We start from the raw sequence: 71,537 nt of genomic DNA, 5'->3' as shown, positions 1-71,537 counted from the left end.
CTACTCACAAGAAAAACTAACCAGTTTCCTGTTAGATAAAGCAGTTGGAAATCTGACCTGTCAGATGCTCTCACTGACCAGCAATAGGGATCAGCATCCAGGCCCAAGTGGAGCTGGTTATTTTTCAGACTATTCTTCCTCTTGGACTTATATTTCTTTTATTCCTTTTGTTCAGTTTTGGTCTCTGAAAGGGAAGTTTCTTAGAGGGAGTGGGACTGTTGTAGTGTCAGAAAACCTCACAGTGTGACCACGCTCTGTGCTGCCCACCCCTGCCCCCATCCTACCAAAGACACAGCTTCTGCTTTGGAAAGCCATGAACCTGTCTGGATATGGGAGAGCTGATTGAATGGATTTAAAAAGCCATGCAATTTCCTAGTTTCTCTCACCACTGCCTTGTAACACAAGTGATAAGAACAGGACAAGTCACCTGTTTTGTCTGCATCCTCTTCCACTGTTGTTGATAGGCACAGAGACTTCACAAGCTCGTGGAAGGTGCTGGACAGGCTCTGCTCCTCCATGAGCTGGATCATGATGGAACTCAGCCCACCGAGCTGCCTGGAGAGCCCAGCTGAGGTGCTGCTGGGCTGGCAGAGCCGGGTGTAAAGCTTGAAGAGGCTGTTCCTCAGTGCCTCATCCCTGAGCATCTCCCGCATGGCCGCCAGGTGTGGTAAGACGCGGTTCCGCAGCCACCTCAGTGCTGGTGACACATTCTGCTCCTCGAGGGAACTCCCCCCAGCCAGGGACCTCACCAGCCACTCAGCGACTGCGTGAGTGGATGCACAGGTGACAGCCACTGCCTCAGCCCCAGGTTCACTGGCTCTGAAGGTCTCCCCTCCCTCTGTGGAGGGTGGTGCTGGGAAAACAGGGTCCTGTTATGAATGGGGTCCCATATGTTCAATTTCATACATCACAAGATTGAAATTTAGCAGCAATTTTTAATCGGGGTACAATCAAATATAATGAAGTGGTTACAAAGAGTTATTTGGCAATGGTTCAGATGAAGCGTAAGCGAAACCAGTCGGGGTACAGGGAAGGCTTTCCACCCTGCCACCCGTACAAAGGTCAAAAGAATCCAAGCACAACTTTTATACTGTATGCCAATACATATTCATCTATAGTTCCTCCTATTTTTGATTTTTGAATCTACTGCACAGCACATGCTCCCATTGATGCTAAGGGGTCTTCTGGTCTCTTTGGGGGTCTTCTTGGAGGAAGGCCGAAGGTCTTCCTCGTTGTCCTCTGAATGATCTGGCAGGTTGTGCATGCACATTGAGCTTGATTCATTATGTTCCAATTGAGCCTTATTATTTCATAGATAATTCTACTACTTTAGGTTCCCTATCTGAAATGGTCCCAATTATATTCATATTCAAAGACAATCCTGCTCTGGGAGTTGTCTTTTAGCTTCAGTTGATGCCAGTTTTGGTTTGGGAGTCAGTTCCTGACTTTCTCAATTTCTAAGGCCTAATCCAACTCCTGCATCTGACTTTCCACATGTATTCTTGAAGACACCCATCTGCTTCATAACAATAATCACATATCCTTTTCCAATTATTTTCCCAAATTACTGATATAAGTACAACTTATTCAGCATGAATCACATCCATTTGTCACAGTCCCAATGGGCAAGTATGGAATTCAGAAATTCTCTGCATTTCTCCAGCTCAGACGCTTCCATGTCTGCAGCAGTATCATCTTCTTCCAGCCCGTTCTTTTTCTGAGTGTGATGATACACATGAGGTGAGGCTTGAGGTTTGTTCTTGTCTTTAATATTTTCTGTTAGAAGATAACCACCACGAAAACAAACATCAGATACTCCAAAGGATTTTCCTGGAACAAAATTGTGCAAGCAAGGTGCTCTCCTGTGTTGATTCAGTCATTACAATGGCAAGTAGCAGCCTCGTTTAGCAGCCTGATGGAGCCTGCACTGTTCAAGGGGGCTCCAGGAGCTCTCAGGGAACCCTGTTCCAAACTGGATCACCCAGCCTGGGCACTAGAGAAGCTCCTGAAGCCTGGAGCAACACAACCCACACATGCACTAAGCTACAGGCATCACTCCACAGACCTTCTTCACGTCTTTCTGAGGAGTTTTAAAGGGTGGAAAAACTGTAGAAAAGCTAAAGCTTTTACAGAATCCCTTAAATACATGATTTCTTAACTGATACAGAACATTTAAACAAACCTACAGAAGCTTTAATGTGCACTTAAAGCAGCTGCTGCTGCAGGAAACCAGCATTGTTTTAAGACCTCCCACTCTCAAGTTCCTTGCACTTTTTGTTCACAGGGATAACTAGTCACACAAGTCCTGTTTTTTTCTCCTTTCTTCAAAACTGGTGACAAGATGCCAACTATTACCTTTTGCTTGCTTTATTTATTTATTGTTTTTACTTACACATCACTTTCAGATCCCCATCCACATTCAGAATGATTCACACGTTTGAGCACAAAGCCTCCAGGCACTGCTTTTTTTTAAAAAATTTCATTAAAGAATACCCTTTTTCAAAGCCTGACTCAAGATTTGCCACTAACTTTAATTTTAAAGCTCTTTTCCTTCATAAACTGTGCTTCTCCGAAGTTTCCAAACTGTGTCAAGGTTCAAAATCACCACAAGGAAGATCTGAAAAATGCCCTTCCATTTCCTTTCCTCCTCCCTCAAGGTACATCAGTCAGACAAGTGTTAGCACTACTTCCAGAGAAGTTTGCCTCATTTGAACTACTGGTCTGTAACAGCTACAACAAAACAGACCTTCCTTGAAGTATTTCAGCACTTACTGAGCAATTCTGTGCTTCGGTCCTTCTGAGCCAGGGCCTGCAGGTCCTCCTGCAGCTGCAGCTCTTTGCTGACAAGGCTCCACTTGTGCAGCAGCAGCAGCTCCCTGCTGGAGGACGCTGTTGTTGACCCTGAAACGCCTCATCCCCCTAAAAGCCTCCACAACAACAGCACGGAACTGCAGCACAGAGCTGAGGGTGCTGAACAACTCACTCAGTTTGGCCAGACCTCCATTAGTCCTGGTAAAGGAAAACACAAGTGCCATGCATGCGAATTCGTCACTACAGTTCTTAATCCCTACTGTCAGAATGGCCAGGAATTAAGGACAAAGGACTTGACAGCAACTGTGCATCACATTTTACTTTATTCCCCATTTATTTAAACACCTAAATCTTCCAGTCAAAGAAATCTCATCCAAGTTCACTACTCAACACAGAAACTGAAGGTGAAAAAAGCCATCCATCTAGCAGAGATAAAGAAATCCTCCTGGTCTTAATAAAGATCAAACTGGACAGCGGGTGAAATGCAAACCAACTAAAACAAAAAACAAAACAAAGGACTTACTGAATATGCTTTATTAACATGATCAAAACACAGAGAAATTCATTTACAAGCTGAATAGGAAGAAGTTTCCTGTTCTCCTGGGACTGATTCTTGTTTTCTTTCTTGTCTCCTAAATTTATTAGCCAGTGAGTATGCAGTAAGGAAATAATTTATCACCCTGTTCTCCAGAAACCTGAAAAACAAATCAAAAACCAAACCAAAACAAAACAAAAAGAAAACCACATTTGAAAGGCAGATCCTCACCAGCAGGTGGTCCATCTCCTACAGGGGACCATATTCTAGTGGACTTTTGGTGCGCTTGCCTGAACCAAAAGGGCACTCTATGTAGGCAGAAGAGATTTTTTATGAGGGAGAGGCAAGGGGAGAAGGAATGTTCTAGACAAGTCAAATCCATTACTGTGCCACCTCCCGTGCCAGGATGGGAATTGAGGGTGCTTGAAATGTAAAAGGTACAAGACACCAGCACAAGGTGCCATTTTGCTTTTTCAGTTTTTCAAGGAAGTGATTTTAAATTCAAAATCACAAAGCCCCCCCCACCATCATCCCTCCTACCACAACCTGAAATCTTCTTGATTCTGGTTTCAAAAACACAAGGGAGGCCTCAGAGTTCAGCAAGTTCTGCCAGGGCAGCCCTTGGTGCCTCTGTCACCCTGTCTGTCACCCTTGCTTTCATCTTCAGCCACATAATTCTTCTACTGTGGACAGAAAAATTGTTCCTATTTCTCTTGTACTTCTCTGGTTACCTTTTCTCTAAGCTGTGCAGGACCCATATGAGGAGGCTGTCATCCTCTGTCAGCTCATAGGCAGCTCTGGTGGCACGGGCAGCACTTTGTAATATCTCCAGAATACAACTCTTGAAACAAAAAATGAAACTTGTTCTTTTACAGTCAGGATCTAATTTTCTAATTTAAAATTAGCAATTTGGCTGGTATCTGATCAACTTCAAGGTAAAATGAGCACCACCAGTTCTGAGCAGCTCCAGAGAAGGAAAGACATTCTCCCTTCAAAGCTTCATACCACAGGTGCTGCTCTTACAATAAGTATTCAGGTAGCAAGACAATTTTATCTTTTTGTCCAAGGTTTTGATACCTGAAATACTCAGGATGGATGCTCCCAAACCTGAGAGCTCCTGGCACGTGAGTTTCCCTCCTGCTGAAGCACTGTACAGGTAACAAATGTGCTGGCTGGGGAATAGAGACTCCCAAAAAAGAAAAGGAGCAAAACTACGGCACCCACATGAGGCTCCATGATGGCAGGAACCTGTTCCAGTTTCAGGGGATAAGGATGGGATTGGTTTAGACACAAGTAATTATTTCCCCCTCCACACCTACACAAAACCAACATGGAACAGATTTTCAAGAGGACCAAGACAGAGTCAGCTGTTCCTTTCTGTTTTGTACTTGAGATCTTGAAGCCATGAAAGCTTCTGTGGTTTGGGTTTTTTTGGTACTTTCTTTTTAAATTCTTACCTGGGAGCCCTCGTCACACAAAGGACTGTTGAAAAAGTAAAGAATGACCCAGAAAATCCTCTGATAGTCATAAAACTCATAGCAATGTTTGTCACACAGCCCTTTCCCAAGAAATCTGAGTATCCACTCATGCTCTGTTTTGTATGAGAAGCCACAAAGAAAAATACTACCTTTAGACATTCAGACAGTTCCAAAGAATACCTGCTCCTAAGAGCACAAAACCCTGCGCCAGCTCAGGGCTTACCACAGCTTGTTCTGGGCTTCTCAGTTTCCATTCCTATCAAATGCAAGCACTAGCGTCCATGGGGAGCAGTCAGCCTGCAGCCCAAGCCTGCAGTGCCAATGGAATTGTAGGGTGAGGGCTGGGGGCTGCAGTACCAGCTCTGTCCACGAGGAGGCAGCACCGCCGCTCGGCCGAGGGAAGGGAGGCAGGAAAGAGCAGGAGCGATTTTCCCCTTGGAAAATCCTCAGAACTCAATGGCCCAAAACCCCCGCACGAAAACTAAAAAAAAAAAAACCCTGCTCTGACCAAATAAAACCAAACCCCCCCTTCTTTTAAACTAGGAGCTATTTTTTATTTTTATGTTTTTCGTATTCACATTTACAATATAATGTATATTGATGTATAATGTTATTTTTATTCTATATTACATCTCTTCCTATTACTTATATTTATATTTTATACTTTTATATATATCTATATATTTATTATACATATTTTAGATTTATATTTTATATTCCTTAAATACTTATGTTATTTTAAAGAACCCCACCTTTAACCAAATAAGAACAAAAACCCACTTTCTTTAAAACAATATTTAAATATTTTTATATTTATATTTTTCATAATTATATTCACATTTATATTTGTCTTTTATACTGATGTATTTCATTTATATAATAATGTGATATTATAGATACAGTATTATTTATAATTTTGACGATTTCTAAGACAATTATTTCTATAATTTTATGTATATCTTTATATATTTATGATACAGTTCTATATTTAGATTTATATTTTTAATCGTTAATTTCTTTCTATTATTTGCAGTATAAACCCTGCCCTTCGAAGTAAAAAAAAAACCAAAAAACCCTCCCTGTTATTTAAATTATATTTAAATATTTTATATTTATATTTTTTATTTATATTCACATTTACATCTATAGTTTCTATTGATGTATTATATTTACAGCATTATATTTACATTATGTTATACATATAACATATATCACAATATAATAATGTATATACTGTATTTTTTCTATTATATATTATATCTACCTCTAATACTTATATTTACTTCTATTTAATATTTATATATGTATTTATTTATTATATAATTCTATATTTAGATTTCTATGTTTATATTAATTATAATTTTATAATAAAAACACTACCTAAAACCAATTATAAAACTGAAAAAGTCTTTATTTTTAATCATAGTTTAAAATTTTTCTAGTTTTCATATTTATATTCACGTTTACATTTATAATTTGTTTTATATAAGCTTATAATTTATTGATGTACTATATTTATAGATCTATTATATATTACACATAATATATTACATTATAAAATATATACAGTATTATTTGTGTTATGAATTGTATCTAATTCTATTATTTTGTATTTCTTTATATTTTATTTTTTCCCTATCTGTATACATTTCGTATATATGTCTATACTTCTATTTTTACATCGTTCATGTTTCTATTTATAATCTATATTTCTATAATTTACAGAAACTGAACATGGATATTAAACATTATAGTATATTCTAGTAATATGCAATATTATGTTGCATGCTCTATTAATCTATATTTTTTAATTTGAATGCTATATCCACATTTTATATTGCCACTTCCAGTATTTCTGTATTTGTTTTGTTTATTTACAGTTGTATGGCAGGGAGGCGGTGGGACAGGACTGGACGGGACAGAGGGGAGGGGACAGAGGGGAGGGGACAGAGGGGAAGGGACAGAGGGGAAGGGATGGGACAGAGGGGAGGGGACAGAGGGGAAGGGACAGAGGGGAGGGGACAGAGGGGAAGGGACAGAGGGGAAGGGATGGGACAGAGGGGAAGGGACAGAGGGGAAGGGACAGAGGGGAAGGGATGGGACAGAGGGGAGGGGACAGAGGGGAAGGGACAGAGGGGAAGGGATGGGACAGAGGGGAGGGGACAGAGGGGAAGGGACAGAGGGGAAGGGATGGGACAGAGGGGAGGGGACAGAGGGGAGAGGACAGAGGGGAGGGGACAGAGGGGAAGGGACAGAGGGGAAGGGATGGGACAGAGGGGAAGGGACAGAGGGGAAGGGACAGAGGGGAAGGGATGGGACAGAGGGGAGGGGACAGAGGGGAAGGGACAGAGGGGAAGGGATGGGACAGAGGGGAGGGGACAGAGGGGAGAGGACAGAGGGGAGGGGACAGAGGGGAAGGGACAGAGGGGAAGGGATGGGACAGAGGGGAGGGGACAGAGGGGAGAGGACAGAGGGGAGGGGACAGAGGAGAGGGGACGGGACAGGAGAGAGGGCACGGGACAGGAGAGGGAACGGGACAGAGGAGAGGGGACAGAGGAGAGGGCACGGGACAGAGGGGACGGGACGGGAGAGGGAACGGGACAGAGGAGAGGGGACGGAGGGGACGGGACAGAGGAGAGGGGACAGAGGGAACGGGACAGAGGAGAGGGGACGGGACAGAGGGGACGGGACGGGACAGGAGAGAAGGGACGGGACGGGAGAGGGAACGGGACAGAGGAGAGGGGACAGAGGGAACGGGACAGAGGAGAGGGGACGGAGGGGACGCCCCGCCCGGCCGGGCGGGGGCACGGGCCCCTCCCAAGCTGGCGGTGCTGAGCGCCGCCCGTGCCGCAGCCTGCCGGGGCCGCCTGCAGTGGCGCCCTCTGGCCACAAGGCGGCGGCACTGAGCTGCCGCCCGGCTCAGCCGGGGCTGCCGCGCGCCGTGGGGCAAAAAGGAACGGGCGCGATTCCCTTCAAAACATCCCCCGAAATAAATGCCCCAAAACATCCCGCACGAAAAAAACCCTGCCTCTAACCCAATGAGAACCAAATGCCCCAAAACATCCCGCACGAAAAAAACCCTGCCTCTAACCCAATGAGAAACAAAATAAAAAACTTTTTCTTTTAAACTATATTTAAATATATATAATTTTTATATTTTTCATATTTACGCTAATAATGTATATTGCTGTATAGTGTTATTTATATTCTCTATTACTTCTATTCCTATTACTTATATTTATTAATGATTAATATTTTATATATATCTTTATAAATTTATTACATATTTCTATATATAGATTTATATTTATATAATACTTATATTATTTAAAATAAAAACCCTTCATCTAATCAAATAAAAACCAAAGACACCCTTTTATTTAAGTTATATTTGAATTTTAAAAATATGTATATTTTTCATAATTATATTCACATTTACAATTTATATTTATGTATTATATTTATATAATAAATATACACTATAATATATACATTTATTATATATATCTATTACTTATATTTATTAATATTTTTATAAATATATTTTTATATATTATATACAATATATTTGTATATTTGTATTTATAGGTTTATATTATTTGTATTTATATTATTTATAAAAAGCCCCTGCCTATAACCTAATAAAAACCAAAAAACACCCACTTTATTTTAATCTATATTTAAAATCTCTATTTATTATATTTTTGTATATATAATATACTATATTTTATATATATGAAAATGTTACAATAATATATATTATAGTTTTATGTATTTATTTGTTTTCCATGTTTATATTTACCGTTATAATTTTATATTTATTTCTAAAATTATATTTATTCATATTTTTAACTATATATTAAACCATATAAATTCATTAAGCTAACACATTGGAACGACAAAAATATGAAATTCTTGTCAGCACTAATATGCAGTACACACTAATCCCATCACATATAACTATTACTCACAGAACAAAGAACCCACAACATTTAAAAACTGAAATAATCCTAAATAGAAATAAATTTTGAAATCCACTATAACTAGCCGAAAACCTCAATACATTCTAATCATAAACTTCCTCCTAAACCAGTATCTCAAAACCCTAAAAAACTCAATACACATTTAAAATGACATAACTACTAATAAAACCAAAAAATCCCAGAAAAAAAATTCAAACCAACTCACTAAACTCAAAACTGTTCAACTGATCCTAAACATTACTAAAAAAAAGCCCCTAAAGCTCTACCTTTATGCTAATTCACAAATAATAACCAATAATCTATAAAAATAATTAAAAAATAATTAAAAGCATAAAAATAAAAAATCTAAACTATTAAAATGTTAAAAATTATCACTACTCGATTTAACAAAAATTCCTATAAAAACCCACCATATTAATGTCCATGTCCCCAAAAATAAAAATAATAAAAAACACCGAACATGAAATAAATTGAAACTTATCAACTCTAAAATCATAAAATTCAAGAAGTAGATCATATCCCTTATCATACACCAACTGCAAACAAAATAAAACAATGCAATAAATTATTAAAAACCAACTTAAAACCCCTACTTAAAAAAACTTTCAAAAATTAAAAACTGCGTCTAACAAAAGCCATCGAATAAATTAACACCCAAAACTCCAGCAGCTGAGCTGCCCCTACCAAATCTGTATGTTTATACATACATTAAAAAAAAAACAAAATCCCAATAATACATATCAAAAGCCTATTAAAAAAAAACCCAAAACTATTGAAATTAATTCTACCTCAAATACAAATACACCCATCCCTAAAGTTATGCTCACTCCAAATTACACATAGTAAATAATACAAAAAGAAAAAATAGAACAACACACTATATACCACCAAAGATATAATATTGAAGGAAAAGAAAACCCATTTTTTTAGCTATCAGTTAAAGTTTTAAAATAATAAATAGGATTAAAATAGCACTTTTACACTATTGCAGAAATAAAAATTGCTGACAATGAGGCCATGTCATTCTTTATGGAGCAGATCCATAATAATAGAATTTCTGTGACAGAGATTTTACAGGATAAGTCACTCCACAGAGAGTACCAACTTCCATGAGCTGGCAGTTCAGCTCATCCACATCAGAAAGCAAACTAGGACAAGCTAATCTTGGGCTTCACGAATGGCAAGGCAATGAGAGACATACTGAGAACATGCCTTAATAATATCATTACAATTTCCATGCCAAGTAAGAGTATGGATGGTGCAGGATACAGATTCGTTCTTCTCCCATGCTAGAAATCCTCCAGGCTACAGTAGATGTTTGGGGTCTGTGTATGGTAGTTGTGAAACTGAAGATGTTTAATTCTGCTAGTGAAGGTTAATATAGGTTCTTTAAATAATGAACAGGTTTGTAAAAGCGCAGGTTGTCTCTGTCCTCATGCTGAGGCAGCTGGAGGCCAGCGGGCACAGCCAATGGTGCCTTGGGTCTGGGATAACTCATTTCCACACCTTCTCCAGAAGGCAAAGTGGTACCAATTCCCTGTGCTATCTGAAACAGTCCCTGTCACCCCTGTCACCCCTGGCCAGGGTTTATGCCCTAAACATTCCTTGTTCTGGAATTCCAGGGCACACTGCAGGACAGTTTTTAAGCAGTGTAAGTGTAGCTTAGAGACAGCACAGTCATGGGTCTTGCTCTTCTCAGCTCTCCTGGGGGAGGATTCACACCCCATTGACTCCTCCTCTGATCAGGGCATTTAAAGCCCTGTCAGCAGCCAGGATTCCTAAACCCTTCCTGCCTTTGTGAGCACCAGCTCTGGGCCCTGTAATCCTGCTGGCTGGGGGTGATCAGCCCCCGGCAAAGGATTTAATGCCGTGGCAATTACAGCTCGCAGATTAGACTGGGGCCTGATGACACGGAGCTAAGAATGCCTGTGGCACACAGCAGCCTGTATGCCTTAAGGCTGCTCGCAAGCGAGAAGGGATTTCACCTTGTCCCACCATATTATGTGCTCTTACATTCTACAGAATGATGAGCCACAGAGTCTTTTAAGAGGACGAAAAGATTTTGAAGACTCCTGCTACAAGGAAAAGATATCTGAGGGAAAAGGAAATGATATCCAATACCCCTGAAAATCCCATAGGAGTAAGCTGCAGAAATATTTCTATGTGTGTGACAGTTTGAGAAAAAGTAAGTGCAAACAGTGTAGAAAGAAATAAAGTCTAGATTCGTTGTATTTGGATGAACAAGATCTTTAGGACTTTTCGTTGTGTCAAAGTTTGTATGGTCTCTGTGTGAACATGTGTGGAATGGGGATTGCTCAGCTCAGGTGACAGAGGCACAGCAAAGCAACCTGGCTGAGGGGAAGGTGTCCTTGCCCAGGACAGGGTGTTGAAATTAGGTCGTTTTTATGGTCCCTTCCAACCCATTCTGTGGTGCGATGAAACAGGAGAGGAAGGATTAATCCCTTTGGAAGGATAATTTTTTGCCTCTCTAGTAGCAGGCTTTTGTTGGAAGAATTGTTTTGCTCTTACATTGACCTTGGTTGAAGGTGTTTCACCATGCAGAAAGTGGTTACAGCCTGGTACACATATTGTTCTCGGGCAGATCACACAGACCTAGGGAGGAAAAAGCCTGCCTTAAAAAGCATGAAAAGCCCTCAATATTTCTGTGACAGGAGCAGATACTCCTCCCCAGTTTGGAAATAGCCATTAGGGATGTTCCCAGCAGATGGCAATAGCAGACCGGTTTGTAGTGCAAGGCCAGACTTGGCAGGCTGCATAAAACCTGTCTGGGCTGTATCCAAAGCATCTTTCAGGTCTGCTTCTCCCACTCCTGGTATTGAGCCTACCTGGTAGCCCAGGGCATAATTATTGTAAAATAGAATAAATCAGTGCTGCAGAAAACTGCACTACAAACTCTGGAGCTCTCGATGTGTTTGCAAGGTTTAAAACATACCTGGTACATTTTAAACAGATGAAAATTATGGCTCTTCCTGAATAAGCATAATTTCTTTCCTAGATATCTTTTTGCAAAATAATAATTTAAGGGGTGATCATAGTGGAAGCACAGACAAGCACAAAGAATAAAACAGACAGTGTTTGATGTTTTATCAAAAGGTATCTCTTCCCTACCATGTCCAGAAACTGGATTGATGGACCACATTTTTCACCACATTCTTGTCATTGCTTCTGAGCCATCTTAACCAGCTGCTTTTGGGAAGTGACTGTTATTGCCTTGGAAAGGTGATTATGCTGCTTGAAATTGTAGGCTCAGCTTTGGCCTCTGGAGGAAGGAGCTGTGCAGTGGATTCCAGGTGCTGCAGACGCCAATATCCATGGAAGGGTCGGGGAACTCCACAACCACAGTCCACCTCTCTCTGCCCAGGCCCTGGGGAAGATGTGGGAGTTATTTTGAATATTCATCACTCCTGAAATATTGTTTTTCCATCAAAATTTTGAGGGCACTATTGATTTTAATAAATACCAACATTGTTTTGCCATTTTCAAATTGCAATATGAATGTATCCAGAAGACATAACACAAGATAAATTTACAGCTGAGCGTTCTAATCTTTTTCTCCAAAATTCAATCTATGTGTAGCTTTTCCCTTAAGCTGAAGTACCAGCCACATTCATAGAATCTTCAGGCAGTGAAAATGAGCATTTAGGTGTGATATGAAGCTTGGGGAGCACTGAAGAGTCTGTAATAGTCAACTGATATTATTTGGAAATTAAAAATTTGGAAGTAATTAATTAATAATGAATCCCCTGCAGAAGCGACACAAGGGATAGGTTGCAGGGGAGATGCCTGAATGCCAAAGCTGTGCTTCAGCAGCATCTAAGGTGGGAATTTTGCAGAGTGCCTGTAAATAATTGTGTTTTTACTGTGATCAGTGAGCAGTGGCCACCCCAGAGCAGGTGTTGTGGCTCCAAAGACCTGGCTGTGAAAAATACAACCCCTACTGTCCCCAAGCACATGCCAGTGGTCTGGAAAAGGGTGATACTGGTTGACATTACTATTGTGTGTGCTGAATGGAGGAGCTGCTGAGTCCTCCTCACTCAATTGATGCTCTCAGTTGTGGTGCAGGTGAATGGCACCACTGCTGTGTTTCACCTCTCTCGGTATTTTCTGTGGAGGAAACTGCAGTGCTATTATAACTTTTCTGTTCTCACATAATTCTTCCAGAAAAAAACAAGTATGTTGAAGGGGAAACTGCCTTGTTGCTGTCCTAAAATCCTTTATCACTTGTGGTAACCCACGGCACACTCCCTGAACGTGTTATCTTTATGTTACCACTCTTTAGAAGTGCTGTGAATAAACCCAAATCAAATTCAGAAAGTTCCTCTTTGCTCACATTTCAATACAGGGGTGGAACTATCACCTTGGAAAGAACTTTCCTCAGCCAGTGGTGGGTGCAAAAGGAAAAAAGCTAGCCTATGAATGCCTGCCACATTACAACACACAAAGCAGCTGCCTTTAATGGGTGAGGCTGACGGCTTTTCTGTTGTTCCTTTGCTTTCTAATGTGAAGGACTGTGAGAGGTCTTTGAACTAGCTACAGATGGGAAATTTAGTAAACAAGTGTTCTTTATCCCATTTCTATTAAGAGTTTGTGCTGACAGTTGTCTTCTTCTTCCTGAGGTTTAGACCACAGTTTAATCTCTTTTTTTTTTCCCCCTTTTTTCCTCCTTTAGCCCCTGAAGCATTTCACAACATGATGGACAAAGGCCCAGCAGTAATTAGACTGACTGAACACTGGAAATGTAGACAAAATAAAAGGCTTGAAATTACTGATGCTCTCCAAGCTGGCACTGCCAGGTCCTGAGGACTCAGTCATGACAGCCCATGTTTCTGAGAGTACCTGTACACAGGTGTGTGCAGACCTTGGGTCCTACTGCAGCTTGGGGCTGCAGGCTCAGGTATCCACAGAGAGCTCCTGTATCCCCTAGGACAAACCCACCTGTCCCTGCTGCTCCCGTGCTGTGCCCATGGAGCAGGGAGGGAAGGAGAGGCACACAGATTAACAGAGTGGCAGTGCACAAGCTGCCAGGTGTCACTCATCTAACCTGCACTGAAGAGGAAATCTTATTTTTCAAAACTTTCCATCATGCCATACAAAACACTGAATCCTTCCAAATCTGGAAGGGATAGCCTGGCATGATGCCCCAGGTCATGTCGTACATAAAGAGCTCTTTTTCTCCTCCACAGTGCTCTATATCCTACTTTTACAGATATTCACTAAGCTACCTTAAATCATAACAGCCAGGCCTCTGTATGACTGTGCTTAACTCTTGCTTAGCTCAGATGTTCCCATTCCTCAGGCTTCAGAAACCACTGAAGCTCTCATGATTTCCTGCTGGCTGCCAGCTTGTAGCTGCCCTCCTCCCACCAACTGGATCACCTGCCAGACTTCCTAGTGCACAGAGCATGGCAGCCTCCAAGGGGAGTATCTGTCTGTTTGAAAGGTGATTAAAAGCCTGGGGGAAAAAAATCTGAGCAATACTGTGGCTCTGAAGGTGCTAGAATCATTAGCCCTGGAGATCTGAAGGTCACCTGGTTCATGTTGAGCACACTCTCTGGTCACTTACCTGAGTGTTGAGCTGGAGAGATCTATTTCCATGTGCTGGGCTGGTCCATCTCTGTCCCTCCTGTGAGGAGATGTTCTGGGGTGATACCACTGTCTGCTCAGCAGAGGCTTCACACACCCTGCCATCAGCAGGGGCAGCCTTTGGGGCCACACCAGCCTGGCAGAGAGTGAGTGAGCCATTCTGGCAGTGTTACCATCACCACTGATGCCTAAACTTGAATCTCACATTTCACCAGAGCAGTTCTTCTCAAATTTTCTGCTAACAGCTGTACAGTGCAGCTCCTCTGCTGTTTCCCAGCTGCAGATGTGTGTCCATCCCATGGAGCCCCAAGGGAGGGATCCTGGGGAATCCTCTGTGTGGATTTGAGGGGACCAAAGGGTGTATCTTGAATTGAAGGGCTGTTCTACCCAGGGCCAGGATTTAAGCTGATTGTGCAGTCTAACAGCTCCCCTTCAGAGGCTTTGCATCCCTTTATTTCTTTTGTTCCATGAGGTTTATCCTAAAGAAATCAGGTTACAATTGTCCCTTCTCTGCTTAAAGCTTGCTGGAGTAGATTTAGATGGCCAGTTACTGCAAGCTTTTCACTGGTGCAAGCTACAATTTGCCAGAAAAACTTTACACAACAAAACTTTTATCCCAAAAGTGTTTTCTAGTAACTCTGAGCTTCAGAGATGTTTGACAAAAGTCAGAGCAAAACTAAAATGTGCAGACTGATGTACAACTACTAGGGAGGGGAAAGTTGGACACTGATAGTAAAAGATTAAGAGTCAACCTTTAATCAGCAATTTTATGTTTCTTATGGAAGAAGGAAATAAAGAAACATACAGCCACTTAGGCCAAGTGAAACCAATAGAGAGTAATTAAACTTGCATTTATCAAATAGCCAGTAAAGAAATATCAGTGTATTTTTTCCCTCAACATCTGATAAAGACCTTTTGGCTGTAATATTGACATTTTTGTGACTATTAAGTCATTGGAGACTCACCCACAGTAAAATAAAATAAAACCCCTACTTTCAAGCACCAAATTCTCTTGACCAAAGTTTAAGTGTTTTACTGCTGTGTACTTGGGCATTCTGGACAGCTTGTTTTCATCTAGAAAAAATAAAATAAGCTTTCCCAGTACAAAAACTCTCTCCAGCCACAGAGGATATGCTGGCACTAGTGTAATTAGAGAGGTCAGGAATCAGGTAACACCACCAACATTGCTTTATCTTTATCAACTGGGAAAAAAAAAAACCAGTTAAGTAAATGCTTTTAAAAAGTTAAAGCTGTTGAGGTTAATGCATTATGGGAGTTGAGTGTGCTTTGTTTGTGTGGTAAATTTATTTGCCAGGTACAGCATGAGCACAGCAAACCATGATGTTTGTCTGGAATCCATGAATATTCCGTTATAGGCAGCTCTAAGCATCAGACTGAGTTGAGACACAGTACATGGTGGTATAATTTGTTGGAATTAGTTGGTCTGCTGGAGAAAAACATTTTGAAACATTTCAGATATTTGGGTAAAGAGTTGTCAAAGTCTGCAATCCAATTCCCATCATGAGGTATCATCAAACATTGGCTCCCAAAACAAAATCTGGCAGAGCTGAAGTTTACCACATTATGTCTCCCAATCTGCTTTCGTAGCCTTTACCCTCCTCAAACTCTGAGGCTGTGTCGTGTTTTCCATGCAATGCTGAGAAAATAGAACACTTTTCCAGTGCACTTCTTAACTTTTGGTTATTTTTAAATCTCTACAAAAGCTCCCGCTTTCTTCTGTAGCTAATGCCTCCTGTTTATGGAAGCAGTTCCAATTTATTTTGTATAAGGGAAAAAAAAAATCGACTGCCTTGAAAGCGCTGCAAGTATCCATATTGTTCTCCTGCATTGTTTTCCTTATAAAAAAGAAATTCTTTGGAACCTCAGAGGAATTGAGTCACCTCCACTCACTCTTTTATAACCCCTCCCAGCTTTCAAATAGTGGCTTTCAAACAGTGACCTTTCCTTTTTGTGAAGGCCAGCTTGTTATTTTGGGTTGGATTTCCCTGCCGATTGTTCTGCGTTTCCTCCCGTGTTGCTCCGCGGCGAAACCGCTGCCGCCATTCCTGCTCCCAGTGGGATAATCAGGGTGACCACCACCCTGTGCTCCTCCCCACAGCCCTGCTGCTCTTGGGGGCTTGGGTGCAACCACAGGGAGAGACAGACTCCTGGTAGGCTTTCCCATCTTCACATGGATGGCCCAAAACCATCAACTTCTGATAACAGCCACAAATTATAAAATCCTGGAGATGGTGGCTGCTAACCACCTTGTACACATGGTGGTATAACCATCATTCACATGCTCAGAAATGCAACAGAAGCTTTCTAGAACTGCTCTCAAAGAGCTTCCCCCATGGGTGTCATAGGAAAACACACATAAAACCTGACCTTTCCTAGTGAAACAGCTGATCCACTTCGCTGCATAGGAATAAACACCACATTTATATTCTGTGAGAGTAATTATTTGTCATCCTTGTATATCCTCTTTCTTGTAACAAGCTTTTCCTTAATATTATAAACCTCTTGGAATGACATGCAGAACCCATGCCTTTTCACATAGTACCTCTGAAGGACCTGAACTAGTTTGGGTCACTACAAAATGCTGAACCCACAAGAAAAAGCACGAGACACATGTAGGATTTGGGGTGAGCCTTGAAATCAGTCAAAACCTCAGATACAATCTTTAAACATAATCTTGGCTACCTGAAGCAGAGAGGTGCAAATTCCACCTAGTCCAGGGGTTTTTTTTTTGAAACAGCCAAGATATAAAATACAGATTCACTATGCTGAGGGATCTCATCTCTATTTCCAGACGCTGACACTGAGCCTGGCAACAAGTCCTGCCAAAAATAAACTGGGACATCTGAAATACACTCAGCAGAAAAACGTGTACATCTTGATTCCTTGAGGACTGCTGCAGGCCTAGGAATCTGGAGCTCTGAGCAGACAGGCTTTGTTTTAGGAGCCAGATGTTCTACTGCATTCATAAGAAAATGTTCTCAGAAATTCCAGATCATCAGGAGTTTGAAACCTCCTAGTTTTGGCCTGATTTTGGGATGTAACCTGAGTGTGAAGAGATGAGATGTGAGATGTCTTGTGAACTTGAAGTCCTGCTTTTCAGCCAGAGCCCATCTAGATCCTGCCTTCAACTTGCATGAGCAAGGCACAGAGACAATAAGTGGAGTTTTCTAAATACTAATTTAATTTTCAAGTTGTTTATATTTCAGAATTCAAATTGAGACAAATTGTATTCCTTTACCCAAAATATTTGTAAAATTTTTCACTTCTGTTTCTTTTCCAGTAATAGTTTCCATCTGCCACTGACTGCATGGAAAACCTCAATGTCAAAATTTCAAGAAATGCTTATCTATTTTTCCATCTATTTAGTAATTTTAAAAACTTCAGGTAAAGGAGAAAAAAAGATGATTATAATATAATCTTTTGTCTTGTACTTATTTCATGCAGAGGTGAGATACGAAGCTGAGATCCTTTGCTAGCCAAACTTTTCATGAACTACACTAAGAATATAGGTAAAGCCTTGAATAATTGGAACAATAATAAAATAAGCGGGAACAAAAAGGAGAAAATATCCTCCCACTGAATCCTTCAACATTGGCAAGTACCTACTGTGTTCAGAAAACAGAGTGTGAAGCAGAAGGAAGGTGACAAAAAAACAACAACAATCTAAAATTTCAGAATGCTTCCTGGAAATCAAACAACATGAAAATTTAAACTTAAGGAAAATGTTTTGGTGCACCAAATACTTTTCATACAAAAGACTCTATTTTACAGGATAAATGTCTAAGACATAAATGTTGGCCATCTACAACTGCAGCAGTGAGTGAGGCAGCAAGATGGAAAAGGTGTCATGGCAAATTGCCTTGCCTCCCTCTGGAGTGCTGCACTGCAATGAACTGGTCCTGGTCCCAGAAGCAGCAATGCTGTATTTGTGTTGTGAGAAATACAAGGTGGTCAGGCCTGGGAAAAGACCTCTTGTGTCCACACTGCCTGTTCCAGAACTGCTTCAGTACCACATTTCTCACTGCATCCAGAGTGAAACATTTCCTCATCTCTATTTCTGCTTATGGGGAAATTACTTTTTCCTCGTTGTGAGTTATTTGGGCTACAAATGCAGCAATGAATATGCTACCTAGTAGGAAAAAGGGAAATAAATATGTATGAGTGGCTCTCCTGCTATTTGTGTGGGCTTGTGTGTGCCTGAGCACAGGCAAACATAAATACATACTTATACCTACAGAATATTTGTGTGTGTTCAGTGGCTCAGTTCCAGTGCAACTACAAACATCTGTGCTCATTATAGGAAAATGTGTTGTTCTTGAAAGCTGTCTGAAATTTCTAAAAACATAAAGACACCTGCTTCACACAAAACATCTCCCCTGAGCTCATTTTATTGAGCAGTGTTTATACTCTGAGTGTACGTGACACTCTTCACTTGAGACACCATTATCCAAAAGTCCTGCAAAGCTTATTCCAAAAAAGTATTAACATCCTTCTTCAATCACTCTTTTAACCAGTTCTTAACACATCTTCTCACCCCCTCATCGATCCCTCTCCCTAGAACTTCTATTTATCTCACTAATTAGAGGCAGATTGATTTTAATCATTTCACCTTCTGCTGCCTTATTGATGCATGGCTTGTCCAGAGGGAGGACAGTCACCCTGTGGTGGCAGTGACAGAGAAGCTCAGTCAGATGTCACTGATGAAGTTGAAAGGAAGTTGGTGCTATTCTGATTTACACAAATCTGGTATCTTTCACCTTAATGATGAGGACTTTTTGAGAGCTAAAAAAGCTGAATTATAAACTGATCACAGTTTCCCAGCAGCAGTCATCTTTGTTTTAAAATGAATGGCTGTCTTTACAGAATCTGAGATTATCTGCTAAGTGATTACATACTTATACACATAGCAAAAGATTAGCACCTTCCCTGCACCCCCCAGTCAGTGTCAGTGATATTCTTGCATGCCCAGCCACCTCTGTGGGCCCACTCCAGATGTGAGCCGTGAGAAACACAGCTGTTGAATTACAGGGAAAGTTAAGAAAGTGATGTGGGGGGCACATCTTTCCAGCAGTTCAAAGACTGTTCAAACAGTTCTGCTTCTTCTGCCTATCTCTCTCTCTTTTTGTTTTCTTTCCACATTTAGGTTTTAGTGTCTCTTTCTTTTCACAGGGAGACATGTTAAAGGAAGTTCAACTGATTATCAGGCTATATATCCTGTTTCCATGTTATTCCAACCTTACTTGAAGAGATGATGTATTTGATAGCTTTTAGCTAGGCTCTACCACTCCAAATTTCCTCTTTTTTCCACTTTGCACTTATGATTTGTGATGGGCAAATCTCAAAAAAGATTAGAAACTTGGCTTGGATAAGCAACCCTATGTCTGAAGTTTACATTTCAATTTTCAGCGATCAGGGTCGCTGCAACAAGTGTATTACCTACCTCAGATTCATGGGATTTAAATGACCAGAGACTTTGGCATACTTTAGGAAAAGGAATAAGCTGATAGCTGTATTTCCAGCTAACATAGTTACCTTGCCCCAGAATTAAACAGACAAAGGGATCTATGTAGCATCAGGGAAAATGCGAGCTGAAGGCATCAGAGGGTTGTTTGACTTTGGAACAAGATTCAAATGCTTTATCCCACATAAAGGCTTTACCCTTTGGATGCTCTGGCCAGACAAGGGGCAGGGGTAGAGATGAAAGCTGTGAATGCTTGTACAGGTGATGTAATTTCAGAAAATAAAATGTGGGTACTCCCCAAGTTGCACCAATGACAGCAAGGCACCTGTATTTTCCTCTGAGCTGCAGAGTGCACTCTTAACTCATCCTCCCTGGAAGACTCTGTTATTGTTACTGTGAAAACCTTAACTGTGATTCTTCACTGACATTTGGCACCACTTTGAAATCAGCTTTCCATAGAGATAGATTGACTACAAAATTGGCCTTGACTGTATTTTCTCACTGAGAATGCAGACAGGAGATGAAAATCAAAGTTTAATCCTCCTGCCTGCAGAAGCAAAGCACAAAACAATGCCTATCTGGGATGTAGCATCTCTCTTTTTATTTATCTCCTGTATGTCTGTGTCTGAGACAAGTATGTTCTTGCTCTGTTTCCAAACAGAAGAGCAGCACAGAAAATACCTCTGATGAACAAAACAAATGTATCTACTTTTTTTGTAAGGTTTTACATCAGCTAAAAAGAAAGCTGGCTACAGACAACAGAAGGATCTGACTAAAACTGGGCGGAGGGTTGATGGAATTTTGATTTGTCAAAAAAGTTCTCATCAGGGAGCTCTGAGGGTTATAAGCAGGAGACAAAGCAGCTCACAAGTTTTTTAACTCAATTTTTGCAGACCTGAAGAAGTCTAGCTGTAAGCATTTTGGGGCAGGAGCTGGGTAAACATTACTGATATTGGCCACAGGTGTCTAAAATGGCAACACAAAGCAAATAATTTCTCCAGTGCTGGCAAAATGAGTGCTGAGCTCTTTGGAAGGTCTGGCCTGAGAAAGTGGTACAATGAAAAAAACAAAATGGTTTCCTCAAGTGGGTGGTACGAGGCTTGGGGAATGAATGTTTGTGGAGCACTCAACCCCTGGTATGAAAAGGTGCCGTAAAAGTTCAAAGTATTACTGTTATGGCATACTTACTCAGCAAGGCAGGGGATATCAAAGGCTTTCTTCTCCCAGCTGGCTCGGCCTTATCTCAAGGAACTGTTGGTGGGTGGTGATGGCTCTCAGGGACTGGTGATGACAGAGGAGTGAAAGCACTCACTTTTCTTGCAGAGCTGCTCTGGGCACCCTCCTGCTCTTGCCAAGGCTCCAGTTCCTCCGTGGTGCTTTTTGGCGCACACACACCCTGTTCCCAGAAAAAAGCCTGGAATGAAAACAGAGAGCTCTGACACCTGGCTAATGGAGGCATTCAGGCAAGGGCTTTCACTTGTGACTGGTACATGGGGAAATAATTGATACTAATTGCTTCAGACATTCAAGGCTGCTGGTCCTCCTTCCCACAGGCTATTTTTAAGCTGAATTAGGCAGATGAAGTGACACCAGAATTAATTTGGGTACACTCAAATATCTGGGCTTGGTTTTTTTTTGTTGTTGTTGTTTTGTTTTTTGGGGGTTTTTTTGTTTTGTTTTGGGTTTTTTTTGGGGTTTTTTTTTGGGTTTTTTTTAATGTTTTTCTCTATATATATGGCAAATTTCTGAATTACAAAAAGTAAATAAAGGGATTTTTTTTCTTTTCTCCCTCCTCTACTAAGTGATGTTCAAGCACTGAAAGACTTGCTCATTGCAAAATCACTTAGGGCTGATTGCTGGGGAATTTCCTCTCAACACCTTAAACCCAAAGCAAATAACAGAATGTGAAATAACACATATTCTTGGCATCAGGCTGCACACGAGCCCCTTCGGGTCTGTCGCAAAGGCTACTAACCCACCCATCAGAAGATAAAATACAATTAACTAATTCATTATATAAATATTTTGGGTGGGGAGATATGAATTGGCTTATCTCTTTTACTGTTATCATTATTATTAGCTGCTCTTTGCTAAGACTGAGTTTTTCAAAGCCTTCTTTCACATTAAGGAGCCCAAATTCCCATGTTAAATCACACCCTCAATTTTACGGTGATAACTTTTGCTAGCTACTGGGGAGCACAGACAGGGAGGGAAGTATAACTGGTGAGATAATATTCATGGCTGGTATTACCAGAATTTATGGACAAGCTATTCCCATGCTATTTGATCATACATTTGGGCTAAGGGGAGATCTGTAAGTATTCTCCAGCAAAGCCCCAACCTGTGCAAACCTTCACAAACCCTTCTAAAACCTGAAAGCTTCTGGAACAGGCAAGCCATGAGCTGCCCTAGGTCCTCAGGCTTGGAGGCCAGCCATCAGCCAGGTGAAATGCTGGTGCTGCCCAAGCCAGCAGGAGTTCTGCCCCTGAATTTGGCGGGGCAGCTCTCTGCCTTTGCAGGGCAAGCCAGGGAGGAGCTCTGTCTCCCAAGCCCACTCCTGTGGCTCAGCATGAGTGCGTGTTGGCCATGCGAGGTGACAGCTCCTGTGCAGTGCTCAGCCTGCAGGACGTGCCACCAGCACCACTGGCTTTGTCCCCCACGGGAAGAGAGATGGGGAAGCTGGGTTTTGTTCTTTCCCACGGGCAGGGCTCACAGGATCAGCTGCCACAGGAGCTGTGATGTGATGGAAGGTGGTCATGAAATGGCCCCTAATTGTGGGATACAACCATCCCACCCCTGGGGAAACCAGGATTCCACTCTCTGCTGTAAACATAGCACTAAGTCAGAGCATTTCTAATGGAATTGAGTGATAGGCTTCCCTTGCTCTTATGTCACAGTCCCAACTTTTCACTGTGTCAAGTCATAATTAAGCACAAGAATTTGAGTTTGACTGCAGTTTACCTTCACATAAACTAAGTTTAATAAGTATCTTATACTTAGGGAAAAAAACCTTTAACACATCAGCAGAAACCAATGTTTTTTCTCTGTTATTAGTACCTTTTGCAATATCACACATACCTCTGCCCTATTTTTCTTCTGAAGGCAAGACATACATAATTTTGATTCTTGAGTTTTTTTCTCACCTGTATCTCCTAAGCATGTCTTAACACTAGGATGGTTGGTGGCAGAGGAGCAATTAATACTTTCTAATAATAAGTTACAAATCTGGGGCAGAAAAACTTAAAATATCACCAGCTTCTCAATACTGAACTGCTCCAAGATGCATTTATTTTAGACAATCCAGGCTGTAATCTTACCTCAAAACACCACTGAGTCATAAAAACTACTTACACGAACAAAAGTCCCAATCCATTGAAAAAGTCCTTTTAAGTGCAGTTTTTAAACCTGAAGTCTTCATAAAGTGCTTGCCCTGTTTCCTCCCCTAAAAGGGTTCATAGTTCCTGTGAATTCCTACCTCATCACCCACTTCCCTGGCTCACATCTAAGCATCATATTCACCTTTTTATCTCCACCTCTGCTTTGCAGTGAATCCCACCATGCCATCTCTTTACACATTGCCAGCTGATGGTGCTGAGACCCACTAACAGAAAGATTTTCAATCTATAAAAAGCTAAAAAAAAGAACAAAACACAGTATGTGTTAATAATATATTTTCAGAGACTTGCAGGAAACATTAGCAACTGGTCTCTGCCAAGACAAATGAGCCATGAGGAAAATACTGAGCTTCCATAATGACAAAAATTATATTCTCACAGGCACAACATCAAAAGAGATTTGTCCTCTGTCCTTGTCTGTGACACAGATAATGAGTTCTTTAAATCCATGTCTCTCAGCAGCTTCATAGCAGGACATCCCTGCAAGGTCACTAAAAGCTGAATCTCACAGAGAAAAGTCACTTCTCCACAGTATTTCAAGAAGTCTTTGTAAAAAGGGACAATGCAGCAGAGGAGGGTAAGGAAAACTGCTGTAAATATCTGAAAGGGCCAAAATGAAAAGAAAGTTGGAGTTTATCTACAATAGCTTTATGTTGACACTAGATATTCATGCATGAAAGTTTTCCTGAATTTTTTAATAGAAATTACTCCAAAGGAGCAAATGCTTAACTTCAGTCTCATTTTGTCATGCCCATGAACATAACAGAGATTAAAGGTACCTGGCTGAATTTGGGTAAAAATAGATGGGATTTTGAAAAGCAGGAAGAAATGCCTGGGAAAAGTCACCTACATATGGTCTTAATCATGCTAGTGGATAACCCCCACATTACCCTTTAAAAGGTCATCTGATAAACATCAACATTGGGCTTTTCTCACAAACCCAACACCTAAAATTGCTTCAGGCTACTGTAATGCAGCATGAGAAGTTAAATTAGAAGCATATATTTGGTAATAGCACCTCTGAGATGGAGTCAGTCTTCAAAAGCCTATGCCCCCATTAAAGGATTAGAAGTCCAGCACATATATCAGCAACTACTCTCCATCCAAAGAAAAACAGAACAGGAGCCAGAAATCAGCATTTTGTTCTGATTAGTTTCTTTGATTGATGTAATGTCTTAATTACCTTTTTCTTTAAACATTGCTGAAAGTCTGCCACTGAGGGAAGTACTATAAAGAATACTACTATGAAATAGAAATTTCAAGCTCTCCCTTATCTCTTGTGGGTCTGGCAGTGATCTTTCAAAACTATTTGGTGGTGAGACACACAGACTAAAGCAGCCTCCAAGCAGCTGGTAGTCCTGGGTCCAATTGTTTTCAGAGGTATAGAAGTTACAGACTTAGAGGTAAAATCATTCAAGAATAAGAATGGAGTCATTAAATACTTCTGGAAATACTCTAATTCTGTATGAAACAATGAAAGATAAATTAAAAAAGAAGCAGGGATAATTATTCAGTACATTCAAAAAAACTTTCTTTTTATTTGGGCATTTTCCCTTTCGGAAGCAAATCCATTCAATTTTCACTGAGTGGCAACATTTTGAGGTTATCTGCCCCAAAGGCAAATAGATCAGATTGTCCAAGAAATAAGGATGAAGGCAAAGGGCACACCCTGAGGATTGAAGATTGGCTGAGAAATTGGAGAGTTTAAGGGAAAAAAATTCTCTGTCTCAAGGTCACTGATGATTTTAGGATGTCTTTAAATGGGGAAGAACACTCCTAACCACAGCTTTTTATACTTTTTGTGTTTTTCTCTTTCTCCTGACTCAAAGTTCAGCACATCTCTCCACTTTCCAAGTAGAGTGCTGAGTTAAGCTCTGGCATTTGTGGGTTTTAAGAAAGAATAGATAAAAGTAAAGTTTTGCTCCAATTTTGATAGCCTCTTGCAGCCAGTCAGAAAATCCTCTGCACATGGATTTTCATAGAATTTCCTATTTATTTAATCCCAAATTCATCTTTTCAGTTCACAAATCAGGAAACAAAATTTCCTCAGTGCTGGCTGTACAATTCTTGCCCAAGAACTGGTGATCAGGCTCTGTTCCTTTTACCAGATTTCAGGATTTGTGGGTGGGTATAGCCTTAATTTCTGAATCTGTTAGAGGTGAGCAAGTCATGACAGAAGGGCCTTGCCTTCAAACAGACACAGTGACTTTGAACTCCCAAATTTTCTCTCTCTAAAGTCTCAAGTATCCTTATGGGTTTTCTCTCCTGGATTCATAAGAGCAGTAAAGTAGCTCAATTGAATTTTCTTTCCCACCTCCCACTGAAGAGGGACATTTCTGAGGCCATTTGCCCCAGTATTTCTGTGTTTAACAGGTCCCACCTCCACAGACTCCTATCTTAAGAGCATACAAGCAGGAGCAGGCTGCTGCAGCAGGAATCCAGAAGCCCGGAGCTGTCAAACCAAGCCTTATTAGATACCAAAGGGGCTAATAAAAGAATGGGTGTTTGTTGTATTTCTGGCAGGAATGGTTGCTGAAAAGCCTGGAGAGAAGGATCCAAGACACCTCAGCTCCCAAGTTCCGATGGATGTATTTCTAGTTGATCAATCTCTAAGTCTCTGTGCCTGAGCTACTTCCCACTTCAGGCCTCTGACAGCTGGACAAAGCAGGGTTTGAGCCGTGCCTTGCTCTAAGTGAGTGTAGAGAGATGTTTTCAGTCGGACCTTGCCAAATCAGGCCCGGCTTGGGGCGTTTGCTGAGGTCCAGGGAAGATTTTCTCACTGAATCACAAGTGGCAAAAACTAATTCTATCCACAGCAATGTGCTGGGGTACTGAAGTGACAAATGTTTGAGGAGACGGGAATCTACCTTGTGATGCAGAGCCTTTAGCTTCATAAAGCAGAAGAAAATACTTATATATGTTGATTTGGTGGTGGTAGGGAGTGTTAAAAGCTAATTATAATTTGAGAAACAGAAGGAATATATTTAAGCACACAGTGGACATGTTCATGATTATCCTTCTATATTAAAGACATAAGATTTGGAAAGAGCAAATGTGGGCTTTGTTTGGCGTTTTGTTCTCAAGTTCTCATATTTTCTCAAAGACCATCAGATAATGAGATGCAAAAGCACACATACAGATATAACATGGTGCAGAAATTAACAGAATGCCAGACAGCAACAGCAAATCTTCCACATTTAAACACTTTTGTGCATTTTTCCTCTCTACCTTTTTTCTCCTGCTCTTAAAAAATAAAAAACCCAATTCAAATAATGGCAAACTCCCGTCAGGATTTTACCCAGGATTTCCATTCCATACAATAATAGTTCCCCTCCCTCGTTACCCTGCTCTCTGTTTCTTCCCTCTAGTCAGAATTGTTGCTGTGCTAAATAATTGAAATGTCACCAGTCTTTTCCTGATCACTTTTACACCTAGGACTGTTTTATTTCATATATTGCCCTGAGTATTTTACTGAGAAAATATTTTGCATGAGTGTCATATCTTAATGATAAATACAGTGGCTGATACTTCATAGAGTCAATAATGGGCCTTTTCAGATATTGCAGAGAATTTCTGTTCTGCTTTTAAATAGCAACTCTTCCATAATAATGATGATGATGATGATGATGATAATAATACTATTCTCAGTCCTCAACAAAGTGTACTAACTTGTGTCAGAGATTGAGAGAGATGAATTCATCATATTCATGTCCTCCTTTCTCCATCAGAGTAGAAAAGGTGTGACAACAAATCATGCTTCAAGACTTGCTCTTGAACCCTCTTTTCAGCTGGCCATAGCTCATATTTGGGACTAGAACAGGGCAAGCAGCCAGGCACCTTAGCTTGTACTGCTCAGTACCAGTCTGGCTCCACATTTCTGCATTTCCTGGTAATGCTCAATCAGGCACAATTGCAAAGGGTAGCCTGGAATGAGTAAGAGAAAAATGAGATGTCAAATCTTACATTTAGAGGATTTATCAAAGCATGTAAATAAGTTATGGCATTGATATCCTGACAGATTGCTCAGCCAGGGGACTGAAAATGGAAAATGAAAAGTCTATTGATTAAATAAAATAATTTTAAAATCTAAAAGTGGTTTTAGTAGATTAATATCCTCTTATACTGAAACCAAATTTTTCTCCCCTTGGCAAAGCCTCAGCTTACACATATGCTCATGTTCTCCACCTCAGCCAGTCAAGCCTTTTTTGCTTTGCACAGGGGGAAGTTGTGACCCTGATTTCAAGAACCACACCATGTGCCAAAGGCCAGGAATCCCAGATTATCCTACAGAAGTCAGTTCTCAAACTCCCTCCTGGCATATTAAACAGTGACATGTTCAGACAGAACAGCACAAGGGAAAAGCCAAAGGAACTCTTGTTTGTTGAGCACACCCATAAATGTGTTTCCACCAGCTCCTGTGAGCAGCCTTTCCCAGCACAACCTTTTGCTGCCCCCCAGAGAACTGGATATTGCACTGATGGCAGAAACATGCAGTCCAGAGAGGGCTTGTTTGAAGATTTCTGTTAAGGAAGCAAGAAACAGCAGCCCTTTTTGGGACTTTTCCTGCAGCAGATAACAGACCAACCTTCAGCAGGTGGAATATGGGCTCAGAAGATGCATGTTCCAGGTCATTTCATGCCTCTGTATAATGCACATAATGATACTGAACTCCTCTCTGAAGTGCTCTGAGTCTCACTGGCAGAAAAATTCTGTAACCTCCCCAAAAGATTTCATGAATAATGAATTGCAGAATGATAGTACATGAAATGTGTAACAAAAAGCCCTTTAAAAGCTCAGTGCGTGTCAAGTTAACAAAACATGGGGGAACTGGAGGCTCAATTATCATAATTCTCCCTCTCATCTAATAAAATGGCTTTTTGAAGTCTGGACAAGTGAAAATGGACTTACTAATTGCATCTCACTCATTTCTAGTTGGAAAGATTAATCACAGGAAGGGGGCAGGGGGGAGTTTTTTGGCCCTTGGCTGATTTAGTCTAAGTGGTCAGGGACATTAGTAGGATGTATTAGCGGGAATCACTCAGCAGTACTAGCTTTGTCTGAATCAGACAAGAAAAAATTAGTTTTTTGCTCTTTCTGGGTTTGATCCTTTTGCAGGTTAAACTCTTTCAAATGCGGATCAGGTTGATCCTAAATCCACTACCCCATGTTTAACTTTGGAGCCACTTTTCCTACCTGATGACTTAAGATTTGGGAGTGGGTCTGTCTGCCTGCTCAAAGCTGAGGTGGGACAGAAGGTGACTGCTGCAGTGGGATTCTCCTGAGCACTGAGCTGTTCCAATAAATGAGCAAAGCCTGAGTGTTCTGCTCTGTGGCTTTGTGTGTGATTTGGCTGTGTGGAGGGTGCCTTTCAGCATGCTTTTGCATGTGGTTTGGCCATGCTGAGGCTGTTTCACAGCTTGTTTTTACATGTGGTTTGGCTGCAGCCAGGCTGACTTACTGAGAGTCTTTACATGGAGCTTGGCTGTGTTATACTGAGGTCTGCATGTTTGGGATTTTACTACTCCTGCACTAAGACAGTGCAGGTCTTAATTCTGGAGAACAATTTAGATAATTTAGATAAAGTGAGAAACCCAGCCTGGCACTGCTCCCTTCAGCACCATCATAAAAATCCTCAAGCACTGTAATGCCCCAGCTTCCTCTACCACAATCAAAGCACTGCTTCCCCAGCTCCTTAAGTCGAATGCTCTCTGTTTTAGATGCAGGGGATTAGATGTAAATCCTTCCCTCCATTTCAGAGCTGGGATCCAAGCAGCTTCCAGCCACATCAGCTGCTCCACCTTGGTGTGGGTTGAATTTATAGTCAATAATATATTACATAAAGAATGTGAATTATTAAATATTTTCATAACCAGCAATCTACAACCAATATTTCTCCAAGCAGTTTCAGCTGCATATATTTTAAAGCAACAAAACTCCCAGAAATTGTTATTCCTGACCCACACAAAGCATGCTGCTAAGCTTTAATGACTAACTCTGAGGTATAAACGTGGAAGTGTTTTGATGCAAAGATTCAGGCACGAATTTTGTCTAACATTAGCTCCTTTGGAAACATTTGTCCAGAGATTGGCCCTTTACAAACTGTAATAACTTTTGTCTGGGCAATACTAATCAAGCTAATTCCTTTCAGAGAAATAGGATTATTCACTAATTTTTCAGTCTCGCTCTTCTTTCTGCTGTACATCTCTGGTTTTCATTGCCTGGATCAAAATTCCCATTACCTGCCATTTTCTTGTTTTATGCTTCCAATGCAAGATGGAACATAAACCTTCCAGGTTTCCTATCATGTAGCTGCCAATACTGTTCTAATTTTGATTTTCCTTCCTTTTATGTACAGTGACTTAGATTTACATGTACACAGGTTTTATATCAATTGTCTCATAACTTGTCTTTAGTTTTGCCTGTCAGGTCTCAAAGGAGATAAGGCTGGGAAGGAAAGTAAAGGGGGAATTACAGTTATAGCAAATTTACTTCCAAGAATCCACCTACAGAGACAGATATAATTTCCAGATGCTATTGCAGGACTTAGCAACTTAACAGGGCATTAGGTGTCACTTAAAACTTTTAATCTCATACCAGGGACTGAGCTGCAAAAAGAGTCCAACAAGAAGAATACTGTAATAAAGTGGAGCAAATGCTACTCAGTGAGCAAGTTTCCTAGAAACAAAATGTGCAGCAGATAAATTAGAAAAGGCAGAATAAATCCTTTCACCTTTGATCAGTTCTTGAAGCAGCAATCTGAGTCATCAGAAGAAAGAAATATTTTCTCAGTGAAAATGTGAAGGAAACACTCCAGCCATTAATGCTTTGACACAGAGAGAGCATTTGACATTAAATTTTTTAAAATTCTTTTCTGCATTCGCTTTTTGCAAATTTTGCCTTTTGGTGAAAATGTTCTACATCCAGTCCCACTGCTGTGACCAGGATGAGAGCAGCATCTTCCAAGGAAGTTGCGTGACTGAGGATAGCATTGTCTGGATGTCACTGTATTTTACCTGTTGTATTCAGCTCAGAAAGCTTAGTAGAACCTCCCTTTCCTGAATTCAGAGTGGCTTTGCAGAATTTCTACTCCCAGACTGGAAGAAAGATGAAAAAAAAAACCCAACAAATTGTTAGAGGAGCATTTTGCTTTGTTGTTGTTTTCTTGGGTTTACTTTGGTTTTGAGGCGGGTTTTTTGTGAGGTGAGTTTCCTTTTTTAAAAACTTTATTTCTGAATTTGGTGAAATAAAATTTTTGATTATATAAATGCATCTCTTTTGGTTTCAGAACTAAGATTTTTTTTCACTTAGTATTTCTAGAACAATTTACAATGCCAGTTCAGTTTTCATAAACAGGTACAAAAATTCATAATAAAAATATTTTCATTGAAATTATGGTATGCTTTTAGTAGAAGAGATGCACTTCAGATCACTTTCCAATTTTTTTTTTCCCCTCCGTAGAGTTCATGACTTGCCATACAATGAGGGGACACTGGAATTTAACAGCTTTAACCCCGTTTCATTTATCTTTGTGATCGTGCTGTAAACAGCCCACATGGAGACACCCGGACCCATCACGTGGACTCATAAAACACAGAAGTAACACTGGCGAGGAAACCAGCACAGTCCTCTCAGATGAAATTCCTGCTTAAGCCCCTGAAAATAAAAGTCAAATTAAGGTGTTTCTTCTGCTAAAAAATGGCACCACTGGAGGCAGAAAGGCTCAATATTCCCTGGGGGCTCCAGCTATGAGTTAATGTTTTCCAAACCCTTCCACGTGTTGGCTGAAAAGAAGCCAGGATTTCTTCATCACTGTTATCATATTAGTTTTAATCAGAGTCCAGCATCTGAAGTACAAGGATTTGTTTTCAAATTAACCACATATTGCATCTCTTTGATCAGAAATTTTTACTGCCCCTCTTTTCCTGGATCCTCAGGAGATGGATTTGGAAGTTTAAAGAGTTCAAAATCAAGAGTTGCAGAGCTCTCTCTCAAAACCTAGAGAGAGAAGGTTTTGAAGGAACCTCATTGTTAGGTTTGTCTCCCAACTAAGAAAAGATAGAATTCATTTTGGAAAAAAAGTTAGGACTTTTCCCTCAAGAATATAATTCTGATCTTCACTCGTAGAAGAATTGCTAGTAGCAATCTTGGGACACAGCAGAAGAGCTGCCTAAAACAAAAGCAAAGTTTCTTCAGTTTTGCACCTTTTGTGGGTTCTAGTCTTTTCCCTGTAGGCTTTCAGAGATAATGAATGAAAAATTGGCCCCATGTCCTCAAAGGTGATATGACTTCAGCTGCACTTACCAGCACCTGGCATCTGTGGCTCCCATGGGACAGAAGACACTTCCAAGACCAATAGGACAGAACCATACCCATGGTATGTCTATCTCAATATTTCTGTTACTATTAGCACCAGGCAGCAGGAGGATGGACTGGGCACAGGTTTGTACAAAAGCCCTGCAGGTACAAAGCACCAAGAGCTTTTCCCCTGGGACATTAGTGCTGAGCTTTGCTCTCCCAAGGCTGGTTCCTATCATTCCCAATGACCTGTGCTGGAGTAGCAGATTTTGTGACAGAGACAGTTGGAGCTGCCTGAATTATTTCTTTGAATTATTTTATTAAATGATTCCTTCTGCCAGCCCTTCCTCCCATCCTAATACCACCGCTGAGGGCTCCTGGCGGCGTGCGGGGCGGAACGTGAGCTGTGTGAAAAGCTTCCCGAGAAAGGACGGCTCTGTGGCATATCCGGCCTAAGCGACGAGAACAGTCATTAATCCCTGAGGCAGGTAACAGGCGAGCGCTAAGTGATGGCCAGGTGTTAGAAATACTTATGGTAGACTTGCCTTGTTAAGGTTAATGCACGATATGCTTCAGTAATCTCAGATCTAGGGAGAGGTTCGTACTGCCGAACGAGAAGAATGATAGTGGACACAAAGACATACAGCAGAACCCCCAAGATAAGGAAGAAACTGATAAAGCAAACTCAGCTCGACTGGGTAAAAGGTAATTTATGGCAGAGACAGATTGTGACCGCCAGCTCATGGCCATGGACCCAAGAAAACCACCGACCCAAAAGAAGAGAAGGACTGAGCATGTTGACTGATTAGCATGAGAATAGAGGCAACCATTAACTAATAGAAGATAGAAGACTAATTAATAAGGGACCCATGTTATGTGAAGTCAATGAACACTAATTCCTTAGTTTTCTAAATTGTATAAATAGTAAAAAGTTTTGGTAGTTGGTGTGCTTGATTTGTGGAATACCTTGGAGTGCTCAGGTTTGTGCTACTCTAAAATAAAGAATCAGTTTGTCTCCCAAGTGTCAGGAAAATTAATCCACAATGCCAGAGGTTTATATCCAAAAAGGAGACAGAGGAGGAATCCTGCAACTTTATTTGAATAAAAGCCATGGGCATTTCCCATGGGGTCTCTCAAATTGTTGGGGGACGCAGCCCCCTTTTTATCCTAAGTTCCTGTCTGCATCTCCCTCTTCCTTTTCCCCATTGGCTGAGGTACTTGGAAGGCACAGGCTTCCCAAATCGCCTGCTCTGTGCTCCCCTGGAGTATGCACCCCCCTTTTGTTATACAAAAGAAAGAAAAACCTATTAATAATTCTGTTAAGTCTTGTTCTTTTTCTCTAGGATCAGGAATTTAACATAGCCTTGGCTGAGCAACAGTCTCTGTTGATAGTAACATTTTCTAGAACTAAGGGTTTCTTCTGTTGCTTCCCTATCTGTAAGTTCTTAGCACTATCTACAAGCAGATTCACAATCATCTTATTCCTTGCATTTTCATTATCTTCTATTATTCATATTGTTATTAGCTCATATTATGGGACTGACTTGATTGCCAAAATAAAAGCTCTTCATATTTTCCTTAATACGGACCTAATTTTCTTTGTAAGATGCTTTTTCCACCCTCTGCTAGTGTTTTGTATGATTAGATATAATACTTCTGCTGCTCATTCTTACAGGGTGATTATTTTTCCAATTCTCTTTTCCCTGGTGGCTGAGTTTGCAAGTGTTTCTTGTACTCAGTGGGATTTCTTAGTAAACTAATTCCTGCTCTGAGGATTATAAGTGAGCAGGATCAACCCAAGCAGCAGAAGCTTAGGGTTGTTGGAGAAAACATGGATCCAAGAAAGGGATTCATTGCATTATCATTGTAGCAGTTGTGGCTTTACCAGAGAGGATCCTGGGTCAGGGTCTCATTTAGCAGATAGAATTTGCATTGTTTGACAAGTTCTGATCTGGAAAGAAACTGTAGTGTATTTAGGGGCTTAAAAAGTATGCCCATAGTATTTAGGGTGAATTTATAGCACCTGTGAGACAGAACACTGAACTGTAAGAGGCCAAATAAAAAAGTGTAGGAACCCCAGGCTTGCTCTGGGGTCCCATATGGTGGTGAAATTTCTCCTCCAACCCATGCTTCCAAAGAAACACTGCGCAGTCTCTTGTTGTTCGGTCTCAAGGCAGTTTATTGTTGGTTATCTAAAAGATTGTCTTCTCGGGCTGCGGCTGCTTGGTCAGCGGCCCAGGCAGAGGCACACACACACCCTGACATCCTCTCTGTCTGCTGTCTTCTTCTTCTCTCTCCCCACCCAGGGCTGCTGCTATCTTTTATATGATATATTACGTATTACATGTTTATAGTTTTCCCCCAATACCTACTACCTGTATTACAAAGTGCTTTTCTACTCTAAACCAATCTCTGAGTGCCAACATCACCAAGAACATGGAGGCAAGCAAGAACAGTATCAGCCCACTTTCCTCCATCTTAGAACTTCTGACCCCCATGTACAAAGTAAAAATCCCCCTGTACAAGTGCTAAAACCCCCCTGTACAATACTAAAAAAAATTCCCCTCTGTTTTGTAACTACTTTTACTATACTATCTATCCCTTTGTGACTGCTTGTTCCACCTCCAAAGTTGGTAACTCATTCCATGGCTCAAACTCAAAATCACAGCTGTTTCCAGCTGCCTGCCAGGGTCTAAAATGCTTCTGACCAAGGCCTGGAACCTCTAAAAATGTCTGAGAGACATTTTGAGTTCCAGCAAAGGGTTTCTTCTTTTTTGGTCTAAACTGACAAAGAATTTTTTTTTTCCTGTAGGTCATGCCATAAATGATCTGCAAAGTACATAGTTTCTGATGATGTGAATCTCCAGCTGACAATCAGAGAAGTTCCATGTCATATAGTGGTTAGCCCAGGTGGATGGAAGTGATTCAGGCATAAAGAGTGGCCACCCTTTGGGAAAAATTATGGTTGTTTATATGGTTGTACGATGCATGAACAAATGGTAATTCTCAACTGAAAACCCAAGACATTGTTGATCGTGTATTTACTAAAGGTATCTAAAGTCATGTACCTTCCTGCTATATTTATTTCAATTATTTCTTTATGCATGTATTAAAAGAGGACAAGAATTCACATAGTAGCTTGCTTGCCTTGATAGCTCATCATGATATACCCATTCTAATGATAATTGTACAGACAAGAGCTGTCTATTTTAAGACATAAGCATCAGGTAGCTGAATTCTGTGGGACACTGGCTTATCTTCTACAGCACCAAGTAGGATGTGACAAAATCATAAAAAATAGCAATAGTTCCAAATAATGTAAAACTACTAGAAACTAAATAATGTATGATTGTTTTAGAAGGAATATCCAGCTCAACATGAGTCAATCTCCTCAGATCAAGCGCAGATTTTTCACTATATAGGATGGTTTTCTTGCTGGTAGAAGTATGAAACATACAAACATGAATGGTAAAAGTAAGGAAAAAAGAAGATGAGACTGTTGTGTCCACATCACAAACACAAAAAACAAAATACTGTATTGTATGATGTTAAAATTTGCTCAGTTTAAAGCCACAGTAGTTAGGAAATTAAGCCTTTGCTTCCCTTTCAATTGAATAGGAAATGCTGAATGCAGTACTTTAGAGAAAATTATTAACATAATTGTTAAATTAATGACTGGAGCCAACATCTTTTACATTAATGAATGGAATTTGTCAGCTCTTACTATCTATGCCTTGTATTTGTGTGTGTATTGCATTACAGAGAAGTTCAGTGAGTTCAGAATCTTCTGGGAGAGCTCAGTCTTCCTTTTACGTGTATGTGAGGACATTAGCACTAAACAGAAAATTACTTTACCATTAAATTTTAGATAAGCCATTTTTATATGTTTATGTTTTAATAGGGTCATCATAGTTTTATTGGCAAGTAAGACTGGATAGTGCTAACAATATCTAACTTAAAAAATCATATTCAATGAAGAAGGAGGTATGCAGATAATTTTAAAATATTCACTGTATACAACAACAAAAACAAAAAAACAAACCAAAACAAAAACCCAAACAAACAAACCGCAAGACACATGGATTACAAATAGATGTGTTTAAAAATAGTTATAGAAATTCAGGTTTTGAAACTTGCAATCCTGAATTCTATTTATTGTGTAAATACCTGTAGTAATGTAGACTGACTAAAATCCTTGCAAAACACTTCTTATTTACTTCAATGGCATCAAGAAGAATGAGCCTTTTTCTTCAAATGGCATGAGCATTTATCTATTTAATACATATTATCAAAGAACTGTAGAGACTGATAAATGAAATAATTATTTTGATGTTTATGGGAATTTCTTTTAAGTCTCTGAATAATTAATAGGAGCTTAAATAAGTACAATGATATCTAAATATAGGCTTCATTTTTGTATTGGTATACATACTTTTGCCATGTTGCTTTGAAGCAATTTTGTTATCTAAAATTTGTTTTAAAAACAAGCCTGGTCATTAATGACTAAAAATATCTACTGTCTGTGATCCAAATTTAGTCAAAGGGCTTGAATGTATTTCCTGACTTTTCCACATTTTAAATAATGCTAAGCTAGCATGAGCACTTGCTCTTTAAAGATGATTCCACTAATGCCTCAGATGAATTGGGGAGACTTACAATATTCTACCATTCCTTTTATCTCTTTTGTGAACAGATGGATAATTTCTTGCCTATGAGACAAGTGTGCAATTTTTCAGGACCACTGCATTCAGCTGAAATACAAAAACAGGGAAGTTCAGCACACATGCAGAAGTAAACCAAGGATTTTAACTTCAAATATCTTTTAAAAGTGCCTTTTCCTAGCATTTTAAGAAAGGCATTGTAATATGGAAATAATAGAAAAAAAACCCCAGTAATTCATAAGCATATAATTAACAGGTTTTTAAACTGATCAGTAATGTGTGTTTTCTATGTAAAACTTTTGATACTCCAATGAAAGCAGATAATACTGTATAATGTTAATTTATGGAATATCCATTATAAATGTGGTAGTGGTAGCTCAATGTGGGGGATGGTTGTGAAACTCTAATCTTGAACTAAATTTTTGAAGCCCCACCCAACACTGGTAGTGTTAAAAGCCAGGTTGGATAAATCCTGGAGCAACCTTGTCTAGTGGGATGTAATTTTTATATTGTGGCACCCAAAACTGGATTGAAGAGTGGCATGAAGAATTTTCTGGAGAGAGAATCTGAATAGAACTGTGAATAGTTTTATAAGTAGGACCCCCAGTGTTTTCATTGAAACAAACTTGTTATCTTAGTTCATAAGTAAAGGAAGGTTTCATATCCCACCATGAACCCTTACTGAATTGCATCTTTGAATTTCTCACCAGAAAAAAAAGGTGACTACTTCAATAACTATTTTATAAAATGTAATTGTGCTACTTATTATATTTATGAGCTTTAAGATCTAGTCTTGTAGTTGACATTAAGTCTTCTGGAATAAGTGCTTTGTTTGTTTTAGAAATATGTGTGATGCTCAAGGATAGTGATGAATGGCATGATGCTGTATGTATGCAAAAATAGCCTGATGTGTTTACTTAAGGAAATGAAATAACATAGATAAAGTATAATGAAAGGGATCTCCCAAGAGAACTATATCTACTAATATGTTTAACATAGGTAGAAGTGGGACAATAACTTGTGCCACACTTCAGAGAATCACTGATGGATGGGTGAGAGATGGTATAGACAAGTATATGTATTGGACAGGAATTCTGTTTAAAAAATGCATTAACTCTCACACTTTTCCTACAAAAGCAGATGGCTGTGTAACATATTTCAGTTTCAAAGCAAACTCATAGTGCCATAGGAGGGTGTTCCCTTGAGTAATGAAGCTGGTTATATTGAAAAAAAAAAGGGTAGCTTACCAGTTGCTTGAAATAAAGATGAAGGAGAGAGCAATAGGCCTTATTAAAGAGACTGACCAACCTCATATATTTGAAAATGTCCTAATAAATGCCATTAAAGATAGTAGTGGATTGCAAACCTGCAAGTGTTATAATTTTATCTGTAATTTAACCTTGCCATATCTCATGCCTGATGGAAGCTGCATCTTCCCTGAAATGCACTTTCAACTTACATGCAATTTCTTATTGAATAGATAAATAGAAAATAACATTTATTTTTTAAACACAAAAAACATATTCATAAAAATTTCATTGTATTGAATTTAAAAGAGCAGATGAAATGATGTGAAGATGAGTTAGTAATTGAATATACAAAAACAATATTGTTAAAATTTAGATTGACAGCCTTGACACAAACAGAACTGCCTGTTCACAATGGAAAGGGTCACTGGCTGTATTTATGGTAAACATAATTGTTTTGTTCTATGAAGCAAAGGAATAGTTTTGTTTATGAGTGTGTCTGCATATTTGGCAGCATTGCCTATGAGCATGCCAATAAGGAGCATATGCCACATGAGTTCCTTCATATGTAAAAACTTGTTTCAAAAGTTTTATTATCTATAGGATAATAAAAATAATACAAATAACTGAAGATAAAATTTGCCAGACAATGTAAAATAGATTTTGAGTTTCAAATTCCATTAGCATCTTTTGAATATATGTGTTTGCAAAACTCCAGGATGCATAAAAGCATGCTGAATGACTTTTAAAAAGTCATGGCAGTCAGGTGGTATCCCCAATGACTGAAGAAAATGAATACTGCACACATTTTCAAAAAGGATAATAAGGAGAACCCTGGGAAATATTGATCAGAAAGGCTCATCTTTGGACCAATGAAACAGGTCATCCTGGAAGACACGCTGAAGCATATGGAACACAGGGAGGTGATTAGAGAGGGCCAAGATGGTTTCATCAAGGGCAGATTATGCCTCAGTAACCATGGTCTTCAGCAATGGAGTGACTGTATCCAGGAAGAGCTAGTAATATCATTTACTGGGACTTCTGTAAGGCCACTCATACGGTCCCACAAAAAAAATCTTGCCTCTAAACTGGCTCTGAAGAACTGTTAGATAAGAAATTGGCTGCTGGATGGTCATCATCAAAGTGTTACAGTCAATGTCTCAATGTCCAGCTGCAAAGTAGTGAATGGTGCTCCTCAGGGGTGTATACTGGGACCAACACTATTAAATATTTTCATCAGTGACATGGATAGCAAAATGGAGTTCACCCTCTGCAAGTCTGCAGGTTACACAAGTTGAATTGCACAATTGATTCACTTGAGTGAAAGGATGATATCCAGAAGAATCTTGAGGAGTGGGCTGATGTAAACCTCATGAAATTCAGCAAGGCAAATTTCTAGGTCCTGAACCTGGGTCAGGCAATCCCAAATATTTATACACACTGGGTGAATAACTGATTGAGAGTAGCCCTACAGGGAAGGACTTAAAGATACTGAGAGATGAAAAATTACGTATGAATTGTCAAAGTGCCCTTGAAGCTCAGAAAGCTGTCATATCCTGGGCTGCATAAAAGAAATGTAGCCAGCAAGTCATGGAGCACAATTCTCCCTCTTTTCTACACCTTATGAAATGTCACCTGGAGTAATAAGTCCATCTCTGGGATCCTCGATACAAAACAGACATAGACCTGTTGAAGTAGTTCCAAAGGATGAATACAAAAATTATGAGAGGGCCGGAGAAACTCTCCTATGAAGAGAGCCTGGGAGAATTAGGGTTGTTCAGCCTGAGTTGCTCAGAGAAAACTCCAGGAAGACTGTATTGTGGTCTTTGAATACTTACAAGGGGATTACAAGAAATACAGATAAAGGCTTTTTGCTAGGACATCTAATGACAAGACAAGGGACAATGTTTTTAAATAGAAAGAGTAGATTTATATTAAATATAAGTCAGAAATTTTTTCTCATGAGAATGGTGAGCCACTGGAACAGATTGTCCAGAGAAGAAATTAGAAAGTTATCTGGGAAAAAAAAATATAATTGTTTTTTCCTCTAACAGAATAGAAAGGGAATTTCTTTTACCTTCAATAGAATCTAGACAGCTCTTGTCACAAAAGGTGATGGTTCACTAAGTGTTTAGTCCACTAAAAATATTTTTATGACTGTTTATTAAGTAATTACACAGGTGTTTTACTCCTTAGCCATTTATTAACTGTTAATTTAATGCAAATTGCTCCCATAATGTGTTACTGTTTCCCATAGGTAAAGCTGAGCATGTGATAAAGTGGCCATAATTCTTTACAAAGTGGTTAAAAGTTGTGTTCCATTTCTCTGGGGTTTAATTGTGTGTGGGTTTTTTAACTTCATTAACAAATTAGTTTTTCACAGAATCTGTGGTTACTGTTGGTTCATGTTTGTTCCTATTCATCATAATTTATACTCAATAAAATATGCTTTCCTATCTCACTAGGTATTTGCTTTGTCAGTGTGTATGTGGATGAAAAACACTTCAGTATCATCTCAATGACTTTTACATGAATAGCTGAGTTAACAACCAGTAGCGCATTCAGCAGGGAATGCCATTTGTTGTTTAAAAGACAATAAGTTATACCAAGTCAGAGGTATGACAGAAATTCACTAACCTAATACAAAAGTCATTAACTCAGACTGAGACCTGGCTTATTTCCAGGTATTTTAGTGAAATTTAGCCAATGCTAAATTTGGCCCATTAACTTCTGTATGGTTTCTACTACACATAAGTTTGTTCATTCTGTATTCAAACATTTTATTACCAAGATTAATAGCCTCTTTCTTATTGCATTAATAATCCAATAGCATGACAAGGCTAGCACAATGTAAAATGCATAAACTTATTAAAAATAATGACTTCCACACAGTGTGTTGTGCTACTCAGTGACTGATTTCAAATCCTGGCTGAAGTATATTGCCGTACTGGCAACATGTCATAGATTTGTGGGATCTACAACAGACCCTGTAAACCATCTGAATGTCATCATACACAGTATCTGTAAAGATTATCTACAAAATATCTTTCTAATTCTAAGAAACTACAACTTTTATTTATATTATAAAAATTAACATATGGATATGATCGGATGGCTCTGCAATTCTTTGTTAGGTTATGAAATACTTAGCTTTTGATGCTATTTGGCCCAAAAGCCAAGAAGACTTTAATCTTCACTAGATTAGATGAAGAATCACTTGCATTAAATGTAGGCTTTCCTTTCTTCATCATATAATGTTTCTATTAATACTTTTTCACAAAAAGGTGTGGTCCATCTTGAGATAAGGTAATTGTTTAAACAGACTTTCAGGAACATACGGGGTATTTTTCCCATGTTGATGTTCGTTTTCAGTACTATTAAGTTTGCATTTTATTTTCAAAAAATGAGTTATCTTCATTTAGTTTTGAAAATAGCTTATCTGCATTTATGCAAATCTTGTATTTCTGAGCCGAACAATGCACAGATGTAGTGATTATCAGGGAAAGAAAACAACCCCACAGGGTTCTGCATAAGGTATATTGCTGAGATAAAGCATAGGGTGAAAACTTGTGCAACCAAAGCTCGGTTGGATATGAAGTTGGCCAGAAATGCGGGGTCAATAAAAAGGGTTTTTTTCAAATATACTAACTGCAAAAGGCAGTGTAGATATAATGTCTGCCCATTACAGGAAAACTATTGGTACCTCACAAATAGGGACCTAGGCAAAGCAGAGCTGTGTAATGCTTTCTTTGCCTCTATCTTCAACACAGATGACAGACTAAGGATGTCTCAGTGCCCATAGCGGGAGGACCCATGACTACGAGAATGATGAATTCTCAGTTGATCCTGAACTTGATCCTGGATCTGCTGTGCCAGCTGAATCTCTACAAATATATGGGCCCTGATAGGATTCATCCAAGAATTCCCAAAGACCTAGCTGATGCCATTGCAAAGCTTCTCTCAAATGATGATTCAGACTGACCCCTTCTGACTCAGCATATTTTATGATCACTGTTCCTGTTTTATATTAATTTTGCTTATCTGTATAGAGGGCCCAGAACAAGGGCAAATCAAGTCTGATTAATAATTCCTGATTACACTCTTATGCCACTGTCATGTTTTTAAGCACATGATTTGGTGGCAACATTTGTGATATCGTAACAAAAGAAGAAATGTATTCAATGTATTGATTTATTTACCTGTTCACTATAGCATAATTTGTGAATGTCTCTTCAATTGCAATAATGTAATGGATGTGACAATGCAGTTTATCACTGAGTTCTACAAGTGTTATTTTCTCATCACTTGAATGGAAGTAGAAATATTAAGACCTCAGCTGAACAAAAAGACTTGTGTAGATTGTGCAAAGCAATTGACTTTCACAAGCTTGCAGAGTAATTCATCAAAACCCCTAAAAATAATGGAATCTCTTTTCCACTTCCCCACTTGTTTTGGAATAAAATACTTAAAATAAGAAGCAAATTATATACTATAAATGCAGTTCTTTTGCATGCAGTCATCACTATGATTGCTTGACTAGAAAATCACAACACGGTATGGGTTTGTTTATAGAGAAAAGGGTTCAAGAAAGGAAAAAACCTCAGCAGCCAGAGAAAACATGACATGACTGTATAATACCCATGCATTACAGTGCTTCACCACTACTTAATAAACTACAGAAACAGTCAAAGGGTCATTAATTTCTAAAAAAATTAAATACCTAGCAGACAACCCCCTAGATAACCTGCCAGTCTTCATTTCCAAGTTCTTTACTGTCATTAAGAGCTGAATTCAGCATGATTAATTTAAAAAGTATTCTAGATCACTGTTAATTAGTTGTAGTATGCCTTTTACTCACCTGTCAGTGTTTCCTTTCTTTTTGACTAATGCACTATGATGATAAATAGTATGTTTTACCCCGTGTTTTGCCAACTATGCTTTTCTGAATTTTAGTCATTTATTATTGTTTATATTTATATTCCAGAGACACATGTGTCATCTTGACAACCATTTTTCAGGATATAGCTTAGCAGGTATATTGCTTAGCAGGTAGACTTTACATTTTCAAATGTATGTCCTCTTAAATCCATTTTCCAAATAATATGAAAACTTGAATCTGAACTTTTCTGAAATTGATGGGTCTTCAATTGTGTCTAAAAAAGTATCATGTGGAGTTTGTTAAGAATATATTCTTAATAAATAATTTAATGTCATGTTTGTGTGGGAAGAATCCAAGTGTCATATCTAGACTTTTTGGCATGACTGAAAGCCCAATACACGTGTGAATAGACACAGTCCTGCAAAATAGATTCTGACCCAGACATTGCTCTGTCTACTGTTGTTTGTGGGCATAAGCAGTTTGCATTAGAGGCAGCTGGCCACAAGTATGATGAAAATAAGCTAACTGATTGCAAGAACAGGGAATGTTCTCCAAAGCAGATCAAAAATGTAGTACAGGCTAGCTAAAATTATGAGTAACAAGGCTGTTGAAATGCTCAGAAATACTTCTGAACAATGATGAGACTTTGGATTGAAAAAATAGAATGTAGATCATGGTTAGAAATAGTGAACATCTCAGTGTTTTGAGGCATAACTGACTGGCTTTGGTTAATATGAATTATTAACCAGTTATTTTATTTAAAGAGATTGTGTTAAAATGTTTGGATATCTGTCAATTTATTTGCTAAGATCAGCTTGCCCTTGATTTTGGCTTCCATATATCATAGTATAAATATGGGCAGAGAAGAATGGTTTTTTGTGTTTCACTGGATATGTTGCATTATGTTTTATGACAAGCACTTGCATTTAAAATATATTTAATCAAGTATGCTAGCTACTCTACATGTAAAGTTCAAGCAGAGTATGTCACCTGTGGTGCAAAAGTTATTCTGTTGATAGGATTTTTAACAGTAAGCAGCTCAACTGCATTTAGAAATATGATTGCTATTTAAAGAAATCTCAGAGAGATAAAGAGCATATCTAATAATTTACATCTTTCTTACGTGACAGTGAAGAAGCATGCAAAGCATAACTGAGTTAAGTTGATATAACAAAGACATTGGTCACTGAAGGTTTTCTGTAGCCAGATGCTTAATTTGATTTATTTTGTTTTTGTTTTATAAATGTATTACCCTAATTAGACATCCAAAAATGCATTTTGAAATTGAGTACCAGAGAATAATTCAAGGTTGATGATGAGTGTATTATGAACAGTTAAACTTCTTTGTTCAGACATTTTGAAAATATTATCATTACACCTGATTTAAAAGTGTAAAAAAAGGAGGAAGACTCCAGGAAGTATTGACCAATCATTCTCACCTCTATGCCCAATAACATAAGGAACATATTTTTCTGGAAGATATATTGAAATATCTGAAAAATAGAGAGATGATTAGAGACAGGCTTTAAACTAAGAGTAGGTTTAGCTTTCACATAAAGATGAAATTTTTTACAATACAGGTGGTGAGACAGTAAAGAAGCTGTGATTTCCAGATCACCAAAAAAGTTCAAAGTCAGGCTGGATAGGGCTTTGAGCAACTTGATCTAGTGAGTGATGCTCCTGGCCATAGCAAATGGTTGAACTAGATGATCTTTAAAGGCTGTTTTCAACTCAAACCATTCTGTCATTTTATATTATTCCTAAAAATTATATTTTTGTGTTTAAATAAGTCGAGGGATTTAATGAATTGCCACCATTTTTACTATGATTCAATCTAACTGCTAAGCACTGTAAAACAGAGTCTTGCTATCACTGGGGGTAAAATGAAATTAATATATTATCTTCTACAGGTAGAGAGTGGAATAAAGAATAATTGAAAGTTGTGAAAAATAAATTATTAGAGCTGGTCAAAATTAATAGTTTATACAATCATCTTTCCTAATAATGACTGAAGAAGTTACTGAGCAGCAAATAAAATATAACCTCTGACTACAAGAGGCAGAAAAAGTAGAATAATGGTCCCCTGATAATAATTTTGACATTGTTATTGTTGCAAATTAGGATTGAACTCATTCTTCCTGGCACACCATTGCAGCTGTGCTATCAATCCTTACACTTCTTACAAAGAGAATAATTTTTTATAGTTTTAAAATTTTATTAAATCTTATGAGGGAATGCCTTGAAATTAATTCAATACTGTGGTTTCATAAAGATCAACAGTACATGTCCTTTTTGTGCTATGGCAAAAGAAGATAGTCTCTGGCTCTGATTAAAAGCATAGAAAGAACAAATATATGTTTACAGACATAAAACAAAACTGGGCAGAATTTCCTAGTCTGATGTCATGGCTCAATATCATAGAACCATGGAATCAGAGAATAGTTTGTGTTGGAAGGGACCTGAAAGGCCATTTAGTTCCAACCCCACTGCTGTGGGCAGGGACACCTTCAACTAGAACAGGTTGTTCAATGACCCATCCAAACTGACCCTAAACACTTGCAAGGATGGTACATGCACAGCTTCTCTAGGCAACCTAGTGCAGTACTTCACCATTCTTACAGTAAAAATTTCTTCACTGTATCTAATGTAAGCCTATACTCTTTCAGTTTGAAGCCATTTTACTTTGTTCTATCACTACATGCCCTTGTCAGTACTCTCCAACTTTCTTTTGGGCTGCTTTAAGGTACTGGAAAGCTGCTCTAAGCTCCCCTAAAGCCTTGTCTTTTCCAAGCTGAACTTCCTCAACTTTCTCAGTCTGTCTTCCTAGCTCTCTCTAGCTCTCTGGTCATCTTCATGGCCTTCCTCTGGACTCATTCCAAGGTATCCATGTCCCTCTTATGCTGGGAGTCCCAGAGCTGAACACAGTACTCCATATGGAGAGTAGAGAGGGAGAATCACCTCCCTTGACCTGTTAGTTAGGTTTCTTCTGATGCATCCCAAGATATGGTTGGATTTCTGGTCTGAAAACCTATATTACCTAGTCATGTCGAGTTTCTTTTTGAATCACACATCCAAGTCTTTCTCCGCAGAACTGCTCTCAATCAATTTTCTTCACAGTCTGGGATTTGCGCTTGGGATTGCTCTGACCTACATGGAGGCTATTGCACTTGCCCTGTCGAACTTCATTAGGTTCATATAGGCTTGCGTGCCGGGCCGGGGAGGCTGCTCCGGGCGCCGCGCTCCGCCCGGGTTGCGTGAGGAGATCTGCGTGCGGGGTCCGGAGCTGGGCTGGGCCGAGTGCAGGCCACAGGGCGCGGAGGGAAATCCTCGAGCCAGCGAGCTGCTGTTGTCATCTCACAAACCCAAGCCCGCGAGCAGTCCTTCGGGGGGCGGCACGCCACCGCTCCAGGAACAAAGAGGAATCCTGCACGGTTTTACACTGACAGCATTGGGCCAGATAAGGATTTAAAGGGGAAGAGAGGCTGTCCGCAAATGAGGCAGGAATTGCTCAGTCCTGTTTCGGGCATCTGGTGTTGAGCCCCTGAAGGGATGTCCTGGCTGTGTCTGGGTCTCGCAGCCTCTGCGCTGTGACATTTCCCCGGCTGGCAGGAGACAGCCAGCGTTGTCTCCCGGATTATTTCGCTTCGGTCCCTCAGGTCTCTTAACCTGTGCCCAGGTAACACAGAAGGAATAAACACAGCACTAGTTTGGTTACTACAAGGAGGTTTGCTCTGCAGAGCAGCGGCCTTACCTTGCCTGCAGGGCTCTGCAGGGTGCAGCACTGGTTACAGATCTGTGTCCCTTTGGGAAAAGAGCCTGTCCTGCTACCTGCAGGGTCAGGGCGAGCTGACAAAAGGCAGCTGCTGCTTTGGCAGGGAGGGCAAGAATCCACCCACTTCAGCAGTGCTGTGGTCTTCGTGCCAAGTACAAGGTGAGCTTCACCTTCAGGTCAGTTTGCATTTGTGTTCCAGCATCCAGATGATGTCAGGGGGGGCTGTTAAATTTCAGCCATCTTTGTATTTTTTATTAGAAAATAGATGTAACAAAAGTATGGAGAATAGATGTTTTCAGCCTGTTATCTGGGCGTTTTTTCTCCTCTTTTACAATTCTTACATGCATTTGCATATTTTCTATAATTGCAGTTCCATAAGGTGCAGTGAGCTAATCTGACAGCTCAGTGAACTCAGCAGTGAGATTCTACTGCTTTGTGTTAGTACTAGAGTGGTTAACATCCTTTTATGAGATGCTGTAAATAATTAAAATAGCATAAACCTGCTGTGATTTTCTACTGGGTTGTCAGAACAGCCCATGGAACGATTCAGTGAACATATAAATCTGTACAAGAACACAAAATTTTCCTGGTTTTATCTGCATTCAGTCTATGAGAGGCATTCCTGTGAATCTGTAGCTTGGACTTGGTAATCACAATTGTGAGGAAGCTCAGAAACCACTGTGATGATGGGGCTACATGTATGAGTAACCTGAATACAGTCTCTGAAATTATTTTTAAAAAATAAATTCCTATCACATTATTTAATGGTGGCTGTAACTAAAGAGCTCAGATTTTGGTAAAACAACTCTAGTTATAAAAATAGTGCGTTTAATTATTCATCTTAATATATGCTGGGAAAGTAACTGGGATCTTTCTTGCTTGTCAGATTTCAGATACACAATGCAGAAGAAGTTTCCATCCATTCTGGAAGGTGAGTTTGTAGCCATTGGCTTCAGAAGGATGGCTGAAGCTTCTCTTGCATCTTAATATATACAACTGAGCTTAGGATGGCTTAAAACTTTGCCCAGGAGACACTGCAGAAGTTTTTATTGTTAAGGCATGCCTGTAGTCATGTCAGACTGTTGGATAGAGGTCTCAGAGCTGGAGGGTTATACACTGAATAAAACAAACCACAAAGGGGGTGCTCGTCAGATATGTCTCACTTAGAGCTGACATGGATTTTCCTATTTTTCAGTTTATTACAAATCCAATGAGTGGTCTGGAATTCATGGCATAAGGGAGAATGACCAGGTGGCATGGTTAAGCAGCAAGAACTGAAGTAAGAAAGATGTGTGATTAAATAAAAAACTATTTAAGAATAATTATTTTTAAAATGTCCACATCAAGATGTCCCATTCATCGTCTTGATTTCTTGCTTTTGTACTTGTTTTTCAGCCCTCTGTGCCTGAACTGTTTCTTCTTTTTGATGATGCTTTTCACATCCCTGTTGTGAAGCCACTTGTCACGCTCTATTTCCCACTGGATCTGTTTGACATCTGTAGGAGGAAGGGTGAGAAATAAGGAGCTGATGGATACATCTGACCATGAAGTGGCACACAGATCAATCATGTAAAAGTTAAAACTTGAATACTGTATTTATAAATGTTAATAAAATGCAAAGTACCCTTTATTCTGAGAAAGCTGTGGATTTTTTTTTCACAAAACAAACCCTACCATCTCAGAGTTTTAGAGATTGCTTTGTATTTTACTAATGCTAGACACATTTGCGTTAGGAGCAGTGTTTATTCAACCGGCATATACACATGTAATTCATTAGAATTACTTTGGGAAAACGACTTTCTGCTTCACTGATACTGCAAGGAGACAGTCCAATAGGTAGGTAAATACAGCAGTACCCCTTATGCCTTCCCTTCCCAAGGAATCAAGGACACTTCACCTGAGCAGAACTCACACAAATGCTTGACAAAGAGCATCCTGCCTTTCCCTGTTTACAGTGTGAAAGGGCCAACGACAGCCTCTCTTTTTTCTGAAACCTTATTCACTCCACTACTCCCACTTAATTAGTTAGCACTGGACATCGCTCATCACTGGAGAAAACTGTCAGGTCTTACTGTTGAGCTGCTGTCCCTTCTGTGTGTGGTTTCTGACCCTGTATTCCAGTTAAAGGTGGTTCATGTTTTCATGTATGGACCCTGAAGGGAAATTGAATTTCAGCATTACAACTGCCTGCTACTTGCAGCATGTACTTACTCGCATTATCTTTGTTGGCCATGGCATTCATTCCAATATTGTCAAACTTGGAGCCAGCATTTTCATCCAGCAGATATCCAAACTTTAAAGAGAGAAATTTTAGCATTCTATTACAAAGCAACACGTGAAATGCTTGATCACTTTCTGTTTAGCACGGATCAAACTCACCTCTTCTGCAGATGCCAGTATACCGGCATCTTGAACTTTTCTCTTCTTTCCTCGGCTGGATCCTTCAAAGAAAGAGTATTACTCTATGAGACACAACTTCAGGTTTCCAAAGACAGTAAAATGAAGTTTTACTATGTTTTAAATATTTAGAACTTTTTCTTAATGAGATCATCTGATTTAGCAATTGTTGCAAATCTTTGTTCCCCACCTCCCCTAAAAGAAAAGGGGAAAAAAGAGTTTCCAACCAAGAATCAAATAGCACAAATCTCTGCATCAGGTATAACAGATGCACAAGCCACCAGTACATCATCATCCTTCTTCAAAATTCTTCCTTCAACTCTCACCTCCTCAACAGCAGATTGTTACTCTGAATTATGCTGGCTGGGGCCAACCTCCTTTTCATTTACGGTTTATTAAAATCTGAATCTAGATCCAAAATGTGATAATCTACTTAGTAAATCCCTCTAATCCAAAGATTTTTGGACTATTTTATTTCTATTTAGCTTTCATATCAGTGTTTTCTTACCTTCCAGTGGTCCTGCAAAATTAATATCTTTCCTTTTCTTGCTCTTTTTACTGACGGATTTCAGTTGCTTGTCATTGTTTGAGTCTGATAGGAAAAAACCCAAATAGTCTCAAATTTTCACAAATGTACATGTATTTAAAGTGCAGCAGAGACTAAAATTCCTTTCTAGGCATACTTGTCATAATGGTTGAAATCTTTAAAAGGCAGCACACACAAGCAAATCTAGTATTTTCTCAAGCTGGACCATTAAAATTGGTCTTTGGTGTGCTGTTCTTTATTTTGTTTCCATAGCACCAGAAGGGAATGATGTATGATACATAAAACACAAAAGCTAAAAGCAGGCATTAGGTAAACCTCAAATGTCTGCATGCTAAGTTTGGTAAAATAATAATCTCATGAAAGATTGTGTTAACAACTGTATGAACAGTTTACCTCCTCTACCCTCAGTCATCTTCCTGTGACCTTTAGTTATTCATTGAAATACTCCAGAGTATTTAATCTCTGCTTTTCCAGCCACATGCACTATATTCTGTGTAAACTGTGCTGCTCAGGTGGAAAAATAAAACCATGCAGGTACAAGAATCAGTTACTACTCCAGTGGTATTAAAAACTTGAGTGCATAGCTATATTACAAGAGTAAGCTGTTACTTGTGAGACAGCCATTCCAATAAAAGTTACTTCATCTAAAAAAAATCAGCATTAACTGTGTATAAATAATTATCACTTGTTTTTTTTTTTCCTCCTTGAGCCCTTTTAATATTTCTGCCTACTGAAGCCAGATATTTGTGTATAAATTTTCAGAATGGAAGAAACATGTCTCATTTGGAAGTTCCTGATGTCTAATTCCCACTCTCACCTAGGAGATTGTGCCTGGAAATGCTTCTCCTAAAGACTTCATTGTACAGAGAAGGTCTCTTCTCATTTTTTTGCTTAAAAGCCAAACTTCCCTCCTAGATAACTGGAATTTGCATATGTAGTTGCATATTAGGTAACCTATTTTTAAAGCTTTTTCTTCTCGTTTTTCAGTAACAAATGGCACTTTACCTAGGTCATCATCATCTTCAGACACATCCATAAATACACCTCCCTCTTCATCCATATCCTCTTCAAAGTCTTCCTCCATACTTCCTAAGGAGACTTCCTCATCATCCAGATCGCTGAAGTCATCTTCATCATCAGAATCCTCCCAGTCAGCACCAGATCCCTCACCACCTTGGCCTTTCTTGCCGCCTTTGGGATTTTTCTTTATATTACTGAAAGAAGATGTAACAAGCTTGGCACTTCATCTGAAAAAATAGTTTGCATCCAGATGACATCTATCTACTGGCAAACACTATGTTAGGAAAAGTTCAACATCACTGCAAACTACTGGAAATGTAGGCTGCAACCTGAAATATCCGTATTATACACTCGGGTATGTTTTCAACATTAGTATAGGCAGTTGTGTCAACCCTTTTAAGAAGTTCTGGAGAGAATGCTATTCTGAAATTAGCAGAAATCACAGCTTTAGTATTTTATCTCCTCTGTGTGTTTGCTCCTTTTCAGAAAGTCTTTTCTGTAAAACACAAAAACTGCTCTATTAAACACCAGTCAAGATCACAAAAATGTTTCAGGTTTCACTAGGAGTTTAGACTTTAATTCTGCTGTTGCCTCAAGGGAAGTCTCTGTGCAAATTCAAATGCTGCATTACATATACTTTGAGTAAAAGAGAAGCTGCTTAATAATTTATGATCAGACTCGATGAACCTAAAGGTCCTTTCCCACCTAAATGATTAATGGAAGAGCTGACTTAGGAGACCTGAGCTCTGTGACTGGATCTCACAAAGTTTATTAACTGTGTTAAGTCCAGTTACAGCCAGTACCTATGCCAGCAGTACCATTATGCCTCATTCTGCTTCCTTTTGTACTTGACAATTCTCAGATAGAAACCTGAGACAATGAAAAACAAGATTTTACAGTGCTTACTGGGTCACTCCATTGTATAAAATAAACAATTAATTAATCAAGACAATCCAATACTACAAGTATCATTTAAGGACTATAAGCATCCCAAAATCATCATGAACTATTCTGGGACATGCAGAAAACCTGCGTTACTTAATGTAAATCTGATAATTGCCTTTTTTGCAAGGTGATATTCTAAACCATTCTGAAAAAGGTCTCTCTAGTTCACAGAGTAAAACTCTATACAGACATTAAGACAAGAGGAGTAACAAGTAATCTGAAGTCTCACCTAGCAAAATCAAGGTCATCCTGGCCAACAACGGCATTATCAGCAGCTTCAAAAGTATCTAGGGAGAAAAAAATGGTATTACTACAAAGAAATATGCAAATCATTGCATCCAGAAAGTACATGGAGTTGTTGGAGCAAGTCCAGAGGAGGGCCACAAAAACGACCAGAGAGCTGGAGCACCTCTCCTAGCATTGAAGTTGTTCAGCCTGGAGAGGGGTGACCTTACTGTGGCCTGCCAGTACCTAAAGGATGCTACAGGAGAGCTGGAGAGGGACTTTTTTCCAAGGGCATGTAGTGACAGGACAAGGAGAAATGGCTTCAAACTGAAAGAGTTTAGATTAGGTATTAGGAAAAAATTCTTTACTGTGAGGGTAGTAAGGCACTAGGCTGCCCAGAGAAGCTGTGGATGCCCTATCCCTGAAAGTGTTCAAGGCCAGCTTGGAAGGAGCTCTGAGCAACCTGTCCTGTGGAAGGTGTCCCTGCCCATGGCAGGAGGGATGGAATTAGAAGATGTTTAAGGTCCCTTCCAACCCAATCTATTCTATGATTCTAGTATTGCAAAATATCTAATTTTCAGATATAGGATCAATATTTTAAGCTTCTGAATTTATGAACCAAATTCTCATTAGAGATACTAATAATAAAATACAAATGCAATTAGTAACGGATTCTTGTCGTAACTAAGACAAAATTAATTGAATCACTAAGAACCCTGACAAAAGAATGTAGGATTCTCTCAAAATATTGGACAAAACAGTTATGAAGAGTTAAATGGATTTTTTTTAATACATATAAATAAAATTTGAAATGGACATTGTAATTGACATTTTCTGGTACACTAACGAATTTAAATTCTAGAACAAATCACACACTAATTCCAAAGCAAAGTACATGCTACATGAAGAGCTAAGGCTACTGCAGAAGTTTGCCAATGACCTTCCTAAACTAATAATCTCATGACAGATGTTAGAAATTAAAAGAGAAACTGTAAGCAAGACTGAAAAAGGCCCAGCAGTAAAAAAAAAGTAGAGGAAAATGTTACATGCTGTTACAAAAGGTTACTTGGGCTACCTTAGGAAAAGAACAAAAGGCCATAAACTGCCACTCATGAGTGTAAGTTCAAAATCAGACAATTCCCAGCCCCTCAAACAAGCTGACTACTGCAGTGGTGGGAGCAAGGACTTTTCCAAACAGCCACCCAGGTGGCTCACACAGCACATAGCAGGAACTGCTGTCTGCAGTAGCACAAAGAGCAACTGGAAAGCCAGTTTTCTCCCACTCCCATATTAATCTATCTGGTTCTTTTACACAATATGAACTATAAAAAGGATAAATTAGTAATTTGAAAAATCTGGATATACTGGGATAGTTACTGCAAGAAAGAACACAGCCTTACCCAATGCTCTTTCAAATTCATCATCATCCACATCTTCCACACTCTCTTCATCATCCAGACGCTTTTGTTTCTCTCTCTTCTTATCGAACTTTGAATAAAATCTGAAATAATATATTGCACTCAGACACAAAACTACAGAGGATGATTTTTATGGCTTCTTAATTAAAGAATCTGCAAACTGTTTCCCATGTATGTTGCCGGTTGAAAACTGTAAATGATGGTTTCAAACACACCTAAAATCCAGAGACTTGTACTTCCTTTGTTTTTCAAAGAATCAGTCACTACTGTAATATTTAAAACAATGAAATTTCACGGGCCAAAGGTGGCAGAAGTTATTTTTAACATAATGAATTTATAAAAGACCATAACAAAGATGTAAAAATCTGCCTTAGACTGAGAAGGAAGATCAAATTCCACTTGAATGTAATTGGGAAAAAATAAAGAAGACATTCACCCATCAAGTTTTACCAAATTTTCTCACATAGCCCACTTCTTCTGGGTCTTAGTTTTATCTTCTGTCATCCATTTTCATATTCATTTCATGTTAAAGAACCACCAGACACGGAAGGCAATTTTGACCATATACAAAAGAGTACTTTGTACAAAAGACTTTGAATGTGTAAATCTCAGTTTCAGCCATCTTCAATGTGACAACACCTTTAAATTTTCAGATGGGTATGTTTTCAAGATGCTTTTCTTTAATCTTGAAATGAAACCACTATTTTATTTATTTATTAGTAGTATATTCCTCGATATTATAGTATCAATTAATTTTAAATAAATGAAGTTAAATCAAATAACAATTTTCTAAGGAGATATAGGTAATCAGTATTTCGATCCAATAAAAACAAATCTTTGCCAATTGCATATCACTTCAATTTTAGTCCCAGTGCATTATTATATCATAATCTCAAAGGAAATTCAAAGAAACAGAAAGAAATGTAATAGAAACCTAAATAGTACACATAAATAATACAAACCTGAAAAGTAGCTCCTCTTTCTTTTGCTTTGCTCCATTCTAGTAAGCTTTGATGCTAATAACATAAACAAGCTATAGTACAGCTTTTATTACATATACTTCTAATGCACAAGAATTACAACCCACAAGATATTCATCATTACCCATGACTTAAGGCTTCTCAATTGTAATGTCAGCTTGATTTCCTTAAACTACAAGCCCCAATTGCCTTTGTTCATAGGTGATACCCTTTCCTAAGCACTTTTGACAAATGTTAAAATTATGTTCAAGAAAAGCACTATCATCTTATGTCATTCAATTTAATAAATATTTGCAAATACTTGAAATACCAGAGAATACTTACAAAATGCCGTGGGTTTTAATGGCACTGCATTAAAAAAACAACATTTAAAATGAACATTCACAAGTATTCCATTACCTGTGAAAAAACACTTCATCCACTGGGATTTTGCTTTCATCTTTGGCCCGGAATTCCTTACTGTTGACTGCAAAATGCAAAAATGAACTGATTTTACCCCAAGTTGAAATGCTGGTTATTCTTTCCAGAGGTTAAGCAGCACACACAGACAGAAGCAGACACATGGTGTCATCCATTCAACAATGGGGAGTTTATCTGAAAACTTCTTCAAACTAACACGGAAGGCAATTTTGACCATATAAAAAAGAGTATTTTGTACCAAAGACTTTAAATGTGTAATCTCAGTTTCAGCCATCTTCAATATAACAACACTGTTAACTTTTCAGACAGGGACAGGTTTTTAAGACGATTTTCTTTAATCTCGAAACTTACACCACTGTTTAATTTATTTATTAGTAGTATATTCCTCAGGACAGAATTGCTCCTAAATTGCTTCTTCAACTCTGAATAAACTAAAAAATGTGACAAAGTATACAGGCCAAATAGAAGCTCTAACAGCCATAAAAGTACATCACTACTTACTCATCTGCATAACTAAAACCTCTTTGCAACGCAACAGACCCAAAGCTGGTGGAAAAGCACATCCCTGGGAAAGATAGAGAGACACTGCCACAGATGATGGTACATCTTCTGTCCTCAAGCAGCATGTTTTACTGATAGTTTGCTGGTTCTTAAACTAAATCCTACGCTTGATTGTTGGAAACAGTGGGACTGGGCAAAAGGCAGCTTATTTCTGGAGGCAGGAAGACTCCTAACAAAATAACAACGTTAAAGATACCTTACTCATCCTAACAAAAGCTGCAGCTGTGGTATTGTATAGAGTAATCCATATCACTCAATGGAAGAATTTAATGTGATTTAAATAATTATATAGATCCATTTTTCTGGTATTTCAAGCCATTTTTCAATCATAACAACAGAATAAAAATGGCTATAGAGTAAGTGACTTTCCCTACATAATTTTTTCTTCAAATGATTAAATAGATCCAAAGTTCCAACTGTGAAGATTCCATACATCCTTACAAGAAGATGAGGTCTGATCCTAAACTCCAGGCATGACCACTGCACTCCTGATGGATGGCACTTTCTTTTATTCTAAGACAAACAGTATAGACAGTGCAGATGACACATCTGCATCCACCAACCAAGGATTTTTTAGCCATCATTACTGATTTAAGGGGCTGACTCACCTGCAAGATTTTGCATATCCTTCATAAAATGCTTCTTCTTTGGCTGCATTACCACACTGCTGGTGTTTTCTGTATCAGAATATAAATCAGAGAGAATTTTTATTTTATGACTATTGATACAGAACAGTTAGGATTAGCTGACAGACCAGTGGGTTGTGCTGCCATCCATACTGACCTCAAGAGGCTGGAGAAATGGGCTGACAGAAACCTCCTGTAGTTTAACAAGGGGAAGGGCAAAGGCCTGCACTGAAGGAGGAACAACCCCAGGTACCAGTATACACTGAGGGCTGCCCAGCTGGAAAGCAGTTTGGCTAAGAACACCCTGGTAGTCCTGGTGGACACCCAGTTGAATGTGAGCCAACACTGTGTAGCTACAGCAAAGAAGGCTGATAGTTTTCCTGGCATTTTTTAGACCACACTTGGAGCCCTGTGTCCAGGTTGCGCTCTCCAGTATAAGGCTGACATGGGCATACTGGAGAGAATCAAGTGATGGGTGACTAAGTTGATGAAGGAGACTCCAGCTGAACACTTGGAAACACTTTTTCACTGTGAGCACAACTGTGCATTGGCACAGGTTGTACAGAGAGGAAGTGGAGTCTCCAGTCTTGGAGACATTCAAAAGCCATCTGGAGAGTCTGCTCTAGGTGTCTCTGCTTGAGCCCATGACTTCAGAGGTTGCTTCTAGCCTCAGCCATTCTGCAGTGTTTACATCTCCCTATCCCTGGCTTATTCCTGCTAAGTGAGCAGTTCTGCACTGCGGCTGTGAGGGGCAGCAGGATGTGGCTGTCAGCTGGTTCAGTGTTGCAGACATCTCTCTAGCACCCCTGAAGAGTGATATCACTCCTCTGCTCCACCACATGCACCCCAAATACTTGACAAGGCCAATCTGAGAGAACGACGTTCAGACAGTCCCTACAACCAAGATCCCATGGTACAGAGAAGTGCCCACCTTTGCCTTTGCTGACTTTGGGATTTCTGTACACAAAACGATCCAAGAATCTCATTAACGTGAAATCCTGCAAAGGGTCGCCAGAGTACTGAATGTGATTTCCCTGAAAGAATGAAAAAGCCAAAAACCATTAAGGTCTTCATTTTCAAAAAACACCATCTAAACACAGAGGACTCTATCAGTTCAAGAACAACATTAAAACATACTTTCAAAAGATAAAGACTTGGGGATAGTATATCACATAATGCTGACCAGGTTCTTCTTTTTGCAATTTCACTGTTTGCTTAACTAAACCACAACTCCTTTACTCTGTTTCAGTGATAAACTGCCTTGCAATGTACTATGCTAACAGCAGTCAATACTCAACACCATATATTCAAATGAAAAATAAATATTTTCAATACATATTTGTGAAAGTTGGGAGTGGTGTTGGCATGGCACCACAACAGTATTTAAAAAATAATTTGTTCCTGTAGTAAGGTTTCCCATATTAAAAAAAAAAAAAAAATATATATAAAAAACTCTAATAAAGCTTTAAGAATCATATAATACCTACATTTCTACAAACCTAAAACTTTAGTAAGCAGTCTCCTTTACACATAACATTGTAATTCCATGAAAAGCTTGGCTTTTGAGAGTATGATAGAGTTCTGCAGAGCTGCTAGTTACCCACAAAATGCAAGGAGACTTTATAATGCATTTTTTCAAATGGCAAAAGACACCTGACATAAAGTATCAAACTTCCAAGCAACGAGCTAGCAAAAGCACTTACTTTGAGAATTGTTTTTGCAAACAGGGCCACAGACGGATGAAAATGTTCAGAAAGCTGAAAAACATGAGTCATTGATTTATTTCTAATTAAAACATATGCTGTAAGACCACTCTGTGACTTACCAAGTAACAGATATACACACAGTAGTGCAAGGCTGATTAAGTACTTTATCAATTGAAGAACATAAAGTTCTAATCTTCTATTTGCATTAAATATATTTTCATTTACAATTTTATTTAAGTCAACACTAAAAAGCTTTCATGATCAAAGCTAAGATCCAATAGTCAAAAAATATTATTATTGCCAAAATCTCCACATCAAAATTTCCTAATCCGTACTCAAGAATATCAGTATTGTATGGAACATATACAAGCTTAAAGCTGAACAACGTATCAGCTTTAACCTTTCTGTTGCTACTCAAGCAGCTACTTCAAGAAAGACCAAGCTCTTTTTTCTCTCTTCATACAAGGGCCACACTTTTAAACTTAACAACAGCAATTCAAGAAATGTCCTACCTTCTTCAGTTCCCAAAGGCTTGTACTTTCAGCACCACAGTATAAAGGACTTCGGTGCATAGGATCATAGGAAGCTTCACTCTTCCTGCCTGTGGGATGAAGGGGAGCAAAACAAATTTTCTCAGGCAATTTTAGAAAAGTATTATTCTCATTTCCTCATAACAGGAATGCTGCCCATCACTCCCAGGTGGACAGGCCAGGGGTTCATCTGGCAGCAGGATAAGGCTGTATTCAGCTGCCCTTCACAGTGAAATACACTAGTCAAGAGTCTTTTCATCACTGCTGAGGTAACAGATAAATTGCTCTGATTGGTTGCTTTCAACCAAACTTCAATTTAAAATCTAAAATAATGTTTTAATCACTTAATCTTACAACAACTCTTGACCAACATGTCCCTGTTATGGACTCTTAGCTGTTAAATTATGTATCTTCTTGCTGATTTACCTCTCATATTCAAATTATGCACCCACGAGGCTGATGAATTTGAATTGTTTGCTTTAGCAGAACTTTCCATTGTACTTTTCTTTTCATCTTCTGCTTCTTTGTCAGCATCCACAAATTTTTCCTCATCCTCTTCAGCCTCTTCTTGATCCTTAAAGCACTCTTCATCATCTGACCCCTAAAATACAAAAAAAGTTAGCAAACAGCTTTTCCTTTCTAGATTTACTCTGATTTTTTAGAAAAACGCACATAAAGTTCTTGAGCTACTTTTAAAAATTTAAACAAATGATGGTTGATGTTTAAGAAATGCAGATTTTTGTCCTTGATATAGCACTTAAAATTGAACTTTATTGCTTAGAACATGTAACTATAATGGTCCCTCCCCATCTCAAGAAACATCTTAGCAAATGGTTACTAATGAAAGGTTAGGAAAAGGTGCTTATGAAAACAGCTCTTATTGAAAAAGCAATGAGATAAAGAAATCATCTTATACCATGTGATCCTGTAACTGGACCCTTAACTCTGGTTTTACTTTCAAAAGCTCAGACAGAAGGTACAGGGTTCCACAAATGAAGGGTGGCATTTGTCCACAAGTGACTTGAAGTAGCCTCTTCACAAAGGCCTTCACACGCCGCAGCACCACATCTGCCTTCAGAGACTTATAGACAAGATTTAGAAACATGGAGGGCTTTGAGCACGTTGCCAAAGCAGGATCTAGAAGCTTCCTGCAGGACACACAGAAGAAATTTTGCTGATTGTCACAATGCACACAGGAGAACAACTGCTATTAACAACAATTACCTACATTTTTCTTGAGTGCTAGCTAAAAAACTAGTGACAGCTTGCTCCTCAGTACTCAAAACCATTAAGATCAATCCTGAACTGTCAAATATTTCTGGATATATATGAGACACTGAAGATAAAAAAAAATAAAATTCCTTGGTAAACAAAATATTGCAAGAATATAAACAGAAACTGAGTTCAACTGAAAACTGTTTCAAAATTTGAGATATTCAGCATTATGAAACTAATCTGATTTGTTCATTTGTCCAAAAAAAGAAAGCAAATTGCTAAAAATCAGCATACTTCACAATCAGATCAAACATTTGTACTGGCAAGTTAATTTTCTACTCCAATTTTTTTCCAGGCTGCCAAGCACAGTAGGGCCCTTAAACTGTGCACATTCTCATGGAACCTGAATTCCCTTTTTAAAAAAATCAGTAACCTCGCCTTGGCCATTTAAACAGAAGCCTGTAAGGATCCTCTAAAAAGTCTAAGCAATCAGTTGGGACAAGAAAAAAAGCAGTATTTTTGTAACACAAGGCTTTCCAGCTACACAAATTAAATCTAAAAAATTTAAGATAATATTCCTCCTCTTCAAAATAAGGACAAAAAGAAACAAGATTTTAGGCTATTTACGGGCCAAATTTACAAGCCTAATTACTTCACAGACTAGTACCTGTAAAAGTGATTTCAGAAGAAATAGTTATCAATTAATTTTAAATAATATCTGGAAGTAAAGCAAGCCACCAGAAGACTGGCAAAGGATGAAATGCACATGTGTTCTCAGAACCTATCACTATCTTTTGTGATGCATGCATTTTCTTCCAGCTCCTACAAAACATCAGAAACTTTTAGCCAATGAAACACAAAGCCATCAAGATCTTAAAAGCAAAGTGAAATTAAAATGAAATTTTTTCTTTTAAAAATTTATTTTCAATTTATTTTTTCATTAATTTCAATTTACTTTTATTTTCATTTTAAGGTGTTTCTACAATTTCTTAAAATTAAATTTATATAAAAACGCAACCCTGTCACTTACTTGTACAGTGCTGTGTAGTACCTGTCCGACACAGTCTGCTGAGAGTCCATCACTTGGAACAGCAACATCAGGGCCTGGACACTGGTACTGAAGTTCACAAGATGCAGAACTTTGAACAAAGTATTCATTTGCTCTTTCACTTTCTCATCACCAGTCTCAGCGTAAGGGTAAGCTCTGTTTACCCCACAAAGAAGAGCACTGAGCATTTTGGATTCAACATCTTTTTTCTTTATACAGTTCCGGAAAAAGCAGAAGTACAAAGTTATCAGTTTGTTAGCCAATGCACTTTCTTCATGGCTGAGGACTATCTGATTTAGAAAGCAGATAGCATAATACTGAGTTTTCACATTGATGTTTGAGCGGTACAACAGCCTCTCCACCTCGCTGCACACTACTCCCTTCATATTTGGATGCTTGTGAAGTAACGTCTCTAAAAGATAAGAGGCTTTGGTGGCAATCTTGTTCTGAGGGTCACCCAGTTTATTCACCAGCAGAACCAGCAGAGCTTTCTCCTGCTCAGGCTTGTTACAGAGCAGCTCGTGGGAAACTGCCAGCGCTCGGGATTTGGTGGCTGTCAGACAATCGTGGCTCAGTGCTTCCAAGGCCTGCACGAACTCTGCTATCTGCAGCTTCAGGTGATGCTCAAAGTACCAAAGTATCAGCCGCCTGTCTCTTGAATCCTTGTTGCCACTCGACATCTGCACTATGTTGTTCAGCGGTCTCTGCGAGAAAGACCACAATTTTCGATTGTCTGGTAAGATATCTGTAATGAGAAGCTCCTTGAAAGTATCTAAAGCCATAAGGCTCTGCTGCCTGCTGCCCTTTTTCTTTATGAGGCTTATTAAGTTCTCAACAAATTGGAGACTGTGGACAGCACTGTCCTGGATGAGAAGGGTCATCGCTGCCATCCTGTCAGCCAAGGTACCTGAGGACACAACAGTTTTAATCCATGCCGAAGAGGCCCCCTTCTGATAGTCTGTCTTATTCTTAAAGAGGTCTGTCTCATGTTCATACAGCTTTTGGGCCAGGGCCTTATACTTGGACAAAAGTGCCTGATTCTGTGGCTCTGGAGAGAATTCGTTGGTGTATTCCAGATCATACCACTTGCTCCCTGGTTTGATCAGGATTGCTTGCCTAGCATGAAATTCAAAATCTTCTTCCAGCCTTTCTTTCTTTGCAGAAGGCTGTTGGCCCTGATCACCACCAGCCTGCTTCTTTTTGCCGGTCACAGTGTCTTTCACACTGCTTGCCTTCTCCTTTCCTTTTTTTCCTTTTTTCCCCTCTAGTGAAGAACAATTTGTTTCTTTCTTGTTTTTCTCTTTCTTTGGAGGCTTCTCTTTCTCTCTGCTGCCACCATCATCCTCATCCTCATCCTCCTCCACCACCAGGCAACTCTTTGCATACTTGTTGAGCCCCAGGGAGCTGATGAACGCCTCCAGCTCCCCTTCCTTCAGGTCATCGATCGTGTCCTTCTTGCCCCCGTCCACCATCTCGCTCTCCTCGTCCACGGCACACAGCATGAGGTAATCTTGCTGCGAAGACAGGGCACAGCTGTCACAGGCAGATATGGTGCAGGGTTTGCCAAGACTCCCAAGGCTTCCCCACAGAATCCTTAAATGGTTTGGGTTGGAAGGGACCCTAAAAACCGTCTAGTTCCAACCCCCCTGCCACGGGCAGGCACGTCCCCCTGGACCAGGTTGCTCAGAGTCCCATGCAGCCTGGCCTTGGGCACCTCCAGGGATGGGGCATCCACAAGTTCTCTGGACAACCTGTCCCAGTGCCTCAGCAGCCCCTGAGCAAAGAACTTGTTCCCAGCATCTGCGTGGGACCCCGCACGGGCCCGTCCCGGGCTGGGGGTCCCGGCCGCCACGTGCTCCCGCGCCCTCACCTTGGTGCCGCCGAGGCGCAGCACCTCGTCCAGCGTGAACCCTCCCGCATCTCCGCCTTCTGCTTCTCCATCACCGTCGTCGTCGCCCTCCTCCTCGCCGCTGTCGCCGCCCGCCTTCCTCCGCTCCCGCACGCCGAAGTCCCAGAACGCGGCCGCCATCGCCGCCCGCAGGAAGCGCTGCCGCGCACACGCGTGACGCGCGTCCGGCCCGCGCCGCGCCCGCACGCCGGCGCCCGGGCGGAGAGGAGGAGGAGGAGGACGAGGAGGAGGAAGACCGAGGAGGAGGAGTGGGAGCCGCAGCAGGAGCCGCTGCCATGGCGCTGCCGCTGGCGCGCCGCTTGCTGCTGGCGGGCCGCCCGCGGCTCTCCCACCCCGCCGCTCCCCGCGGTGAGCGCCGCCTCTCCCCGCTGCCCTCCCCGCTCGGCGGGGCCGCCCCGCTCAGCGCCCCTCTCCTCCTCTCTCCCCGCTGCCGTTCCCGCTCGGCGGGGCCGTCCCGCTCAGCGCCCCTCTCCTCCTCTCTCCCCGCTGCCGTCCCCGCTCGGCGGGGCCGTCCCGCCCAGCGCCCCTCTCCTCCTCTCTCCCCGCTGCCGTCCCCGCTCGGCGGGGCCGTCCCGCCCAGCGCCCCTCTCCTCCTCTCTCCCACAGCTCCGGCGGCGGCGCGGCCCCGCTCGGGCGCGGGGGCCGAGGCGGAGGCGGCGGGCGGGGACGGGGCGATGCTGCGGCACCTGACGCGCAAGCTGCGGGCCAGCGGGCCGATCTCGGTGGCCGAGTACATGCGGGAGGCGCTCACCAACCCCGGCCAGGTGCGGCGGGGCCGGGCCGGGCCGCGGGGGCTGCGCTGCGGGCCCCGCTCACCGCGGCCCCTGTGCCGCTTCCCCCTCGCAGGGTTACTACACACGCCGCGGCGGCGTCGGCGAGAGCGGGGACTTCATCACCTCGCCTGAAATAAGCCAGGTGTTCGGAGAGGTAACGCAGTTCTTCGCGTTAAGTTACTTCAACCACGCGGGCTTGGCTGGAATCCTGGCGGAGAACAAGCCATCCACGAGCCAGCAGTGTGCCCCTGTGGCCAAGAAGGCCAATGGAATCCTGGGCGCATTAGGAAGGGCACTGCCAGCAGCTCAAGGGAGGTGATCCTGCCCCCTGAGTCCGGTTCTGGACTCCTCGGGACAAGAGAGACATGGAGCCCCTGGAGTGGCTCCAGTGGAGGGTAACAAAGATGATTGAGGCCCTGGAGCATCTCTCTGACGAGGAAAGGCTGAGGGAGCTGGGCCCGTTCAGCTTCGGGAAGAGGCACTGAGAGGGGAACTCATGGGTGTCTGTGAGTATCTGAAGGGAGGTGCCAGGAGGATGGAGCCGGGATCGGCTCGGTGTCCATTCTGTCAATGGGCAGAAACTGATGCACAGGAAGTTCCACCTGAACATGAGGAAGAAATTTACTGGCACTCAGATTGCCCAGGGAGGTTGTGGAGTTTCCCTCAATGGAGACATTCAGGAACCATCTACACAAAATCCTGTGCTGTGTGCTCTAGGATGACCTACTTGAATGGGAAGGGTAGTCCGGATAGCCCAATGTGGTCCTTTCCAATTTCCATCCCAGCTGATTTCCAAGCCAGTTTTCCAAGCCACCTTATCAATGTCAAAATACTGGAGTAGCTATGATACGGTTCAAGCTATTTCCCAAGAGAAAAATTGGTTTTGAGGGAGGAAAGGGGGTTTTGTTTTTCTGAAAGTCTTTTTTATGAAACACCATCTGTGCCTAGTAACACTTTCATACAGAACTTGCTTATAAATAAAAAGAGTTTGGTGATTTTCCAGTGTGAAAACTTACCCTCAAAAATAATCTCCAGAGTTTAGTCTGGCTCGCTCTGGTTTGTGTATAATTTCCAGAAGTGAAGACTGGCTAAATCCTCTTCTCAGTGATGCTTTGGTAAATGTATTGTCAGGAAAAACAGCTGTCCAAAGGTACCTGGACAGTGACCTACATTTGAGCCTTAGGTGAAAGTTCTTGCTCCAGCCAGAACAGACTCTCCACATTTATTGATGGAGAGTTGCTTCTGCTGGGCTGACAGCAATCAATGACCAATTTTAATACTTAAAGACAATAATGTGATGTTATGTATCATAATTCTTCTTAACTTCAAAATATCAAGACAGAATTTGGCCATGTTATCTCAGTTACTATCAGACAAAGGCAGGTGTGATTTTCTGCAAGTGCTGAATTTCTTACTGTAACGCCGTGTGTTGTTTCTCACTGACAGTTAATAGGAATATGGTACATTAGTGAATGGATGGCCATGGGCAAACCAACCACCTTCCAGCTGGTGGAGCTGGGCCCAGGGAGGGGCACCCTCACGGAGGATATATTGCGGGTAGGTGAAAACCACTCGTGTTCTTTGTTTCTGGCTGTATTCCATAGCTGCAGTGAAATCTGAGGGGAAGATGTTTCACTGCCTTGCCTAGTAGCCAGATCACTTCAGTCAGTTTGGCAGCTCCGACTCTGATTAGAATGGATGAGTTTCTGGGACCAGGGCTCTCAGGTGGAAGCAGACCGGGGCCAGCATGTGCACACTCCATGGACATGGCTGTGACCTTCCGAACATCACTGGAGAGAAGGGGAGGGCAGGAATATTTAATTGTAAATTATTTCTGTGCAGGGAAACATTATCCAAACTGAAAACCATCTAAGAAGGTGTTGCTATGTGTAATTGATACGGAGACCTTAGTGCAAGGAACAGAACAGGGGAGTGCAATAACACAGAATGAAATTGTGTTAATTCCTTTGGGCATTTCAGGGCCTTACTTCTTTTGAGTTAGTGCTTTGTGTTCAGTCATGCCTGCATGGCTGTCTTTATTAAAATGCTGGTGATTCGTAAACAGATTGCTAATGGGACTTAGCACCACATAATAACTTTTGTTCTATTTACGTATGTTAATAAAAATAATGAGATGTGGGATATGAAACATTTCTTAAAGGTGGCAGGGAAAACGGAGACATTTTCTCCTAATGCTAGACCTTCTGCAGGTCTTGGAGGAGCTGCTACTGCTCTTCCAAATTAGCATTTCATATTTTTGTCCTTACAACCCTGTAATGTATAGCCAACTTTTTTGAAGTGTAGCAGCTTTTATTAAGATTTATGAAGAAACTCACGCTTCCTACTGAGGGAGCAAAATGCAGATTGTTTTGTTAGTGAAAGCTAATTAAAATCTATCTTGAATAGTTAATAGTGAACAGTAAATAGTGAGAAGAAAGGTTAATACTTAAACCATTAAGGGACACAGCACAAGACTGCACCTGATAGAATTCATCTGTCTTTATAGGTCTTCAAGCAGCTTGCCTCTGTTCTTAGTACATGTGATATCTCTGTTCATCTGGTAGAAGTGAGCCCCAAACTCAGCGAGATCCAAGCAGTGATGCTGACAGGAGGGAAGGTGCAGCCAAGCCCTGAGGATGAGTCTGCTTACATGAAAGGCATTAGCAAGACTGGAATTCCCATTTTTTGGTACAGAGACATTCAAGATGTGCCACCAGGTAAGGAGCTTGAATGCCTTGTTAAAGGGATGGTGCCCTTCCTTCACTGATAACTTTAGATAGCAGAGGGCATCTCTTCTAGCCTTCACACTGGACAGAAAAGTAGTTTTACACATATTTGTTCTTACTTGTATGACTCTGAGGCAGGAGGATCTTGGTTCATTTTTATCACTGCTACCTATTCTGTCAACCTCCATTTGGGGATACCTACCCAATTTCCTATATTCTGACTTTTTCTTTCCATGGGAAAAAAAAAAAAAACCCGAAAACTTTACTGCTTTGCCTGAATCTCCTTTCACAAGAAAGTGATCTAAAATTCATGGACTGGTAACTAGAACTAGCTGTAGAAATGGTATCTTTAATGTGTGCAAGCTGGAAGTAATTACAATTTCTTCACAACCACATTAACTAGCTTAATTCATTAAAAATCATAAAAATATTTTAAACTGAGAGCTGTTCTAGAAGTTTTATAATTTAATGCATTTTTTTTTTACCTTCCCACAGGTTACAGCTTTTATCTAGCACACGAGTTCTTTGATGCCCTGCCAATACATAAGTTTCAGGTATAGAAAGATTATTACTTTTAATTGTGACCATCTGCTTAAACACTTTTTCTCTTTGAGGAAGAACAGAATTGAGGTGCCAACTAGTCACATGCGCTATCTCTGGTGATGAAATAATTCTAACTGAATTGGACAAATAAGGCTTAATTCAGCTGAAAACTGTAAAACTAGTAATTATTTTTAATGGAAAAACTTGAAGAAAGATAAGGATTTCTTTCTGCTCAGATAACTCTCAAGGTTTTGGGTTTTTTTATTTCTTATGCTACATTGACACAGATTTTAATTTCCACATGATTTTCTGTAATAATACTAAGAAAAGACTGAAGGGGTTTCACTTAAATAATAATGAGAGCAGTCAAATAGAGTCTAGTTACAATTCAGAAGTAGCTAATTTATGAAAATCACCAGTAGAATGAAATCTTTTATTTTGATAAGTTAAATGTTGCACTGTCAACAGAAGAGGCGGCATTTTTCTTCAGAGCATCATTGATTCCTTTCAAGTATAATTAAACTCGTATTTGTTGGCTCTGCAGATGATTCTTCACCACAAGCTTTTTCTAAGGCAGTTAATGGAATTAAATGAGTAATAGTTGTTAACAATGTATTGTTCCTAAAACCTTTGTGAAAAGGCTTGACATATTAGTTCAGTCAAATGAACAAGATACTGTGGTACCTATTGGAGTGTAACATGAGTACTTTGGGCTCGTTGAACAGCGAACAGAAAAAGGCTGGCGTGAGGTGTTGGTTGATATTGACCCAGAAGTTCCTGACCAGCTGCGGTTTGTCCTGTCACCATCCAGGACCCCTGCGACACAAAACTTTATTCAGGTGAGGTTATGCCTACCAGAGCTCATCCTTACACCTTTAGTGACTCTTTCAAGTACATTTAGTGCTTCTCAGTTACTCTTACAGCAAGAAGAGGGCTCTCGGTCTATAAATGAATAAAGCTTAAAATTTCCACAAGTGTTTAGCTTTGTATGCTGTGAAACTGCAGCACAAAAGTTACCATGTGTATCAAACTTTGCAAAATAGAAGCTTGCACACAGAACATGTCTCAGAGAGCAAACCAAGACACCAAATGATGGGCAGACTTTTCCACTGTGTGTGTGGCATCACCATCTCAATAGTGGCCCTGCCGCAGCCAGGCTCTCAGCATGCTGCAGGGTACTCAGGGCAGCTGCCTGCTCAGTGCCAGGCTGACCTGTAATGGAGAGTGGCTGTGGCTTTTTCCTGAAGTGCACTGGATACTCAAAGCTACAAAATTAAGTAGTGGAGATTAAACGGAGCTATGAAGTCTCACAGAGGAAGGGCTCTCGGAAGGGTGTGCACAGCTGAAGTGCTATTTTCCTTAAGTACTACAGCAAGGAAATTTCACCTGATAGAGATATTATTGGTAGAAAAATTGGCATTTGACTACTGGTTATTGAAGAGAGCACTGAAATCCAGCACTCAGAAAATACTAACTGAGAATGAGTGATAGCAAAAACTAGCTCAAGCCAGTGTAGGTAGCCTAGGATGCACCTCCTGTACCTGCATGTCCCAGGAAAGCAACAGCCCCAAGACACCAAGTGTGAGGGATACTTGCCTTGTGCTTGTCTGCTAATACAGGTGTTCTGGTGTTTGAACTCTGCACTAGCCAGAAGAAACAAGAGACCATGTGGAAGTGTGTCCTGAGGCTGGTGTCATTGTGCAGAGGCTGGCCTCTCGAATAGAGAAGGATGGTGGAGCTGCTCTGGTCGCAGATTACGGCCACGACGGAACCAAAACTGACACTTTCCGGGTAAGGCATTTGCCCTGTAGCAATAAATCAAAAGACTCTGTTATCTTTGATTGTTAGGTTCTTGTAAGTTAAAGTTCATAGGTGGGCATAATAGCAAAAACTGCATAAAACTGAGTAATTCCTGTTTAATCAGTTCCCAGAAGGATTTCTGTCATTTGGAAAGGGAAATCTGCGCTCTTCCTACATTTATCTCAAACTTTCCATGTATAATTTGCTATTGTCGCCACTCTTAAGGCACAGCTTAATTTTTGCCAGCCCTGGCTATGATGGTTGGGCTACAGCTGAGTGTAATCTTCCAATTTCATTTGCAGGGTTTTCGGAATCACAAACTTCACAATGTGCTGAGTGCTCCAGGTACAGCAGACCTGACAGCAGATGTTGATTTCAGCTACCTTCGAAAGATGGCACAGGGAAAAACAGCTACATTAGGCCCTATAAAACAGAGGGAGTTTTTAAAGAACATGGGCATTGACCTCCGACTGCAGGTATGAGTGTACACATCTGCAGAACTCTCCCAATCCACAGGCAATACTCTTAAGCAGTATGAGAGCTTTAGTCTTTGGTTTTAAAATGAAGTTGTTCAAAATAATATGTAGGTATGAGATCAGAAAGTTGATTCTGCTAGGTGTAAGTTACTCCAGATCCCTGAAAATAAATTGATTATATTTAGGAGCATTTAATGCAAAACTTTCATCAGTGTGTGGGCTATGGACCACCACCAGTGATCTCTCCAGTTTTACCAACCATTACAGCACCATTAAGTGGAAAGGATGCAAGAAGGGATTGCAGGTATGCAGGAATTTATAGGAATACAGGAAGGACTCTAACCTGCATTTTTTTTCTAGGTGCTCTTGCAGAATTCAAGTGACACAGCAACTCGTGAGCAGTTACTTCACAGCTATGCTATGTTGATGAATCCCGAGAAGATGGGAGACTGTTTTAATTTTTTTGCCCTGCTGCCTCACCACAGACTTGTACATCCTGACAAGAAAGATAAGCCAGAATCAAAGTCTCCCCTACCACCTGTTGCTGGATTTAATGAACTGTTACTAAAGTAATTTTAAATACTATGGCAAAATGCAGGATGGCTGTTTCAGAATGAGTCTGGTGCAGCACACCAAACCTCTGGACTGACCTGTTCAAAGCAGTATGAGTGGAAATAAAACACTGCGCATACAGAAACCAGCACACACAGAGCAAAGAATGAACAATGTTTTGGGAGTCTTTTGAGAGAACAGATTGAAATATTTACTAATGGATTCCAAACTTGTCAGTAACATGCACTATGAAGACTTTAAATGTATACAAGCTTTGGTACTTGAATAAAATCAAGATGCCTTGACATCTCTGAAGATATTTTTATAAAGAGAATAGTGACAGGACGCAGGTAAAAGGAGTTCCTGCTGGCTGAATTTCCACAGCAGGACATATTTAATAAATCCACAAACAAGAAAGTATAGGACCATTTACTTCTAAGAACATTTTATAGGAGAGATAATTCACGTAAATAAAAAGAACTAGTCTGATAGGAAAATAAATTTTATTTTCAAGCTTACCAGAGGATATTTACAAACAATGGGGTGTATAAAAATATAAAAGTATTTGACAGTGTCATTTTGAGGCTATAAATTTTACATGAGCTTTTTTATAGCATCACCATAGCACTATTGCTTGAATGAACGCAACTTAATTCATCTAGGGTAAGGGTATTAAACACTGTAACCTACTGCTGTCAAAGTCTGCAGTAAAAGTAGAAAAAAGGGAATAAAACTCAGCTACTTTACTACTCTAAGAATTTTACATATAATGTAATCCTGATTTTTTGGTTTCTTGACTACTAGCTGCTTGTGACTTCTCTTGTCTGGCTCCATAAGTCTGCATATGATCAGGCAATCTCTTTGAAAGGTCAACAGCATTATTTTTATTTTAATACAACTTGAAGAATAAATAGCTCATATAATATTTTGAAGCAGTGCAGACTTCATGGGGAGAGACAAAAGCCAGGCCTTCTATTTCATTATTGTTCCCTCCTTCCTCTATTCCTGTTGTGCTTTTTCAAGTGTATGAGCTGCTTTATTTTCTCCCTTACAACAACATAAACAACAAACCCACAGGTAAACCTGGAGTAACAGCTCAAGTAAAAAATCTGAAGTTTAAAACCAAACTGTATCTATATAGTACAGTTAGGATGGACTATAGCAATGGCTTCACTGAAATTTGGTAATTTAAGCATTGGAAGTTGATAAACAGCACTGCTTTGCTTGCCAACAAGAATGGGCAAATACCAAACTACCAACGTCAGAGGTGATTGCTCTGGTTGCAGAGATGGAAAGCAGTGCCTCTTTGAACAATCAGTCCTGAAACCCTCTCTAAACAGGGTTAAGAATCCAGAGCTCAGCCTTTGCCAGCACAGACACCTATGAAATGCAGTGGCAGATAGATAAAGGACAATGGGAAAAGAAAGAGTGAGTTGAAGACCCAGACCTAACTGTGGGCACATCCTTCTGCAGCTGCCACTGACCACTGCCAGGTCACTGCTACTGCAAGCAGCTGCCAGCTCTGAACTAACCATTTTAGGTATATCTAACAACTTCTAAATCTGATCACCTGCTTCCTTAACTGAATAAAAACAGTATAAAAAATACTTGTCTACACACAAACAAAAAAAGAAAAATCTTTGTAGGAGAGTGGAGATACCCCAAAGCCTCTCACTGCCTTTGCAGTTCAAGCCTGTATCAGAATTTTATAAAAATTTCCAACTAAGCTCCAGTTAAGCAGCTTGGCACATCAGGGATGCATGCATCCATCCAGTACCCTCCAGGAGTACAACACTGTTACTCCATAAAAAAAGGATTTCACCCTTCTAATTTTTTAAAATAAGACCAAAAAGCCCTCTTCCATTTGCATTTAACATTATGGCCTCAAACTTCTTTGAAATACCATTAACTTGAACTGTCCAAGGGAATAATTTCCAAAAAAGAGACTGCTGTTTCCCGCTCTACTGTGCCACAAGTAGCATTAGTGGTTGGGAATCCTTCAGTTGAGGCATGTGCACAGAAAAAACTGAGCAGTTGCTTTTGGACTCTTCATTCAGCTCAAACAGTTCTGAGCACAGTAAAGAGGATAGGAGGGATGCAGGTTAAGGTGGCAAGGCGAAATCTTTTCTCCTACAGTCTAGCTGCCCTGGCAGAAGCAACAGCTGATGTGGTATCCACTGTTACTTCTAGGTTTTGAGCAGAGTTAACATAACAAGCTAGCAGGCTACAAACTACTCCTGATGTAAGTCCAGGGAACCTTAAAAATTAGAAAAATATTAGAAAACTTTTAAAATCTTATTACTCGAAATGACATAGGAAAGCTGCATGTATTTTCCCTATTTTTCCACATCCTTCTGCTAAAAGCTGATCTTCCAGAGTGAAAAGATACGCTACATCAAGTCTTGTGTGCTCTCTGTGCATTATTTGTGTAGTTTTAAGGCAAAATGCCTTTGGTGTGTATCAATGATGTGCCAGCCTTGCATAGCAGCGCACTGTTGTGGCTTATTGCTTTTTTTAACAGACAAAATAAAAGCCTAGCACAGCTTTGATTATCATCTCCATCAATGTAAGAAGTTATGAGGTTTTCCTTTTTTTAGTTTGTTTTGGTTGCTATCTGTAAAAAGTTCAATTAGGGCAAAGACACACATATTTAACTGTCTAAACAGCAGCAAATTATTCCTTCATCTATGAAGCTGTATTCAACTAAACCACCATGTTTTGCCTTAGCCAAGGTATTCTGTACTGATTTCTTTATAGACTCTTCACCATCCACAGTTTGAGAAACAGGAGATCTAAGTAGCAGAAAACAGTCCCCTATGGCCTAGTAAATAGGGATTAGAAAACTATTACAAAACTCTTACTGCATAGGCTATGAAAAGACAAAAACCCTTGAAAAACACAAACCATTTGTTGGAACTCAAAATGCAAGGATTGTGTTAATGTTTTCACAGAAGTTTAAAGAGGATTTTTGTTTTTAG

The 71,537-nt window shown here is 40.0% G+C and overlaps 3 protein-coding genes and 1 long non-coding RNA gene across 5 annotated transcripts; 2 read left to right on the top strand and 2 right to left on the bottom strand.

The window, feature by feature from the left end:
• Positions 1-10,581: 10,581 nt before the first annotated feature.
• LOC146768012 (uncharacterized) lies at positions 10,582-22,746 on the bottom strand. The gene is made up of 4 exons (XR_014954437.1): positions 21,082-22,746; positions 14,392-14,451; positions 11,937-12,192; positions 10,582-11,420 (listed from the first exon to the last, which is right to left on the bottom strand). It is a non-coding gene; the product is annotated as an uncharacterized LOC146768012 (long non-coding RNA).
• A 15,617-nt stretch (positions 22,747-38,363) lies between these two features.
• LOC144246040 (uncharacterized) lies at positions 38,364-47,772 on the top strand. The gene is made up of 4 exons (XM_085576224.1): positions 38,364-38,510; positions 46,926-47,073; positions 47,338-47,421; positions 47,538-47,772. The coding sequence occupies exons 1-3, from the start codon at positions 38,364-38,366 to the stop codon at positions 47,418-47,420; spliced, it is 378 nt and encodes a 125-aa protein (XP_085432350.1). The 3' UTR covers position 47,421; positions 47,538-47,772.
• On the bottom strand, positions 47,151-61,844 carry LOC110475792 (CCAAT/enhancer-binding protein zeta). 2 transcript variants are annotated; one of them, XM_077781957.2, is made up of 16 exons: positions 61,651-61,844; positions 59,763-61,294; positions 58,434-58,665; positions 57,944-58,118; positions 57,500-57,588; positions 56,985-57,038; positions 56,213-56,315; positions 55,264-55,332; positions 54,074-54,140; positions 52,677-52,777; positions 51,281-51,338; positions 50,092-50,300; positions 49,048-49,131; positions 48,522-48,583; positions 48,354-48,435; positions 47,151-47,638 (listed from the first exon to the last, which is right to left on the bottom strand). In XM_077781957.2, exons 1-16 carry the CDS (start codon positions 61,807-61,809, stop codon positions 47,499-47,501), a joined length of 3,216 nt encoding a protein of 1,071 aa, XP_077638083.1. In that variant the 5' UTR covers positions 61,810-61,844; the 3' UTR covers positions 47,151-47,498. The 2 variants fall into 2 exon arrangements, with proteins under 2 accessions (XP_077638083.1, XP_077638084.1); XM_077781958.2 differs by lacking the exon at positions 49,048-49,131.
• A 49-nt stretch (positions 61,845-61,893) lies between these two features.
• On the top strand, positions 61,894-68,866 carry LOC110475793 (protein arginine methyltransferase NDUFAF7, mitochondrial-like). Its single transcript, XM_077781959.2, has 10 exons — positions 61,894-62,037; positions 62,296-62,453; positions 62,536-62,616; positions 63,909-64,019; positions 64,969-65,179; positions 65,684-65,742; positions 66,457-66,570; positions 67,379-67,522; positions 67,834-68,007; positions 68,368-68,866. Exons 1-10 carry the CDS (start codon positions 61,965-61,967, stop codon positions 68,578-68,580), a joined length of 1,338 nt encoding a protein of 445 aa, XP_077638085.2. The 5' UTR covers positions 61,894-61,964; the 3' UTR covers positions 68,581-68,866.
• The last annotated feature ends 2,671 nt before the right edge of the window (positions 68,867-71,537 follow it).

This window comes from Lonchura striata, chromosome 3 (genome assembly GCF_050655825.1).
Source record: "Lonchura striata isolate lonStrDom1 chromosome 3, ASM5065582v1, whole genome shotgun sequence".
NCBI classification, from domain to species: domain Eukaryota; kingdom Metazoa; phylum Chordata; class Aves; order Passeriformes; family Estrildidae; genus Lonchura; species Lonchura striata.
The sequence above is the reverse complement of the archived record's forward strand: the minus strand, read 5'-3'. Positions and strand labels throughout refer to the sequence as shown.

Bases quoted from the DNA above. Each gene is read 5' to 3' on its own strand.
- LOC144246040 (XM_085576224.1), top strand. From the start codon at position 38,364: ATGAAACAGGTCATCCTGGAAGACACGCTGAAGCATATGGAACACAGG. The intron at 38,511-46,925 runs GTAATATCATTT...CTGTAACTAAAG, and splicing joins ACTGTATCCAGGAAGAGCTA to AGCTCAGATTTTGGTAAAAC. The intron at 47,074-47,337 runs GTGAGTTTGTAG...CCTATTTTTCAG, and splicing joins GTTTCCATCCATTCTGGAAG to TTTATTACAAATCCAATGAG.
- LOC110475792 (XM_077781957.2), bottom strand. From the start codon at position 61,809: ATGGCGGCCGCGTTCTGGGACTTCGGCGTGCGGGAGCGGAGGAAGGCG. The intron at 58,119-58,433 runs GTATAAGATGAT...TTTGTATTTTAG, and splicing joins TCCAGTTACAGGATCACATG to GGGTCAGATGATGAAGAGTG. The intron at 55,333-56,212 runs GTGGGCACTTCT...ATTCTGATACAG, and splicing joins CAAAGTCAGCAAAGGCAAAG to AAAACACCAGCAGTGTGGTA.
- LOC110475793 (XM_077781959.2), top strand. From the start codon at position 61,965: ATGGCGCTGCCGCTGGCGCGCCGCTTGCTGCTGGCGGGCCGCCCGCGG. The intron at 64,020-64,968 runs GTAGGTGAAAAC...CTGTCTTTATAG, and splicing joins TCACGGAGGATATATTGCGG to GTCTTCAAGCAGCTTGCCTC. The intron at 67,523-67,833 runs GTAAGGCATTTG...TTTCATTTGCAG, and splicing joins CCAAAACTGACACTTTCCGG to GGTTTTCGGAATCACAAACT.